At 40.2% G+C, this 57,500-nt stretch overlaps 3 protein-coding genes across 4 annotated transcripts; 1 reads left to right on the forward strand and 2 right to left on the reverse strand.

Annotated features, from left to right (window-relative positions):
* Window positions 1-2,131: 2,131 nt before the first annotated feature.
* Window positions 2,132-26,649, forward strand: sfxn5a (sideroflexin 5a). 2 transcript variants are annotated; one of them, XM_071515959.1, is made up of 14 exons: window positions 2,132-2,250; window positions 4,205-4,273; window positions 6,943-7,020; window positions 7,601-7,627; window positions 9,025-9,079; window positions 10,273-10,298; window positions 10,778-10,831; window positions 11,848-11,904; window positions 12,024-12,089; window positions 14,121-14,211; window positions 18,142-18,257; window positions 18,518-18,603; window positions 23,213-23,333; window positions 25,065-26,649. In XM_071515959.1, the coding sequence occupies exons 1-14, from the start codon at window positions 2,203-2,205 to the stop codon at window positions 25,140-25,142; spliced, it is 972 nt and encodes a 323-aa protein (XP_071372060.1). In that variant the 5' UTR covers window positions 2,132-2,202; the 3' UTR covers window positions 25,143-26,649. The 2 variants fall into 2 exon arrangements, with proteins under 2 accessions (XP_071372060.1, XP_071372059.1); XM_071515958.1 differs by having other exon boundaries at window positions 23,216-23,333.
* Window positions 26,650-29,317: 2,668 nt separating this feature from the next.
* emx1 (empty spiracles homeobox 1) lies at window positions 29,318-36,893 on the reverse strand. The gene is made up of 3 exons (XM_071515961.1): window positions 36,545-36,893; window positions 33,527-33,711; window positions 29,318-30,196 (listed from the first exon to the last, which is right to left on the reverse strand). The coding sequence occupies exons 1-3, from the start codon at window positions 36,891-36,893 to the stop codon at window positions 30,029-30,031; spliced, it is 702 nt and encodes a 233-aa protein (XP_071372062.1). The 3' UTR covers window positions 29,318-30,028.
* Window positions 36,894-48,193: 11,300 nt separating this feature from the next.
* On the reverse strand, window positions 48,194-49,372 carry noto (notochord homeobox). The gene is made up of 3 exons (XM_071515956.1): window positions 48,982-49,372; window positions 48,694-48,875; window positions 48,194-48,403 (listed from the first exon to the last, which is right to left on the reverse strand). Exons 1-3 carry the CDS (start codon window positions 49,370-49,372, stop codon window positions 48,194-48,196), a joined length of 783 nt encoding a protein of 260 aa, XP_071372057.1.
* Between the last annotated feature and the right edge of the window lie 8,128 nt (window positions 49,373-57,500).

Raw genomic sequence — 57,500 nt, forward strand, 5'->3', positions numbered from 1 at the left:
CTCACCGTATGTTTGGCTATAAATCCTTCTTTGGGGTGTGTATGTGTGTGTGTGTGTGTGTGTGTGTGGGGGGGGGGAGGGGGGGGGTCTGTGTGTGTGTGTGTGTGTGTCCCATTGGGGTTGCACTGATAATACTTTGTTCTTGCAGGGTTTTTTGATATTTGCACAGGCTTCAATATTTCACCTGCATTTGTACCAGGTTGAGAAAAAAATGATAAGTTACATAAATGTGGTATGGCTGATTTTCTTTTAGATAATATCACGTAAGAAACTGATATATTAATTTAAAAAAAAGCCACTTATGTTGTAACATCAGAATTGATTTGCTCACTGTAAACATGCAGTACAACTTCTCCTTAACCTGCAACTGCTTTTTTTTTTTTATTCCTCAATGATTTCTCTCACTCAGTCTCTCCCTCTTTCTCACTCTACATCCTTCTAAACTTGACCTTTCTCTCTCTCTCTTTCTCACTCACACTCACTCACTCACTCACACACACAGACACACACACAGCAAAATCTTTGATTAACAGCACAGCTAATATTCTTCTCTATAATAATAATAATAATAATAATTTATAATAATCTCATGCATTGGTTCTAAACAAATTTCCTTTGTCCTGTTCTGTCCCATGTTATTCTCTTATCACGACATTGTTTTCAAATATATCATGGCTTAAGATAAGAATAATGTTCTTCTCATGATGTTCTACAAATAAATATAGTTTAGTTAAAATATAATAAATTTGAGCACTAAATCTTCACAGGCAAAACTGAATGCTGGTTCCTGACTCTACCAGCTGCTCTAATCAAATGAGGAGGGGGGGGGGGGGTTGTCAGGCAGATCAAATGCTATAAACTGGCCTGATTGGAAGGATTTTAGCAATTATTTAGTGAAGTGAGTCAATCAAAACCACGTCCAGTTGCATTGACTGGAGTTACTGTGAAACTGCCTGTAAACAAGGATGGATTATTGAAAATGCAATAACTTTAAATGTAACCACTCAAACAAAACCAGATTTCTTTAAACATCTTCAATCATGAATGTATATAAATAGAGCAAATATTGCAATCTTATAATAGGGCCCCTTTAACTCTAACCACTATTACCTTCTAATCAGTGGTGGAATGTAACTAAGTGCATTTACTCAAGTACTGTACTTAAGTACAATTTAGAGGTACTTGTACTTGAGTATTTACTTTATACCTTCACTCCACTACACTTCAGAGGGAAATATTGTACTTTTTACTCCACTACATTTATTTGACAGCTTTAGTTACTAGTTACTTTGCAGATTTAGATTATTAATACAAATTATAAATCAACTAATAAATTATGATATATTTTTATAGGTTAAGCTACCCAGCAGTATATAAAGTAATTAAAATTAGCTCCACCTTTACCAGCTGCAACATTAAAGTGATGAACACATTAATGCATCAATAATTATAGTCCAATAACATGATATATATGATTCTGAAATGGGCCATTCTGCATAATGACTACTTTTACTTTTGCTACTTTAAGTATATTTTGATGCTAATACTTTTGTACTTTGACTTAAGTAAGATTTTGAATGCAGGACTTTTACTTGTAACAAAGTATTTTTTACACTGTGCTATTGCTACTTTTACTTAAGTCAAAGATCTGAATACTTCTTCCACCACTGCTTCTAATAATCCTACTGATCACTATTAACCTACTTAAATTACCATCGATCAGCATTACCTACCTACACTCCCATTGACTCATACCGCAGGCGGCCACTAGGGGGCTATGTTCTCCTCTGTAAACTCCACACAGCACTTCCACTGTTTTGTTTATCCCGACACATTGCAACATTGTAACTCAAAATGTTTCATTCAGAGGCAAAAGGAGGACTTTGATCTCTTTCGCGCCAAACTGAAGCACTTTACAACGCGTTCCTCATTAATTTCGTTCACTAAAACGAAAACATTAGACGCTCTTCTGGGAAATGTAGTCAGCTTTTACACCGTTCAAGCGGCATCCTGTTCGGTCAGAGCAGCCTGGGAAAACGACATTACCTATAATGCCACTGCGACACGGAACCGCTATAAGGCAGCTGTTGACAGCGAAAGCCCTGCAGCTGCACAAGTTGTTTGATTAAAACTCATTTAACAGTATTTTCTTTAAGCTGGTGTGTGGTGAAGACTGTGCATTTGCAGTTGCCCGCTGCAAAAATGTCTGAATATCCGACCTTCCAGTACGGAAAGCCTCGTTTCGACCAGGTACTTTTATTTTTAACTCATGTTTACAACAGGAACTTCATTCATGTGACTGCAATGGGGGGGAAACTTTCACTTTAAACGCCAGGTATAAAGACATATGAACCATTAAAACTGACATTTAGTGAATTACGTGAATAACGTGATTTGTTTTGATGATTAAAAGTGATATAGTCTGCTATGTTTGCTCATATACAAGCCTTTCCTCATTTCAACCTAAAGCACAGCAATTGAGTTAATAAAATGCCATTATTTTGCTATGTATATGTTATTTCTCAATCTAAACGTGTGGTATACACTACCAGTCAAAAGTTTGAACACACCTGATTGAATGTACCATGTTTTTCATTATCTTAAAGCCATTTTGATCTAAAGGCTTCTACTTAAATGCTTGAAATTTGTTTCTTGGACAAATATAAATAGTGAAGTTGATCCTATGTATGGATTTCTTTCCAAGGCCTTTGCCTTCCCATCAAGGCAAAGGGCGGCTACTTTAAAGAATCTAAAATATAAGATGGTTATGATTTGTTTTACGCTTTTTTGGTCACTGCAGAATTCCATTTGTGTTATTTCATAGTTCTGATGTCTTTACTATTATTGTAAAATGTGAAAAATAGTAAAAACTAAAGACAAATGTGTGTGTCCAGGCTTTTGACTGGTAGTGTATGTTGTATATATCATGCACTCTTCATGTCAGAGTGTCAGCATGTCTACATTAGCGGTAATGAAGTGTTTCTGGAGTTTCTACATGCAGCTGCAGTACAGGTAGGTTCCCCTCTTCCACCAGTCTCACCAGTGTCAAACTGGGCTGCTACGGGGAAATAGCGGATATTTACTGAACAGATAAAAAAGAAAAAAACAATCTCACTATCACCCACACCAAGTTTATCAACCATCCATATGTTCAGAAAGTTGCAAGGCGCAGCAGTGTGTCAGCTACCAGATTTTTCATCCAAATTAGCAGTTAGTGTAATTAAATCTTAAATGAGGGAGGAACGGGCGGCGTTCATGGCTGCATGTTGTGTTGCTGCATCTCCCAAAATCATTCCTTATGCTCAGTTATGAATAAATGATTGAGAGGTATTTCTGGCACAGTCATTTGAAATTAATTGCCACTGGTGCGAGTGGATTCGCTCCTGCACTGTAAAACAGGCAGAGAGGAAACAGTTTGTAAGAGGTATTAATGAGGAGGCTCCACCTGCTGCGACAAAACAACTGGCACACTGTCATGTCACTATAAGAGCGACAGCTGTGGAAACGTCTCTGACTTACTTAGTTGTTTGGTCTATAAAATGTCAGAAAATGGTGAAAAATGTCGATCAGTGTTTCCCAAAGCCCAAGATGACGTCCTCAAATGTCTTGTTTTGTCCACAACCCAAAGATATTCAGTTTACTGTCATAGAGGAGTAAAGAAACCAGAAAATATTCACATTTAAGAAGCTGGAATCAGAGAATTTTGACTTATTTTTCTTGTTGGCGATTAATTTAATAGTTGACAACTAATCGATTAATTGATTAATCGCTGCAGCTCTACTCCGCTCAAACATACAATCCACTATTTGATTTGGCTGCCTGCATTTTCTGCATGATTTGTTCAGGAAGAGTCTGACGTGTCGATGGGAGATTGTTTGAACTTGGTCTGTTTTACTCCAGTCAGTACAAATATTACAAATGTAAACATTTTAAACGCCTCAAAATACAGGTAAAACTCGTTTAGGTGTCACATGCTGTCAGTCCTTGTGTCAAACGCTCAGATAATGAAGTTTGAAGTGGAAAAAAAAACAAAAAACACAAAATCAATAATGGGGTGACAGTGTTTCAGTGGAAGCCGCCAAATTGGGCCTTTAATTCAAAGATGGGACATTTTTTTTAACTTTCTCATTTTATTTTCAATACCTCTGTCATTCAGAATAATATTATTATGTCTTCTTCTTCTTCTCCTCCTTCTCCTTTTTAGAACACGTTTTTTGGCAGGTTCCGACACTTCCTGGATGTGATTGACCCCAGCACCCTGTTTGTGACAGAGGTACACAACATTTATAAATACATGGATCCGTCCTCATAAAAAGCACCGCTCTGTTTCATCCTTTTTTACACATTCACATCTGAGTACCTGCTACATACAAGCACAACACTTCTACTTTTTGGTCACTTTTTGGCCATTCCTATGGAGCTGTTAGGGGTTATGTGCCTTGCTCAGTGGCACTTCAGCAGGTAGTTGTTGTTTTTTTAAGGAGGAGAGAGCGTTAACCGTTCACTGACTCCACATTTTCCCAGCCAGTCTGAGGATTTGAACCGACGACTTTCTGGTCACATGCCTGCATTTCTGATTGAAGTTAGGGGGATTGTAGGGAGATTAAAGACATTGTACTTCACTTTAACAAATAATATCTATAAAATACAAAAGTCAATGGCTATTATGTATGGGAGAGTTCATACTTTATAAGGGGTTCCCAACTCTTTTTCAGCTAATGGCCCCATTTTGAGGGCAGAAAAATCCTGGGATCCCAACATTTAAAACCCGCATAAGTTGTGTGTTCACACTGTGACAATTACACATTGTACCAAGTTTTTTTTTTTTTTTTTTCTAGTTTAAATGGCTGTAATCAACTTCTGCACTTGCCAGGCAGAACTATTGTTGATTAACGGATAAATAGAGTCCGCACACTAGATAATGCTCCCATGAACATTTATTGGTATACCACCATGTGACATTTCGGGCACAAGTCCTTCTTCGGGCATGAAACAAATGCAGAGACACACCTTACAAATACCTCCAGGGGTCACCTGACAGGTCATGTGATTAGAAAATGGTGAATCAAAAAAGAAAAAGAAATACATAAAATAGTGAGCCCTGTAAGTACAAAGAATATGTACAATCAGCGGTGGAAGAAGTACTCAAATCTTGTACTTAAGTAAAAGTAACAATACCACAGTGTAGAAATACTCTATTACAAGTAAAAGTCCTGCATTCAGATTTTTACTTAAGTAAAAGTACAAAAGTATTAGCATCAAAATATACTTAAAGTACCAAAAGTAAAAGTACTCATTATGCAGCATGGCCCATTTCAGAATAATGTATATTATATTATTGGATTATAATTATTGATGCATTAATGTGTTCATCACTTTAATGTTGCAGCTGGTAAAGGTGAAGCTGATTTTAATGACTATATTTACTGCTGGGTAGTTTGTAAATTTCCCCCTGGGGATCAATAAAGTTTTATCTTAATCTATAATAATACATCATAATTTATTTGTTGATTATATTTTGTATTATTAATCTGAATATGCAAAGTAACTAGTAACTTAACTTATCAAATAAATGTAGTGGAGTAAAAAGTACAATATTTGCCTCTGAATTGTAGTGGAGTAGAAGTATAAAGTAGCAGAAAATTGAAATACTCAGGTAAAGAAGAAGTACCCCAAAATTGTACTTAAGTACAGTACTTGAGTAAATATACTTAGTTACTTTCCACCTCTGTGTACAATGAACCCTGTAAGTATAATAAACATGTACAATATATTCTAAACCACCTAAATATGCCATAACAGAATCATCAGGTAAATAAACCGTCATACTTTATAGCATATAGAGAGGAGAAAAATATGCTCAGCACGTAGTAAAACATATAACGCATAGTAAAAGTACATGTAAAATCACATGTAGGCTACTTCTGTCCAGCACCTAGTATTCATCGTGTTTGGATGTGTTTGCTTTTGTAACCTTTTTGCAGAACTATTGTTGATGAAATGAAATCACATTGTTAGGGAAACAAGGAAGCGGGGAAATCTGATTAGCTGCTGATACTAGACGACCGCGGAAAGTTCAGCTGGGGCCAACGTGTCTTAGCTGACTGTCTGACTGTAGGAAATCAAGGAGGATCAAACCTGTGACCTTTGGGGTTACGGGACAGTCTCTCTACCCGCTGTCGTAATATTTCCCCCGTTCTCGGCTGTGTTGTGGTAATTTTGTGGAGGAGTGACTGGAGTCATCGGTGTTCTGGGTAATGAAGCTGTTAGCAGGCTCTTTGGTGACAGTAATAGCAGCAGTGGCTCCTGGGATGTGAAGAGGTGTGGACATGTGGGGCAGCTGTGAGGGGCGGAGAGTGTGTGTGTGTGTGTGTGTGTGTGTGTGTGTGTCAGCTCCCCCCCTCCCACCTCACCCCACTCCCTCTACACACACACACACACACACACACCCTGCACCCTGCTGGGCCGGGCATAGCCTCAACTTGCCCCTTAATGATGAAAGTGGAACAGGGCCGGCTATGATTTTGCATACACACACACACACATTAACTCACACGCATGAAGATGATATCATGTGCACAGTCACATAAACACACAAAACACAGAGACGGGAACGAACACACACACACACACACACGCTCACCCACACACACAGATGGCAGGCTAATTAGAGCAAATTGGGCCATATGACCTGGTATTGTGCTCAGCATTAGCCAATGATCACACCGTAGAACGATGCTCATTACCTTTTAGGAAACTCATTTGTCAACTGAAAATCAGCATGGAAGTTTTAGCGAAATGCAATTATCGCACATTGAGCTGTGTGTCTTTGAGTGCAGAGGGGAAAAAAAAAAAAACCCATCTCTAAGGTGACTAGTGTTCAAGGTTCTCCAGGGAGAATTGCTCTTATTGACTTTGATTTTATTCATTTTGTCAAATCAGAAACGTCTTCAAGAGTGTGTGGGGCTCCTCGATCATTTCAAACGAGGAACTCTCCCTCCAGAGGTGACAGATGCTCAGGTAAGGATGCAGATATTCAACGTATTCGACTTGACATGAGTCGGCGGCACACTCAATTAGGAGTAAGTGAGTGAGTCATTCTGGTGTAAATGAAAATGATTTCACTTCGAAGAGCCTTTGATGAACGTCGTAAGCGTTTTTTTTTTTTCCTTCCCTTCTTGCTTCTTTGTATAGCTGTGTTATTTTTGAAAAAGGACACTGCGGTGTGTTCAGGGTGTGTTGATTGGTCAGAGAAAAAGCGGGAGAGGGGGATGTGGAGGGAAACCAGGTGTGTGTGAAGGGGTCAAAGGTCAGAAAGTGAGGGTTGCTATGGGCAACTACCTAAAAACACTGCCAAAATGTCTACAAACTGCATTATACTTTTGTCATATTTCTTAGGCATTTTGCTGACACTTAACATCCAGAGCAATTTATAATGAGTGTGAATGCAGGATCAGCTAAATTCCCACGTTATCAGTATTACACACAGACATCAGCTGACATGTTTTAGAAATATTTCACTGAATGTCCAATGCTAAGAAATGAAAGGTGGGCAGAAACTTTGTCTTCATTAAAGCTGTTTTTTTATTCATCTCTACAGCTTTGGCAAGCTCAGAAAATAAAGCAGGTAAAGACGTGCTGCTCTATCATTCTCTATCATGCTTCACTTTCTCTCTCCCGCTCTCACACACATACACAACACACACACACAAACAACTCTGTGATCATTATCTTTATTATCTGTGGTGGTTGTGGTAAGCTGTCACTGTATTGGCCAACACACTGACACGATTCTTTGCACTTCAACTTTGTCTGTTTATGCCACAAACATACAGGAGTGGAAATGAAAATGATGGAAACACCACATTAAAAACTTTAAATCTGAAGTAGTTAAATCACAGTTACAAAGGCAGCAACACAAGAGAGTCATATTAAGTCGAATGCCAATTAGCAGTATGTGTCGGCTTGGAAAGAGGTCTGAGGCGACTAGCGGAGTTCAAAAGAGGCCAGATAGTCAGTGTCTGAATTTCAGGTGCACTGGTCACAAAAAATTCGTCTCAAAGCAGTTTCAAAAATCATGACAGCATATGCCAAATACATGCGGACGACATCGGCAACGAGTAACAGAGGTCGCAGGTCAAAGCTCACCGACAGGGTCAGACAGACACTTAACAGGATAAATCCTAAACACCTCTATAACACAGTCAAAACTGGTGTTTATTGCAGGTCTAAGTAAAACTTTTTAACTATATCCTCAGGGTTCCTACGCAGGTCTGGAAAGTCTGGAAAAGTATTAAAAATGAATTTGATCATTTGCAGGTCTTGAATAGTTTGGGAATTTGAAAAAATGTCTGGAAAAGTATGGAAAATGTTGTGGTTCAGGTCCGATACACACATGATTATAGCTTTTATGTTGTTGTAGACCCACTTTGAGTCCACAGTTTTTGTTGATGTGAAGAATAATGTTCAGATAGAGACGCTCTTATTACCCAGCCGCTGTCAGCATGCACTATATCAAATACAGAACAAAATCAAATCCGGTCAAGAACATAGGGTCTGGGGAAAATATGGAATTTTAAAATGGAAACCGTGTAGGAACCCTGCCAATCATCTCACATATTCTGATATTTGTCGCTGTGAAGAACAATCTTCATCTATACAGTGATATAGTTAGCAGGGGCAAGATGTCTATCTGCGTAAATCATATTGAACACCAGACAAAATCTTCGAAACAAATCAAGGTCTGGAAAAAGTATGGAATTTTTTAATTGAAAATGTATAGGAACCCTGTATCCTGTTTTGAGGGGTTTTCAGTTGCTGTCACAAAAAATCATTGATAAAGCAAATATTCCACATTGCATTGTATCACAGTATTTTCGTTGCTATTAGCTGGTTTTTAGCTAGTCCAATAACAGCAAAAAGTGTCTTTCAATTTTCAACCTCGGAGCAAAGCTCACCTCCTGGTTTGACAAACCTCTCTCTACTCATTATAGTCTGATTCTAATCACTGCACTCTTATTGCAGGCCATCATCCACCCTGACACGGGGGAGAAGATCCTCATGCCCTTTCGCATGTCAGGTACAGTGGCTTGGTGTGGACGGGTTGTGGAGAGCGGGATTGTTACGTGGTCCAACATGGAGGCGGCGTTCGCCCCTGGGGACTGTCACGGCTCCACGGGGCTCTTCAGGTTGTCTCAGGCCTGGAAAAGGTCACGCTCAGCTGGGCGCTGATTAAAACCTCTCTCCCACGGTGACTGAGAGGTAGGCCTACTGTTGGGCCTCGGAAGAAACGGGAGTATTTTGGTCCGGTCTCAAAACACCTTTTTGCAAGGCCCGCTTTGAGCTGTCAGAGAGAGGGTGGGGGAGAGAGAGAGAGAGAGAGAGAGAGAGAGAGAGAGACAAGTAGAGGGAGAGAGAGCAGGAATTAACATGTTAAGACCTACAGATGTGTCAGACACATGGGAGTGAAGCCACCGCAGAGTCCTACTGATCTGTCACACCTGTAAATCAGTATCTGTACAGCCATGTTTCTATGAACGTTGTGATAGGTCACTTAGACCTTGGTATCATGTTCAAATATGGATTTAATTTATTTAAATCTGCTAGTTCCCCTTGCTGCATGAAATAATTTTGCAGGTTTTGTGTCCGATACACCTGTAATTCAGGTAGTGATTTGGCCTGTTTGGAATTCTGTTAGTTGCCTCATGTCGCTTTGAAAAGTGACATATAAAAATAGAGACTGACAGATGTCTTTTACAGCTGACACATACTGCTAATTGGCATTTAACTTGATGATGACTCACGCGCTGTGTAGCTCAATTTGTAATTGCGATTTAGTTATTTCAAAATTAAAGTCTTTATGTCTTCACATGTGGTGTTTCCATTATTTTTTCCACCCTATGAAGCACACTCTGCAGATTTAAAAGTGCCTGTACGATGGCTAAACATTTCCAATCTTTCACACAGTGACACATTAGTTTAGTCAAGCAGCCTCCATCTCTCCTTAATTGATAAGTCTTCATATGGGTCTGCATAATTAAGAGGAAGAGCAGTGAAAAGTATTGCAGATAGAGAAAAACAAAAAAATTAACGATAAAATATTAGAGAACTACAATCGAGAAAGAACATTTTGGGCCAACTGAGGATGCTCAACAATGTATGATAATATCAGATCTTTATGATCAGATCTCAAAAACTGCATTACAGTTACAAATGTAACTGGCTTCTTGGAGATCAAGACCATGATACATGATTGCTTCTGTCTCTTGACAGGTTTTATCCCATTTGGCACACCGGTGGTAAGACTACTTTGAAAATATAAATACATATAAACAACACAAAGCTATCTAGAATTATGCATAATATTAACTTCAAAATGCAGGTCAAGGCAAATCTTCTTGAATAAAAGACTTTAAAAAGAGTTCATAATGGAACAATAAATCTACTAAAGTGTTTTGGCTTAGCAGCATCATCTTGGCAGAGAACCTGTTTTCAGGATGAAAACATGTTGGTGGATTTTGTTAAAACTTTGACCCAGCCTAAAAAAATGCTTTTTAACAAGAAGAGTTGCCTTTGTCCAGATATTTTGACATGCAATATGTACAGTATTTCCTCCCCACAGAGCACCTTCTTCCCCTGTATAGTTATCCTACTGCATCATTTTAATCATTACTGTTTTGATATCTTACTGTACTGTTATATTACCATAAGTTACTTTTTTGATTCTCTGATTTGTACTTTCACATTACTTTTGTAAAGAGAGTTTATCTTTGTGTAGGTTGTTGGTCTCCTTCTCCCGAATCAAACCTTGGTGTCAACTATCTTCTGGCAGGTACAAAACCTTCTATTTCTATACAGACATTTCACAACTATATTATACGATATTCAACTCATTCACAAATGTAATCATTTTACCTGGAACTTTTTTTTTCCTTGTTTGGTGATGTGTGTATAATTAAAAGCCTTTCCTTTCCTTTCCTTTTATGATATATTGCTGTGTAGTGCTGAATAATAATCTTAAAAGTGCTAGCATTTTGTAGCATTGTGTAGCATTTTAACATCAATAAATCATTACCACATTAAAGTTGAGACAACCTAGACTATCGCTGAGGAGATTGGCAGCCTCTATCGGCCTCTACACTGCTTACATCGCCTACGCCGGGTTGGATTTCGTGGGAAATCTGCTGGATTGCTTTACGGCACAAAACAGGCAGATGGTGCAAAGAGTGAAAGCCTGCTGCAAAAATCACTTCCAACATGTTGATCCTCTTCAGTAAAGACAGAGACACCAGAAAGGGGGAGGGAGACAGTAGCAGCATCCTTTTTGGGACAGAAAGCACCATATTTATGGGGAAATGTGGTCTTCATTGTGAGAAACACTAGCACTAACAGTACCACTGGTGTGAGACAGAGGCTACCAGTCATCTCAACCATGGTCTCAATTGTTTACGGTAATTACACCAAGGTACCACAATTAATTTGACAATGATATATTGATGTTTAAAAATATTACATGTAGCACCTTTAAGCCACAGAGTGATACAATATGTCCTTCTTGACATGTATATTGCATAGCTGTTATCATCATATACTGTGCAAAAGGCATATGTCAAAGAAATCCATAAAGCGAAGATGCTTTCAAAACTAATGAAATTAAAAGTTTCTGAATATCAGAAATTTACAATAAACAGCAGTCTACTGACACACTAATGCAGAAAACAAATAAACATCAAGAAGACTTCTAAGACAAGACTAAGACATTTATATAAAAAATCTAGGGTGCCTAAGACTTTTGCACAGTACTGTACATTAACATGGTTATTTTTCCACCTGCCCTCCTGTTATCAGTGGTTAAACCAGAGTCACAACGCCTGTGTTAACTACTGCAACCGCAACGCCTCCAAGGTACTGTACCTGCAGTCCCATTTAGTCAGTTATAAACTGTATAAGTAATTGTTTCTGGCTGAAATGCATGAACTCATGTTTCCATAGTGTAATCTCTGTTGCCTTTGTTGCCCCTTTAGCCGGCTGCAGCTTCCAAATTTGTCCAGGGATACCTAGGAGCAGTGACCAGTGCAGTCTCCATAGCTGTGAGTTCCCATAATGCCTCTGCTCTGACTCATTCGGGTGATTGAATAGTTCCTGTGACTCGAGTGATGTCATCAAATAGGAAACTCAGAACCACCTATTGATCCATTTTATCAGCTGTTTTTTAAACTAGTTTTAGGCCAATATATTGGCCTGATATTGGACTTTTTACTACATACTGGATATTGTAAAAACAGTCGGAAAACCTGCAATGAAATTTTGTTTTCTTTACACATTTAGTCATTTGTTTAATAGTTTCTTTTTTGTATATTAATTCTTCATTTAAAGGCAGTATCCCAGAGTTTCCCATTGTATCCCAAAAAAATGGGGGGAAAAACACTGAATCCTTTTACATTTTTTGGCAAGAAAATGGTCAAAATGTTGAATATTGGCATAGAATATCGGCTACTGGCAGCTTCAGTCCAAAACAATATCCGTAACAGCATCGATTGAACCCTATTGTCAACCTCTTTGGCATCAAAGACTCAAAGCCAGTCGTAATGTCAAAAGAGTATAACACACACTCTCTCTCACACACCTGCCTGACACACCTCTCGGACACGGGGCTCAAACCGAGCCAATTACTGTTCCCGCTGGGCGCCCATCCGGCTGCTGCCCTCAGGCTTGACAACGGCAACAGGCACAGAAGATCGTGGGGTGTCTGGGGGGCGGAACGACAGGGAGGGGAGGGTGAGGGGGGCTGAGGGGGGGTGAGGGGGGGGGGGGTGGGAGGTCTCCAATTAAACCTCTGCTTTGGTGACGACCCCCTGCCTGGTTGGGGAGAGCCAGAGGCTGGACTGGTGTGGTGTGGTGTGTTATCCCAACCCTGCTGTGTTAATACAGGGGAAGGACTCACATTATTGAATTGTTTATGCATAGAGCTGCGTATTGTCGTCACTTTCCCTATGCCAAATTTTTTTTTTTCATGCTTTTCTGTGTTGAAAGCATGATTCATTAGGCGATATAGTGCCTGCATTCATGTTTATAGGATGAAAGTTACGCAGGGCACACTGAAAGGCTTCACACCCATTACATATTTACATATATTTAATGTGTCTGTGCCGCAGCACCAGAAAACATTGGAGCCCATGTTATGTTTGTATATGCAACTGGCTTTTCAATTAGTCAATTAATTTTCTCTATAAATTGAGGAGAAATTGGTAAAATATTTGAGATCCCGTTGTACAACTTGTACATTTTGTACAAGTGTTTTGATTCCCTTCAATGCCATGAAATTGATATTGATACTGATAGAACAAATCACCTTGGTGTCGATAGGTGTTGTTTTTCAACATTTGTGCCTATTACGACTGCTGTTGAAAATGTCATTAGATCATTTCTTCATGCATTTTGCCGTGTAGCACAAGAATGATAACTGAATCCTAAGCAAATGGGCAGTTATAGAGAATGAGTATCAACCTGTAAGTAATAGTATCCTATCTGCGTACCTGCTTGCAAGTGTTAATCTCAATATTACATTTTCTAAATGATTGGTCCTGTTGCTCAGTGACTGATCCTGTGTTTGCATATCTTAATGAAACGTGGCTCACATGGACTTACATGGATTTATCTTGTTTTTGGAGATATACGATTTCAGTGAGTTATTCTTCCTAATGTTTTTATACATATCAGTATCACAAATTATTGATCATACTAACGTTTCAGTCCCTCTGGACCTACGTCAAGAGTATTTTAAACAATTCTTACAGCAATGATCTTAAATAGATAATGCTCCGCCCATTCTGTGTGCACAGGTGTGGGACAATTATTCTCCTGTGGGTAAGAATTGGATGTGCAAATATATCCATGGAAAAAAATACATATAAGACACAAAACGAATGTAATCGGTCTGAAGCCTTTCAGTGTGTTATAATATTGTGTATGTATATATTTATTCCTGCTCAAACAGACATCTGAGAAGACCACTGCTAAACACAGAGCAGCTGCAAACATAATAATAAACAAAATACAAATTATTTTTGTGTGTTTCTGTGTCTGTGTGAATGTCTGTGTGTGTCTGGTTATTTCTCCAGGTTGGACTGAACGTGCTAATCCAGAAAGCCAGCCGGTTCAGCCCAACCACCAGGCTTCTGGTGCAGAGGTTCATCCCCTTCCCAGCAGTGGGTACGTCCAAAACATTCAGCTGACTCAAATGGCATTTGCAAATAATTATTTGTGTTTGTTTCAACTCACTTGGATGACCAGACGGGTGGACTTTACCACATCGGGACTGTTCAGATACTATCAGATGATCACAGAAAAGTAAATTAAATGATCTTTCAAATAGACTGAATTCTCTGGCAGTCATTGCGCTGGCCTGTTATGCTAAACTCCACCCATCGCGGGACTGATGTCATCCCAGAGATACTTAAAGGTGCAATAAGTACAAGTTTTCCTGCCCCATAGCACAACATTACCATAATATATCTGCAGGGGGTTGATAGGGTTGTTGATCAATACCAATGACTCAGCAATTACTTCACCAGGTGCTGAGATTTCTGGCTTTCAAAACTCATTTTCTGGCTTGTTTTAGAACAAAAACTCCCCACCCATTGGATTTTAGAGACACTCCCACTCCCCCCACCTCCCACCTCCCCACCACCACCTACTGGCATCTCCAACTGCTCAATGATGGAGGATGATGCTATGAGGAAGCACATTTCACATCACATTTCAGCTACGAAGGCTAAAAATCCTCATTCTCCAGCCAAAAAAAAGCAAATCACAAAGCAGTATTATTCTTCCAGTATTCTGCATGGTGACATATCACCTCATCACTAGACTCTTCGCTTACTCCTCTCTTCTGAAAATGTGACTTTATTATTTGTGTCGATACAGAGAGCTGTGGATGACGTTGCAGTTCCTTGGCTGCCAATAGAGGTTGATAAAAGATGACTTAATGCTCCATTAAGTTCTTCACAGGGAAATAAAGTGTCTTCATGTTTCAGTGATGATAGTCTGTATTAACATTTAATTCCTTGGGTCAAAGCTGCTCAAATGTGATTCAGTTAAGTTACATTTTAAAGTGCATTTCACACACCGGTGTCACAGTAACACTTCAACACAGCAAAACATTAAATGAGTACAAATGTGTAAACAATTGTAGACTGTGTGTACGTTAACAAATGCAGTGTGATCATTACAAGTCGCTGTACGAGAGCCAAATGCGGCCGGGCGATTTGTTTCTTTCTGCTCCTCATCTGCGCCGTTCCTTTGTGCTCTCTGGAGGCTGAGGGATGTGTTGCGGGCTTGTTATGTCAGACGTGTGTGTGTGTGTGTGCGTGTGTGCGTGTGTGTGTGTGTGCGTGCGTGTGTGCGTGTGTGTGTACAGCCACAAAGCCCGATTTTCATGTCACTCCCTCCCAAACACACAGTCACACCCAGGGGTATAGACCCATGTCCCAGAATGCCCCGGGCTGCTGGCTCGTAATTAAATTGTTTGCCCCCCCCCCCCCCTTCTTACCATGGCGGTTCTTCTAATTAAATCAACAGGTTTCTACAGCCCTGCCTTTGCCTGGTAATTGGCTCCTCGTTAGAACTCTGCTGCTGCAAACAAATTGGATAATTACCCTTAAAGTGGCGTCTATGTCAAGGCCTCATTTACCTGATTTCTGTTTGTTCATTGTTGTTGTTGTTGTTGTTTTGGTAGGCCCATATAAAAGGTAATTAAAATGGCTAATTGAAGCAAGAGAAAGCAAAGTGCCATTTGAATTTTCACCCGCTTGATTTTGTTTGGTTACTTAAGGGTAGATTTATTTGTAATAACCTAATCAAGCAGCGGCCTGTCATTCAATTAGATTATGAAGACCTTAACTGGAGGGAAAGTCGTGCCGGCAGAAATATGCGGGGATAATTAATTTGTTGTCTTCGCAAACATTTCTCATTTACTTGTGGTATTTATTGTGTAATTACGTGAAAAGATCTTTTAAGTGCTTGGATGCATTTCCATTAGTGTACCACTAGTTATTAGATGACAATTAGAATGTACATAAATGTAATTATTTCAAATAATTACAAATTGTAGCCACATATTTTAGCATTTAGCTTTACAGACTTTGCAATAATCAAGTCAATTTTATAATTACTTAGAATTTACTTTTTTTTTTTTCCAGTATTTGATCTGTTTGCTTTAGCTTTTGTTATTCCTTGCCAAAATCCCCCTATCTGTTCCTCTATTAATTGGTCTGGATAAAAAATCCCTTGTAGGTAAAAGAGCTATTTGCTCAGTCAATTGAATTCCTCTCGCAGAGCGACCTCCCAGCCCTGCAGCCCTAAGTAAAGATAACTCAGAATGCTGTTGTCTTAAATTAAAAAGGCTTGCGGCGCTACCACTAAACTCTCTAAAATGAGTTTTTCTTATTCCTATTAGAGTCAAGGAGAAAGGTCCATCTATATTAACATACATTTGTGTTCATTTTGTCCTCCGTGAATAAATCACCGGGTAAAAACGCTGCTGATGTTTCTCCGGTGAGCCTCGACCGGTCGTTCACCTTGGTTAGTTTGCCCGTTGCAGGAGATTCAACTCTCGGTTTAGTCAAAGTCGCATGTAAAGGAGCGGCTTCAGCTGCTGCATGGGCTTACAAACTGTACACAACACCACAGAGAGGGTGGCAGTGTGCTGTTTCATTTACATTTTAGGCATTTATCTGACAATCGGTAAGCATGTAGGGGTTCAGTGTCTTTCTGAAGGATGTTTAAACAGGACATTGGACACATTGGCTGTTGTGGGAATCAAACCTGTGACCTTTTTTATGACAGGATCGTCTCTCCAAACATTTGGGTTACATGACCAGTCATATAGCGGTGCATGAAAAGGTGGGCAGACTATGAATTCCAGCCAGGAATCACCATGAAGTGAACAACCACCTATATAAACACACAAAACCAAGTATTTTCAGAATAGTATTATTAATTGTATTATTAAAGATCCAGTGCAGTGATTTCAGCTCAGTCAGGAAAGGTTTGATGTTGATTTCTAACACAATGGGCATCATTTTGTTCAGTTTTTGATGGTTAGATGGTACAAAGCTTTAAGGACTGAGTGAGAGACGAACCTTCTACTGCAGACAATATTTCTATCTTTGGGGATCAAATATGCAGTGATGGAACTTCAGCACCCAGCAGCAATGAAGGCACAGAGATTCTGGCTAGTTTGGCAAGTAGCTGGCTGACTATTGTCTGACAGACTATGGGGCACCTCATTAACTATGCATACTGTTGACCAATCAGAGCATTCATTAAACCCTGGGTGTAGGTGACATAATTTATACAAGGATGTAGATTCTAAATCTGTTTGATTCTGTTGAGTTTTTCAAAGGCCAAATTTCTGCAATGCTGACAGTCATAATAATTTGGGTAACTTTACATTCACAGGTCCTTTGTTAAATTATACCATGAAGTTGAGAAATGTAATTCTCATTGCACTGAGTTTCTTGAAAATACGTGAGCTTAGAATTATAAGGTTCTATCTGGTTCTATCTTCAGGATAGTTCTGAGATATTGAGCTTCAAAGTTTTCAGCATCCTTTGAGTTAAATGGAGATGGGTCCTTTTGTTTTAGAAATTACAGACTCAAAAATCATTATTTTCCCTAACCCTAACCCTAACCCTACACCACACATACGTCAACAGGCACTCATAGAATAGGTTCATGCAACTAACTCAGTTTTGACAAAAAGGTCAGATAGAACCTTATAATACCAAGGTCACGAATACCTAATTTCCAGTTAACTTACAGCACCCTTATGATACTACAGTGTCTGCAAGGAATTTATATCATACATATTTGCGTTAACTTACAGGGATTGGTAAATGTTGTTTGGTTCAGTGGTCCTGGGTTTGATCCCCCATAGGCTGCCTTACCTGCCAAAGTGCCCATGAGCAAGGAACTTAACCCCCATGTGCTGCACCAGCTGGCCAACCCTGCACCCCTGATTTGCTCCTTATAAAATATATCAAATACCAAAGATTGATAAACTTCACTTTAGGCGGGTTCACCCTCTGCTTACATCCCTGCATGTCTTCTTCTACTGCTTTAATTCTCACCCCTCCACAGCAACTGCCAACGTGTGTAACGTGGTGCTCATGAGACACTCCGAGCTGTCGGAGGGCATCAGCGTGCTTGACGACAACGGAAACGTGGTGGGAACCTCCAAAGTGGCTGCCAGGCATGTGAGTAGAGATCACTTAGCTCTGAAAACAGTATATCTGACGCTGACTCACCCTGTACAGTTTTGTAATAATTGGTTTAATGGTATGCTTTCTGTAGCGAACACAACATAGTTTCAGCTGTGAATGCTAGAAATGAAATTCACCCCTCACAAATGAATATTTAATGTTATTTGATCAATAAAAGCAAAAAAAAAAAAAGTTTTCTTGGAATAGCAGGCACAAAGAGTGTCTTCTTCTTCATGTGTTGATTTTTACGACAGGCACTTTTAGAGACGGCCCTGACCAGAGTGGTCCTACCCATGCCCATCCTGGTGCTCCCTCCCATCATCATGGCTGTACTGGAAAAGTAAGACACATTGCACTACTTGATTTTAATCAGGATCAAAGTACTATTTGAAATGGATTTAAATAGTTTGATTCTCAAATTGATTGAGCTTGTCTGGATAGTCTTGAGAGACGATATAGAGGGGTGTGGGTCTGGGATGACAAAATTTGATGGTGACACTCTTGGATGCTGGAGGTCTAATTCAGTTAAACAAAACATCTGTGATGGGAGGTAAACACATTATAACACCAGTGAAATACCTGCACTCACCCACCCTCCTTTCCTCTAACATTCAAGCCGGGTTTCAGTGTCTGTGTCTGGGGGAGAAATTGGAAAATCCCCCAAATTGTATTATTGAAAATTTCTGGTTTAACAGAACTTTGATTGCTTCAAAAAAATGCAAACGCTGCCTATGCTACATCGCAGACAGACTCAAGCAAAGGACTCAAATAACTGACCTCATTATAAAGTCAAATTTCACAAGATCACAAGATGGAAAGAATTGTCTCTGTGATCTTTCCATTTTTTTTAACCTTTACGTACTCAGAGAAGATTTGCTGAGTATATATTATTCAGCAAAGTCCTGCATCACATTCATTCAGTCATAGAGCTGCCCATTACATCACAGTCTCCTACTGTTGCCCACTGGGAGCTCAACAGCACTTCTTCACCTCCCCCCCCGACTCTGATTTTCTTCAACCTCTTGATCACACTCCCACTTCTCTAATGCTCAGGCTCCTGTTTTAGCTCCTACAGCAGGACCGGAAGATTCCTCCATCCTCGACACCGCCATTGTTTGATAAACCCCCACAAGTAGCTGAACCCTTTTGACCGTCGAGATTCTCCGTTGTCTGATATGACTGTAATGAAGACTTAATGACGCGATGTGTTTACACGGACGTCCCGTGATCGATGGCCTGACTGTGCCTGCGGTGTACCGAGGAATGCCGCCACCTTTGTAAATCCTTGACAACGCTTGTCTGAACTGCTGCCCAGGTGTGTTTGGGATTCCTGGTAGCTGAATGAGTGAGCAGCAGGGGGGTAGGGGAGGGGGAGTGAAAAGAGAGAGGCTGGGACAGGGGTTTAGGGGGCTGTCGGGGTGACTGCGGTTGCAGGTGAGTAGTGCTCAGCTATCCTCCATGTCAGCTCGCCTTCACTGGCTCTCAATGGAGCGAGAACAAGGGGACAGAGAGGCGGACCTGGGCGGCCCCTCGGTGATGGATTACGCTGCTGAGAGCAGAGTCGGGGCGGTGACAGCAGGACTTCTGTAGCTGCAAGGGCTTCCAGACTCTGCGTCGGGTTGTAGACTAGAGCAGTGGTTCTCAACGTGGGGTCCGGGGACCACCAGGGGTCCTTGAGGACATCCCAGGGGGTCCCCAGCAAATTGATGAATCGTTAAACTTCATTATTTCATTTACAAGAACAATTACAGAATGTAGAAGAATGACTATTTTGATCATAGTTTCACTGTTATGTCTCTACCTACAATAAAGATAGTCATGGAGTTCTGGACAAAATCATATCTAACAATACAAATATTCTCAGATTTGGGTCCGAGAGACAAAATCTAATGTGGACTACATTAGGGGTCCTTGATATGAAAAAGGTTGAGAACCACTGGACTAGAGAACACTGATGCACTTTAATGTTTTAGTCTCTGGCTACGTTTACATTCACTGAGAATTCTCTTTTTAACCCAGTTACTCAAACAACCTGGTTTTCGGGCAATGCATGTAAACTAGGGCTGAACAATTAATCGAAATTTTATCGAAATCGCAATATGGCCTACTGCAATTTTCAAATCGCAGGAGGCGCAATATGTATTAAATGTGTGTCAAAATATCATTTCAAATTAAATATTGTGGTGCTGCAGAGATGTCCTGGCCTACACATCATATTCTACAGACTTAAGAAAACATCTTTGTTTGGTACAGATCCCCGCAAAAATCACACCATAATCATTTTAATACGTTTGTCAATGAAAATGAGAATAATGATGTAAAAATTATCATTCCCTCTAATATCGCGAATCATATCGCAATTGCAATATCAGTCAAAATAATCGCAATTAGATATTTTTTCAAAATCGTTCAGCCCTAATGTAAACTTAACTTGGTAAGAATAATTCAGTTAAGCTCAAACTCCGACTATGAGAAACCCGAATAAGATGCCTGGCTTACTCATTATCGTCAGAGTGCTGTTGGCTGCAAAATTGTCATTTTTGCCAAGGTGAACCACATGAATCGTCCTGAATCGATTCACTAGCTTCAGACAGTCCTAAAGTTGAGTTAGGTAAAAGAATCGGTCTTCAAGAAAGCATTTTGTGTGATGACAGCTTTACTATTATCACTTTGGCCGTCTGTGCAAACTCAGATTCACGCAGCATTGTGGATACGTTTTGATGTCATATGATAGAGAGGTAATGCACATCAAACATTTTTGAGAGGTGCTGATCACTAAAAGTAAACAGGAGAAAACAAGAAAAAGTGTGTCGTACACTCTAGCTCCATAGAAAATACTCTTTATTAGATGATGTCAACATCGCCGCAACACTGCAACATCATCTAATAAAGAGTATTTTCTATGGAGCTGGACTGTGCGACACAGTTTTTTTTGTTCTCTACATTTTGATGTCAACAAGAAACATCTCCTACTTGGCATCACGGAATGTGGAAGTGTGTCAAACAAGTGTCAAACACTGCAGCTAATTCACTGATGTCGGTAGTTTAGTTTATTAAGATCCCCATTAGCTACAGCATTGCAGCAGCTATTCTTCCTGGGGTCCACAAAACAGACTTTACATAGTGACTATGCAACCATTACACTTACATCATAACACATAACATTACAAAATAAACAGGACAAAGACTAGAACACACACACAGACAACAGAAGTTCCTGACAATTCAATAATCAGAATATATGAAATAGTCCGTTTCACTCCAGTGTCCCATCACATTTCAAATTATAATACGGTCCATTTCACACTAGTATTCAATACAATAATCAAAATACATGAAATTAGTCCGTTTCACTCCAGTTTCCCGGTCCACAAACTCAGACCCTCCACGCCTACAAGACACATCAACACAATCAAAAATATTTGTATTTTATTCAAAACTTAGCCAAACTAGTTTCTACATCTTTTCAACGTCTCTAGTCAAAAGATGCTGTTTTACTAAAATTTTAAATCGAATTTTACTGTTTTTTGTGTGATATGTCTAGCGAGTAAATTCCATTCATGCATAGCTCGGTACATGACCGTTCGTTTGATTGTGTTTGTCCTTGCTTTCGGTAATGTAAAATCTCCTCCTATAGCATGTCTGGTAGAGTAGTCATATCTATCTAAACTGGGAGATAAATTCCACGATAATAAAAAGTCCAAATTATCAGTTATATTCACACTAATACAATCATTCTCATTAAGAAAAGCGAGCAATATCTGCTGCAGTTAACTAGTTTTGAATAAGGAGTCCCATTGAGTTAAACACATCATGAACGCTTCTGAGTTGTAGCAATGAGATGCCATCCAGTTATTTTACTTCTTCCAGTATTGGGATGAACGCAGCGTTATTATTTCTTTCCCCTGTATGTAAAGAAACCTGCTCAGTCAAAGAGAGGGAGCTGGCGACCGCATCTTATTCAAACTTTTTTTTTTTTCTGGCGGACCGTTCTATCTGTGGGCGAAACACCTCAGGTGGACAGGAACGTTCTGCTAATTGGTTTATTCGTGGCGACAGGGATGTGCAGCTGCAGGGTATCAAAGCCGCATGTAAACAGTTTAATCTGAATAAGACTTTAACTGGAATAGTCGAGGTACTCTTGCACAGAATAGTGGCATCAAGTTTGGAAAATATCAAGTATTTTCACGTCTTTGTAAGGTTTTCAAACCCCTGACTCCTCCTCCCCACCTCTCGCCTCTCACATACCTCACAACTTTTTCCCATTGACTTTTCTCCACGTATTCCAATTCCCTCTTAAATGTGTGTGTGTGTGTCTGTATGTTTGTGTGTTTCTGCATGTGTGTGTGTGTGTAGCCTAATTAAACCATGGCAGCCATATGTGTTAATGAGCTCCCTCATTAGGCAGTAGCTCTCCTCGTTAGGGGGAGAGGCGTCGCTAGCGGAGGAGAGAGGGAGCGGCTCTTTCTGGGGCTCCTGCTGAGTTCGCTGTCCCACACACCGAACAGGGGATTAGCCTACGGAGGGCAGGAAGGAGGGAGGGGAGGGGAGGGAGGGGAGAACGGGCTGGCTAGGCGAGAATATATTTCAGTTGTTGGATGAAAACCACGCGTCTCCAGGAAGTCTGTCTCTTCAAATTGAGAAAACAATGCTGCTTTTCTCATTGAAGGCAATGTGTTTTTTTGTTTTATTTTACAAAGGGTTTGTGAAAGGTTTCCGCACACCAAAAGGTCATTTAACGTATGCAACAAACAAATGACAATGTAAAAAACTCTAAATAAGTGAGAAAAACACCAAAACTAGGGTTATAAGCTTTCTATCTGACAGTAGCAACATGAACTGCAAATATTGAACCTTAAAAAGGGACACGTTCAGGTGTTATTAAACTGCTGGACCACATGGTTTTGAGAGTTATCCACCGGTGGATGATATGTCTCTGATTCCCCCTGCAGGCTCCCTCTCCTGCAGAGGCGGCGGAGGCTCGTCCTGCCCGTCCACAGCCTGGTGTGTCTCGCTGCCTTCGGTCTGGCTCTGCCTCTCGCCATCAGCCTCTTCCCACAGCTGTCCCAGGTCCTCCATTTTGAAAAAACCTCCCCCTCTACTGACAAATATTTATCTTCCTTAAACCAATGCATCATAGTTTCCCCTGATGGTTTCGGTGGTAATGGTGATGATGATAATGATGATAGAAAAATCACATTCATGTAATGATAACTGCCTGTTTTCAAAGTGTAGAATTAATGATAGTTGTATTACAATGTGTATTTATTGGTGTACAGCAAAAATCTTGTATTGCCAATGTTTTACAGTGATTGACAGATGATTTTACAGAAAGTTTCAGTGTTTCCGCCAAGCCATTATAGAATGCAGTTTAATATTACGAATGAAAAATGCACAGGTGTCAATAATTTTCTTAAACTAATACATGGAAAAAAATATTTAAGATTGGTTTCAAATATACAAATATATCACCTTTCATCACAAGCCTGTCTCAAAGGACTTCACAGAGAACGAGCCTCACTAGATCTGACTAATTAACAATCAATCACAGAACAGAATGATGCAATACAGCATGCAACAACATAAAACATGCAAAACAAAGCACAGGACACAAAATAGCATGTTGGAAAGACAGAACAGTGTTGCCTCTCCCACTGACCTTTGACCTTCAGTGAAGACGAGGAAAACTCCCTAAGAAAAACCTTAACTTGACCTAAAAGCTTTAACTTGGCAGACACTGGAATAGATCTCATAAATGGAAATATTACTTAAAGCAAGATAAGATACATTGAGAGCTCCCTGTGTTTGTTTTTTTTGTTTTTTTTGTTTTTTAATTCTTCAGATACTCCCTATATATTTCAGTATTTGCTTTGCCCAGGTCTGCCATGACTTGGTTTCAGTGTCTGTTGTTGCTGACTGAAGTGTCCTGACCCCTTTAACATTAACTAGTTGAGATCCTCTCCTAATGAGGCGTAGCCCTCTGAGACTTAACCTGCTCTGCGATGATCTGTCCAGCCCGGAGCCCCTATCGCCAGTCAGTCATTCACGCAATCCAGGCTAGCAGGCTGGAATCTAACTTTAGCCTCTTGCCTCAGTATGTGTCATTCTACTCATTAAGCGGCCATGGCATGATTTCATTTTTCACTCCCGTCTCTTCCTCTCTCTTTGTCTGTTCTCTGCCAAATGACTTGCTGACACAAGCCAGCCAGCTCTGGCTTTAAAATGTTTAGGATTTAATTACCACTGGAAATAGCTCAGACAGCCATATGGCAAAAAACTTCAGACATATGTGCCGCCAACAGTCCTGTGAAAGGCAGCCTCCCGTTCCACGGCGCTGCCTGTTTTTCTCTCACAAGTCCTTTTTGCACTTTTGTGAGGATACCAGACGAAAAAAACCTCCCCAAAAAGCAACATGAATGCCCCGCTCTCCCGGACCCCCCACCTACTCAATTTGTCCCACTTCCCCATTTCACACCTAGCAAGATGTCTGATTAGGATTCTGCCTCCGAGTCACAGCCATCTGTCTCAGGTTCAAATATTACGAGTTGCAAACCTCAAAATTGGACTTTAATCAGCCAAATTGGCTCTTTTTGCACATTAGCAGTAAATGCGGAACATTTAAGGCCTTTAAGAAATGTTTAGATACAAATGAAACTGTTTCAAATCTTTAAGTGGCGATGCATGAAGATGACGCACGTGCCTTCGCATGAACATATGTAAACATGATATAGCTGACGGCACGTGCCAAATATTGTCATTTGCGCTATTGACATTTTTGTTGTTTTGCTTTGATTCCCGCAGATCGATGTGAGCCGACTAGAGCCAGAGATTGCCATGGCAACAGATTGTAAGATCGTGACATACAATAAAGGCCTGTGAGGGATCTATATCACCCAAGACATGAATTTATGTGTCACCGCTCATCATGAAAACCCTCTGAAGCTGGTAGAGACCTTGGTAAATAAACAGACTGACAGGTAATCAAGTAATGACTGCATTTTTTCCCCTTTAAGGTGATAAATAATTGTTGCCTTATATGCAGTTACACATAATGTGCAGCTGTGTTTAGACTGACATTGATCGTATAACTACATATAAAACTGTGTTTACTCTCTGTGATAATGTGATGAAGCTGAAGCTACATGTGTAACTGTGAGAATTTAGTAGCACTGTGGACTGTAAGTGTAAATACTGTGAGAGAAACTGGGATAAATGACTGTGAAGTGCTGTCATGCATTTTTATGAACTGTGCAGACCAAAAGAAAAACTCAGAGGTTTTTGATCAGTTTTTAATTTAATTGATAAAATTCTACTAAGTGGTTAGTTTGCTTGTAATATTTTCTGATTTTGGTAACACTTTATTTTGATAATCCAGTGTTGATGCTCAACTATCAGGTGACAAAAAGTCTATTTGCTTCATCTTTACAGACTATGTAACCATAACCCTGACCCCATTTTAACCCAAACCCAGATATATCTATATAAGATAATATAATATCTATCTATAGTATAATTTTCACACTATTGTGAGTATCATCTGAAACTCAGTGGACTTTTTAGTGACAAATTAGAGTCACTTGATAGCAAGTTGTATATCAGCAGCAATGGACTATCCAAATAAAATGTGACCCAATTTTTTATTATTATTATGTTTTTTTTTTTTTTGTTCCCTCAAGTCATGCAATGACTTGGTATATCTATATCATTCAACTACTTCAAAAACCCAATATTTGCTTTGGCCCTGTCCCACTTTAATCATAATAGAGTGGATTTCATGTACTGTCATGTACAAGAACTGTAGTTTGCATTAAGTTCTTAGACTTAGAAACCTCCAACTCTGTAGAAACTGACACTTATATACACAGTAATCAAATAATAACAAAATTACCCAAAACATAAGTCTTGGTAAGTTGATTTTTATTCTGTAAATGGGTTATTACAGCCAAAGCACTTACGTTACCATTTAAAAATGCTGCTCTGTCTTATGTAATCGCACCTGATTCATATAAACTTTCTGTTATCTTTTGTCGTAATCTGTGTGATTAGTTTGTTTGCATGGTTGCCAGGGCAACGCTGCACACTAGGTTGCGGTGCAGGGGAAACCTGACAAGAAGCCACATGCTGGATCAGTGGAGGATGCTAGGTGTGAGTGGAGGCTCACAGCCCCAGTGAGGCAAATACAAACAAAACCCATTGAGAAAACACTTGACATCTGATTTCATCTTTTTACTGTGAACTTTTTACTGCTGAATCTTGTGTAATCAGTTTTGAACATAAGGGATTTCATTCCAACATGCTAAATATGTTTGTTGCTCAATATTTCAACAATACAACATATTGTATCATCTAATATGTCATTGTTTTGTAAGTAGATGCCTTAAATTAAACAAGAGCTTCAATAATAATCCATAGTAAATTTGATTTTCATGCCAGCAATAATTTTGTCAGTTGTTTTTGCAATTTTAAAATGATGGATATCTCATTTGTATCTTGTGTTTATCATTTTGAAAACCATGTTAAGCTATAACTGAAGGATTTCATTCCAAAATGATATATATTGTTATTCATTTTGGGAAAAAAGTGTTACCTAATGTCTATTGCTAAATATTTCAACAATACAACCTTATATCCTCTAAAATGTCAGTGTTTTGTAAGCAAATGCCTCAAATTAGCTAATAATTTGAATAATAATCCATAGTGAGGTTGATTTTAATGCCAGCAATCATTTTGTCAGTCTCTACACATTTTTAAAATGATTTATAATCAAAGTAATTAGGCTGTAATTAGCAATTCAGTTTCCTCGCTGCTGCGTGATGGAAACAAATGGAATGTGAGAAAGCAGACTACACTGAATTATTTATCACTCAACATCCAGTTTTATAATTACACCAGAATCTGTGGTGTTAAGATGGAAAATAGAATGTTTCAGGTATAGAATACAAATAGTCATCTAGTCATCCCTTTTGTTCAAACTAGTCCCGGTGGTTCAGTTCAGTTCTCAGCAGCAGATCAACACCTTCAGAGCAGCACCGGTCGGTCGGCCGGTCGGTCGGCTCCTCCCCCTCCCCCTCCTCTCTCCTCTCTCCTCTCTGCTCCTCTGGAGAGACGCTTGTTTTTCACGGTGACTTCCTGCTCTCGTCCTGAACTCTCCTCTCTGCTGACTCAGGCGACGGGAGACGCTGCGTTCGGGGACGCGGGGCGTGATTTTCCCCCTAACTGTTTTCTTAACAGACAACTCCGAGAGGTGTGGCTCTCGTTAATCACGCTTCCGAGCCTCTTACCTCTTACCTCACCGAGGTGCGACTGGCCTAAACCGCACCTGCTTGTCGCGAGGAAGGGTGCACCTACCTAAAGTGTCAGTGTGAGCTCCTGTACCGGTTAAAATAAGCCTTTGATGGTGTTTGTTTGAATAATAAGGAATGCCGACTCCTTTTTACCGTGTATTTGCACCTGCAGCGAGTATTGGATATCCTGGAAACCCAAAACAAGGCATGTGGCCCCTTTGCAACTGCAGATGTGTTAAGCATTGTGCGCTTTGTAAAGCGGTGAGAATACCGGCGTGTGTTTCTCCTCGCCTCTCTCTTCCCTTTCCTCGCCGTCCCCTCTGCCTCTTGGCTTACAAAACAAGACGGACATCAGGGGTCGTCCCAGAAGCCTTGGGGTCGTCGGGCGGAGATTCCTCCAGTTTCTTTTGACAGGTGATTACTGAGGCGTTCGGTGAAAGGGCCGCCGAACAATAGGAACTACTTTCCCTCTTTTTTGCAGAGGTCGCACCCTCTGGACGAGAATTATCTCCCTGTGCCCCCCCCCCCCCCCCCCCCCCCCCTTCTGTTGGAACTCGGAGGAAATACCGGCCGATAGGTAACACACCTGACACCTGTCCTGTCCAACCCCCCCCCCCCTCCCCTCCCGTCCCGTCCCTGACACCTTCCCCTAGATCAGTGGTGCTCAACCATGTGCCATTGAGGCCCAAGAGCCTGCAGGTTTTCACTCCAACCAAACACTGCAGCAGCTGATTTCACTGACTTGTTTCCTCCTCTCTCTGGTTGAAGGTGTGAGAATCAGTGAAATCTGCTGCTGTAGTGTTTGGTTGGACTGAAAATCTGCAGATAGGACTGACTCTGATTCCAAGAGTCGATTCCAGACAAAACCTTTCTTGATTCTTGATTCCAAAAACTAAAGCACAGGGGATGCAAGCAGATTTTCTAAAATAAACAGTGCAATATTAATTGGCAACATTGTTTTGTTGTAATCCAATCTGTTGTCACAGACCAGTGTCTAATACCTGGTCTAATCTCTGCCTCTCTCTCTCCCGCTCTCCCAATCTGTTGCCGGGCAAACTTGAGCTACTATCGCCAGAGAGGAATTCGGCTCTGGGATTCACTTGTAAAAGCGCGTGTGGGGAATCTACATTTTCTGTTCTGTGTGGAATCGACTCAACAGCTTTGGAGTCGGGTCTCAATTCCCAAATGCCTGGAATAGAAGAATCGACTCTCTCACTCAATGGCACCTGGTTGGGAACCACTGCTCTATCCATAGTATTCTGTTACATCACCGCACGGCCATCTTGGTAGGAAAATAACAGGTGATTGTAATAAATTAAGAGCTGATTATAATCAAATGACGGCGACAGCCACAGCCAATGAGCTGTGTATATGGAAAAGCACCATATTGGTAGGAAATGCATGTGACATCATGGGACCACTATGAATGGGTTAACATGACATATCCTGCACACATGAGATAGGTGAATACATTACATTTCCCATCAGAGTAACAGTTTTTGTCTTTTATTTCTAAAACATCTCTTTGTTATTACACGTTTTGCTTGAAAATTATGTTTTATATACGCTTTATACTACATGGTGCTCGATGAAATCTGCAAACATTCAACAAATGGAGAAGAGCATCATTGGCCAGAGACAAATCCATCGCCCCGCACAGGCAGAATCACATATTGTTCTTTTCGGCCCTGGTTTATACACAAGCTTGCATTTATCATGTGGCATAACTTGCCCCCAACACCAGGGGGCGCTGCAGCGTCTCATCTGTCCCAGAGAACTGCTCATGAATAACCTTTCAGTGGAGAATCTTCATTTAGGAAGCATTAGAAAGCATTTGAATGTCTGTTAAGTCCCAAAAAATAAGGAGAAAGTGACTAATTGTATCTTTTTTTGACCCATGATTAATTTCATAAGACTGGCCAGTAAGCAGCCTTCTGCCAGAGTGACTGGGTGGATTTAAAAGTGTGTGATGACTTTGTTTTGTCATTGAGGAAAAATTTGGATTAACATGGAAAACAGATTGCGGTTTGGGGGGATGAGCAATGAGGTGTTTACTGGCCTAAGCAGGTTGTAAAAACAGATAATGAAATGAAAAGCCTCTTTCAAAACCAGCGTTTGTAAATGGCCTATGTACAATAAAAAACAAACACTATGGTAGAGGTCGACAATGATAAATGTTTCCCTTCATCTTTGGCTGTCACGCACCAAAGATCTCTGAATGATGAGAGGATTTCTCTTAGGGCAAAACCCAGAAATAAGCAGGATGGATGCAAGTGCCATTAAATAACGTGTTTTGTCTTTTTCTTTTGTTCCGGCGTCACTGACTGAGTGCAGCGCCTCGATGAAGAGACAGGTGGCGATCACATAGTTTAGTCCTTGTGTCTTCCTCTAAATGTGACTAATTATACTTAATAATATTACATAATAAATAGGGTTGGTCCTCTGGTTTGGGGCAGTACTTTAGGAGGCGGGGTCGGGGCTTTAGTCCTCTGAGGTCACGTCAATGTCCTCGGAGCTGGCCTGCTTGGTGGCGAGGCGCCATCTGTTGATGTGGTGGTTTCCCTTCTTCTTCTGCTGGTTCTCGGGACCTTCTTCCTCCAGCTTCTGTCTCTTGTACTTGGTCCTCCTGTTCTGGAACCACACCTTCACCTGGTCAGGAACACAGACACACACACACACACACACACACATGGTTAAGCAGACTGGAGTTTTAGTTACACAGTTACAGTTCTCAGAGGCAGAGGCTAACTGGAAGAGTTGGCTAACCTGAATAACAGAAAGTTAAAGTCACAATGAAATAAAAAAAAAAAAATCTTCTCTTTTCCACCTTGTTAGCTAATTTTCACCTGTTTAACAATAAATTACAAAAAATTGACAAAACTTTTATTTTCTTGTATTTTTATATCAAAATCCCTTTACATTTAGTTCCTTGAAAACCTGTGACCTCATGCTGTACCAGTAGGCAAACATAACAATTTCAACCAATCAAAACCATCACAGAGTTTTGAACAATCCCGCCCCTCTGCCCCTCCCATCATATAAAACTGACTTTCTCTCCATAACTGATCTCCCATTGGTTTACACTTTTGAATGATCCCTCCTCGCATTACGCCCTAATATCCTGTTTCAACAGGAAATACATCAAATTGAGGAAGCAAGATGCTCTCAAAATGTCGATGCATTTCAAACTTAAAAACTTGAATGGCAAAGAAAGGATTCCGGTCAAAGTATAAATGGCAATGACTCTTTTTTTCATTAATTCATGACCATGGCATTCATGATGCAGGAGGGTCAGCAGCTAGCTAACTAGCTTACCTAGATAGCTATAGGCTAGTATGGCTAGTTTGAACTTGGAGGGTCAGCTAGGTAACTAGGAAGATACTAGGGACTTGGAAGGTAAGCTAACCCTATCCCTAACTAGCTAACCTAGATCAGTGGTTCTCAACGTGGGGTCCAGGGACCACCAGGGGTCCTTGAGGGCGTTCCAGGGGGTCCCCAGCAAATTGATGAATTATTAAACTTCACCATTATTTAATTTACAAGAAGTTAACACAATTAGAAAATGTAGAAGAATGACTGTTTTGATCATAGTTTCACTGTTTTCTCTCTACCTACAATACAGACAGTCATGGAATTCTGGACAAAATCATATCTAGCAATAAAAATATTCTCAGATTTGGGTCTGAGAGACAAAATCTCATCAAATGGGGGTCCGTGGCTCTAATGTGTGCAAAATTAGGGTCCTTGATATGAAAAGGGTTGAAAATCACTGACCTAGATAACTTAACATAGATATTAGCATTTTTTCTTACAGTTAGTAGCAGAGCGCTAGGCTTCATAATATTAGCTTCCTCCTCTCTTAACTTCTTGCCTTTTTCACTGGGCTTCAGTCATTACTTAATTAGAAAAACTTTGGCTCCGCCCTTTGAGGTTAAACTCAACCAATGAGATTATTTCTGCCCACAGTGTTTGTATAACTAAAGCTCCAATCTGTCATAGTTGATATAACCTGTGGCAGTGGTGTCCGAGGGTCTGCAGGTTTTCCTCCAGACCAAACACTACACCAGGTGATTTCACTGAATAGTTGCTCCTCTCTGCTTGAATGTGTGCTAATCAGAAATCACCTGGTGTAGTGTGTGGTTTTTAAGGAAAACCTGCAGAGTCTCGGCCCTCCATGACACATGACTGGACACCACTGGACTATGGTGACCAGGGAAGGACAGTAGCATTTTTATCTGTTGGTTACCAGCCAATAGACTTTTAGAATAGAATAGGACATCTAAAGGAAAGATGACCAGTATTTGACTGCTGGTTGGTGAGTTCCCACTGTGCTGACGGCTATTTGAAGCAAAGTAGACAAGCAATTTGGCCAGTGATTACCATCCACAGCATTTTTCATATCTGTAATCCATATTATTTTCTCCTAGTTTGATAATTCCTGCCCATGCTGAGGGTGATATTGTAATATTATGATGGTGCCCACTTGATAACCCCACAGTGACTTACTGTATCAGTCAGTGGGGAGTTTCTACAGGTTTCTACAGGTTTTTACAAAGCTGCTCACTCTATTTAAATAACACAAGAGATGGTTACATCTGATTTGTGAGATCTAACAAACATCAACTCTGTTATTGGTCTATTCAGTTGAAATATATTGCTGTAGTTTTCTGTCCTCTTGGTGCATTGCTTTTGTTTTCTTTTTATTACAGTAGGTATACACACTTTAACTAAAGGCCAAATAACCTCTGTGTACATTAATTAAAATTAAGTTCATTGTCATTATATTTGCATAATGCAATTGGTGTTACATTGCAGGCTTTCCATTGACTGACACAAAACTTGTAAGCATCATTTGGCCATGTTGCTGACTCAGGAAACCTGTCTATTGCCTATTAGGCCTAATTGACACCTGGATAGTGTGGACTCATTAAACTTCAGCATCAATAATATGTACACACTTTGTCAGGAAGATCTCTGTAGCCTTTATCCAATACATGAATTAAACACTTTTATGAGACGCTTCAATACACTGAGCTGCATCCATCACAGAGGGGCTTCAAATTGAATAGGCTCCTAAAATTTCATATCTTAAATAGCTTTAATAGCTTAAAATCTAAAAGTCTGCAGTCGCAGATACCAGTGGAATTTTTTAAACACCTTTGCATTGCAAACTGGACAATGCACAATTCTGATTATGTTTTGATTTAGTTTTTTTGTTAGTAACAACCGTTGTAATAAACACATTTTCATAGTTTGAAAATTCCATGATCAATTATCATGATCAATTATTTGTAAATTATAATTAGCCAAATCATAGTATAGACCCACCCAATATCCACTATAGTTGCCACTAACAGGCCCCACTATAACAGCAACGGTGATAGGCATAATAATAGCATTATAATAATAATCATAATCATAATCATAATCACAATCATAATCATAATCATAATAATAAAGAGAAAAGGTCTATATTATTATTATATTATTACTATTAACTTAAAGCTGATTGTCACTTTTATGCGGCTGGTTTGAATTGCATTGGGGAAAACTATAATGAAGAGAGCCAAACACTGATCGGAGATGTGTAACCTATACTGGCTAGTAAATAAATGGAAATATAATAATAATAATAATAATAATAATAATAATAATAATAATAATAACCGCCTAATAATTACTATAATATCCAAATAGTAGGCTAATAATTAGGGTAATTATTATTGTGATTACAGTCGCGGGGAATAGGCTACTTAGTCAAAGAGTCTGGTCAGTCTGGTTATGACCGCACAGTTTTGGGATGCAACAGAAAAAGCCGAGTAACCTCAGAGTAACGAATCACGGCCCCGGATAGAGTAGGCCTAACTATTTTAGGTTAGGCTATTGAAATGAGTAAGGAGGGAGAATTACTTTTTCAGAGGAACTAACCACAAACTGACCATGTGCCACCAGCCAGCAGCAGCAGCAGCAGCTTCTCACCTGTGTCTCGGACAGACTGAGGCTGTTGGCCAGCTGCTTCCTCTCGGCTCCCACCACATAGTGGTTCTTCTCGAAGGCTCTCTCCAGGCGGAGCAGCTGGGACGGGGAGAAGGCGGTCCGGATGCGTTTGGGTTTCCTGGCGAAAGGGCCGTGGAGGATCAGGCTGTCCTGGGACACGTCATTCCCTGACACAGAAACACGCAACACAAGCTATGACACCTCCGTTTGGACAGTTTCCTTATTTTGGAGCAGTGTGTGCGCGTGTTGCTCTTGTTTTCTCATGCTGTCACATTGTGAAACGTCCTCAAAACTGAAGAGTGCAAACTAGCCTACTGTTTTGCAAAGTGTGACACCTGCCATACTTTAGCCTTTAGACTTTAGAGTCCAAATTTGATCTTCATCTTGCGGTTGTTTTATCATTATAATGGAGAGCAAGGATCAGGCAAAAGTGCCAGAAATCTATTTGAACGTCATATCTTAAAACAAAAAAACAAAACAAAACAAAAAAACACATCAGGGAGCATTCAGGACCAATCCTCCCAAACTGATAGTTTGATGACCCAAGTCTAATAATTTAGCATCACGTCGACCAAATAATAGGCTAATAATAATTTCAGTTATCAGTCATTGCTTCACTTTGTCCCCAGAAATTTAGTGGAAATACATTTTGCTGGCAAATGTCATTAGAAGGCAACCATACCTAAAAATAAAAAATAAAAAAATCCAAATCAAATAAAGGACCCACTTTTAGGCTATATTGCTGAACATTTCTTTTTATATATGTATGTATTTATATATTTTTTATTAACTTATATTCTTTCATTCTTTCTTTTTCATGCATTCATTCGAACATGTTGCTACGGAGAACTTTTACCAAAACGGTTCTGTATAGCACAAGCCGAAAAAGAACCGTTTCCTGGCACTGTAGAGAACCGTTCTTGTTAAGAGTTTATTCTGTGTAAAAACAGTCAGAGCCTTTGATCAGCTCAGCGTTAGAGCAAACAAAGGGGGAGTTTAGACGGGTGGAAAAGCAAAGCAGCGTGGTGTCACGGTGCATAGGCCGATTACATGTGTAGCCCATAGTCTATAATTCAACTCCTTAAACTCCTTGAATGGCCTGTATTCTAGGCTAATAAATAGATCAAATTTAAATGATCTTAGCGGAGAAACAGGGTCATCGCAGCAGAGAATATTAGGAAATAAGCAACATAAAAAGACAATTTGAGAGTCGTGAAGATAATGCAATAAGTCATTTTGACAATCTAGAAGAACACAGAAAATAAAGTAATAAAGATAAAACATGTTTTTTTTTGACAAGGTCTATTATCTCACCGTCCTTATTTGCCTCCAAACAGATATTAGGGGCTCATCCCATTGGTGCCCGGTTTATGAACACATTTTGGGAAATAACATTTTAATCATAATCACTGGGAAACAACAATAAATCCACAGGAATGTGTCTTGCTGACGTTGATGCAGAAATAATTGACGGCTATATTTTGGAGAACAACAGGCACTTTTTCCTCTGATCTACCATCCACAATGTTTTTGTCAGAAAGATTTATAAGATGTTGAAATAATTTTGTGGAGTTGAGAGATTTATTGTTTATTTTGTGGTCAGAAGGTTGTCATTTCTGCGCATTTAGGACTTTACACAACCTACTAACGAACTAACTTAACTGGACGCAAGTAATTAAACCCCTTTTTATTATGTTAATTTTCCATCTCTTTAATATCCTTATTTTATCCTGACAAAATACAAAGATCCAGCTGAGCTCATCGTGGGATATTCCTTAATTAGTTTGTTATAAGACTAGGTATATGAAATAATTGAAAAATATTGTGTTTTTTTTATTTGTTTTTTATAATTATGGGGACATTTCATGGATTTGCATAATTTGCCTACTGTAAAAATATATGTAGCGTGCAGACTTCAATAGAGAAGTCAGAAGTCAATAGAAAGTAACCTAATAGAAAGAACAAATGAAGGATTTGTCTCATATAAAGGTACATAGCCTAACATAATAGGCCTATTATTACTCCCTTGTTAGATGTTGTAGATCTATAGTTCAGGCACAATGGCGCTTTTGTCTGATAAAGGTTTTTTGTTCGCCCTTTGTTTTTTAAAGCCACTGATTTGTCTTGTATAAATAATCTAATAATGTTCAGCTGATAATAATGACATGTGTTTTCATCTGATTTGCTGCTCATTCCCTCACTGACTGGATTTATTATCATGAATTTTATCTATTTTGCCTCCATAGCCTGGCTGTTGTCATGCAAGATTTTTTTTTTTTTTTTTTTGCAACGAAAAGGTAACCTAGGGCGAGTTTTCCTGTATGAATAAAAAAAAAAAAAAAATGAACAGCGGTGCTTATCTTCTTCAGGCTGCGGCTTTCTGAAAGTGTAGCTGCAGGGCGAATGGGAAGTGGAAATATTCCGCACAGACAATCTGAGAGCAGCGCGGCTGTTGTTGGCCTGCTGTATGTGACTGTTGTTTATTATTCAGCTATAAAATCTTTAACGTTATCAGTAATATCGTGTGATTTGATATGTCATTATTATTATTATACTAACAGGCTTTATTTAACCTTTCATCTCCTTAACATGCAGTAGCCTTCCTCTTCTTAAAGTAAAAAAAACAAAAACAAGACTTGTATTTGTTTCAATATGGATAAGTGTTAGTTTCATCCAACTGTTTTGTGCTTTCTATTTATTTTGAATCCTGCACACACACACACACACACACACACACACACACACACACACACACACACACCTCACATATTTTACTATGGGTGTAGTGGAGAGTAGTTTGCAGTTTACCCTCCTTTTAGGCTGATATAATACAAAATTAATATATAATAGTAGCATCAAACTGGTGAAGTTGGCTTATATGAACAATTCATCTTTTAAAAAACTAAAACATCATATTAATGTTTTTAAAGTATATGCCTAATTGATTTCGGTGCCTTTATGATGATCACCTGTTGGTTTTCATCCAACAGCCCATCTCACCTTGAAACCTGTGTCCGAAAAACCTGTTCCTTAAGACCCACGGGTAGAAATTGAGCGGGTCCCGGTGTTGCGTCCCAAAGAAGTGCGGATGCTGCAGGTGGGATCCTCCCAGCTGGTGCGGGGTCACGGTCAGGGAGGGATGGTTCACCGTCTCCGGGAACACCAGGTCCGGGCTCTGGTACAGCGACCTGCCCGGCGGGGCCTGGTAGCTGTTCATGAAGGCGTCTGTTGCCGTCGGGTTGGAGTAACTTAACGCCGTGGGCCGGATGGGGTCCTCGGCGGAGAGCGGGTTCTCCTTGGCGACCAGGGACTCTATCGTGAAGCACCGCTTGCCCGCAGACGAAAACATGATCTCTAAACACAAATAGAAATCCAAGTCCAAGAGAAGAAAATGAAGAATCTCTCTATAGTTCCTCTTGCAGAAATAAAGGTGAAGCCCCCTCTCAGAGAAGCATGATGACCGTGGATGGGGTGAAGGGGGGTGCACGAGCTCGTCCGGTGAGTGGAGATGCTGCTATAAAAGTCAACAGAGCTGCAAATTGCCCTGATCCATGGAGTCGGTCTGTGCGCGCTCGAAAGGGTTTCTGTGCGCCGAGTGAAGCGCCTCCAAACTCCCCCACGTGCTCACATTGGCTCGACGCGAGACAGGGAACGAGCTGATTGGACCACAGCACCTGCCAATAGGTTTCCTCAAGTACCTGCTTCATAGATCACACACGAGGGCGGGCGGCTCGGTTATAGATCTAATAAATGTCCACCTTAACGAGTCATTGTGCCTCATATCCAGCCTTCATGTCTTATTTTTCTTAAGGGAAAAATGCCAGTGGGGCTGAGATCGTTTCACTTGTTTCCAATGCAGTTTCACTTGTTTCAGGAAGTGTCAATAGTGAAGAATCTAGTATGAAAATTAAACTTGATAAAAGGAAATTAGTGAAACATGTTTATTTGCATTGGAAACAAGTGGAATTATCTCACGACATTGGCTGATTTTATCACTCAAATCATTTTCATTTTAAGACTCTAAATGAATAACTAGATGAATTCTTAAGATGGAGTTTGTTTTTTTGTTTTTTTTGCAGTGTAATAATACGGCAATGTTATAACGATACAACTATTAGCACCGTAAAGCAAATCTGTTCTGAAGGGGAACGTGGACTTTAGTTGCCTGAAATATTAATTGAAATATGAATATACTAATACATAAAGGTTAACTTGCATCAAAGGTCAATTAATTTTCCTGTCCGCTCGGTCCCATACATTATAACAACCGACATTTCACAGCCCTAAACTTACATATTTTGCTTTTTGTTGATAATCAAAAACATAATGTAAGCCTGTTTTAGCTGTTCATTTTCTCCACAGCAGCTGCAACATCATTTTTGTCATTTTTCCACCGAAATAATTTCTCCTCTTATAAAACGGAATTAGCAGATTTTTATTGCAGATGATGATTATTTCCGTATTGCATATGTGATGGACTTGTCACTTTGATTAGTTGCAATAATATGTTCGACTTAACCAGGTCTCCAGTATATAAAAAAAAAAAAATATTTAATAGGCTTTTCAATTGTCACTATAGCCTGTAAATCAACATATTCATAAGGAGTATGCTTTTAGCAAATTAGGATTGTTGGCTGTCTAATGCCTACTAATGATGATAATAATAATAATTATTATTATTATTATCATTAATAATAATGTCTAATACACGTTATTTTTCCTTTATTTTCCTATTCAGAATATACCAGGTTATTACATTAATCTAAATGACGTAGTCTTATAAAAGGGGGCCGAGACGTTTGCAAAAAAGAGTAATGAAGACAAACTGGAGGCCAAAGGGCACAAAACTGTCTTGAAGTCGTTGAAATGCGTCTGCGAGGAGATTCATCAGATAACTACCAAAAATATCCATCAGTAAATCATGTAGGCTAATCCAGTAGCCTATTTAGTCTTAAAATCTGATTTTCCTCCTAACAAGTGAAAGAAGTAGAGATCACTCCACTAGTATTAAGATAATGACGTTTGACAAGTTGATTTCCATTGGAAACAAGTGAAATTATCTCACCCACTGACAGCTATTTTCATTTGTTTTAAGAAAAAATAAGTTTTAAGACTCAATGCCAGAATAAACTACTTGTTAAGATGAATATTTTTTTTTACAGTGTATTTGTCTTTCGGGGATATTCATTCATGCATGCATTCATTCATTCATTCATTCATTCATTCATTTCCATCGTGTTTGGGAAATCCCATATAAATCTGTGCACCTTTTCTTCGTCTTCACCCTTCTGAAGCCAGATCCCTATTGACTCGCATTCAAAAAGCACAAAGTTATTCTAAGTTAGTTGAAGTTATCCTTTAAGAAAACAATTTACCGACATTTAGTCCTGCAGGAGGAACTAGCTGCTTAATTCTCATTTGAGGTCGACGGCCTCCTCCTTCCTTGGCGTTTAGCTTTCATGGTGCGCCACCCAAGTTAATAATTATCCTCTTAATACGCTCGTTTGCGTAGAGGTTGCATTAGAAAATCATTACCGATGGAAATTATGAGGTAGAACAAGTTGTTGATTAGGCGTTTAGAGCTAAAGGCTCCTAAACTGCAGCGTGTGGTTCTGGGAATGGGTCGCTGTCAAAAACTCTCTACTCTTTTTCCTCCTGGCTCCTGTTTCTTTAGCACTTCTCTGTCTTAAGTGATCACTCTAAGGATTGTAAGAATAGGCTATTTGTGGCAGGTGTGGCTCTGACCCTTGAACTCCACAGGTTCCTTATGTAATGTTTTGTGACAAATTTAGGTTTTTTCTTCTGCTTCTGGATCTCTTATCCAGAAAGTGCAACAGAAGAAAAGCTAAATCAGTTAAATGCCTACACGTAAACCACATAAATGAAAAATAAAGAAAAGGCTTGTTTATTTGACGATAATAGCTTAATTCTAGAGGAAGATAGAATAAAAATGTTGTCTGTAATAAACTGTTGAATATAGCGCTGTTGTTTATTTACGCGCCTCGGGAGAAAAGGCTTTTGATTGAAGAGAATGAGATCTTTTTTTTATATTCTCGTCATATAATGTATATCCTATTCCCAGCAGCCGAGAATGTGATTATGCAGATAAAAACAATGCAAATACAGAGTATACTGAGAATAACACAACAAATAGATACAACAACCTAAAATATTCAAAGTAATACAGCAAATAAATCAAAACATACAACGTCTTTATGAGCAGATTTATAGAATATAATGAACCATTATTTCAGAGGGAAACCGAGGTCGTAAGTTTTGCAGGTTTTTATATTTCAACCTTCTTCTCCGCACAGTGCAGCAGGAATTTGAAGGCTGACCGAGCCGGTTGGAAATGCAAAGCAAAGTTTAATGATGAAGCCCCGAGGGCCTGCAGCCGCTGACCCTGATCGCTGCTGGTTAATAGATGGCCAAACCCGCTCCGCATTAACAGAAACAAGCCGAAGCGGTCTACTGTTCTTCCGTATGTGCGCTGTTTATTTTCCCCGGGGGGCCGCGCGAGGGATTTATGGAGAGTCCAACCGGTGTGATACAGTGGAAAGCGGTTTCCTTTGCAGTGAAGTGTGCGTCCATTACGCACGAACCACCCTAACGAAAACAATCACTACAATATTCCTATTGTATTCCAAAAGGGACTTAAGGTGTATCAATAGAGTCTGTAGTCAGCTTGTCCCACGTGATAGTTTATCTCCATATGGCATCACTATAATATTCCTATTTTGAGTGCGTGTGTGATACTCAATAGTTTATGATGACTTTATTGTACTTTATGTTTTTAATAATCTCATATGGTATCACTAAATATCCCTATAACATTCCTATGGGATATTATACAGCCTATATTTTATGGTAATTACCTTCTGATGGTATTTTTGGTATCACTGTAATAGTCACATTGGATATTATAGGTGTAATAGTGGTATAAGGCCTTATGTTTTTCTAACATTTATAATGGGATTATTACAGTATTCCACACGGGGATAACGAGCCAGTTTCCTCACAGATCTTTAAAGTTTGCTCTAATCTAACCTAACTCTTCCACCGCAGCTATATGACCACAAAGATGCTTTTAAACAGAAGAGAAAACATGGAGGCATTTATAGACATTTTCCTAGTTAATCTTCAGTATAAAATATCCTCCATGCTAAAACAACAAGTCAATCACGATTTTTTTTGTTTCTGAGGAGCTGTAAAGTAATTCTTTAGGAAGAGAGAGGCCACTGGGGAAGTCAGTTGGCACGATTTAATGTCGAGGTGCTGCCCTCTGGTGGACTCTCTGTGAACCCAGTGTCCTTATTGGGGCGTTTTGATTGATTGATTGATTGATTGATTGATTGATTGATTGATCAAGAGAGTAATGATCATTTTTGCAGAAGAAAATCACTATAGTATTCCTGTAATATTCCTATAAGGACGTATAGTGTTTCTGTGGTGCTCAGTTGTGTATAGTAAACTCATCGTTCTTTATTGTATTTTTTTTTGTCTTATCACTATAATATTCCTATTGGGACTTATAGTTTTGCTGTGATATTTGTATAATATCCCTGTACAATTCATCACGATTACTATAGTGCTTTTTCATAATGATGTTTAGAAATGTGTCATATCTCTCGGGGTAGAGTGAATTAGGATAACTTCATAATACTTTCCCCAATAACTGTTCACCATGAAAAGTGGCAGTGGGAAAACTCACTTTATTGCTTATATCTGTCACTGAAATATTACACATTGTTTATGTACTGAAGAACAGTTCTTCTGTTAGCAGAGTTTTGGAAAAAAAAAACCTCAATTGAAAGAAGAGTTATGCAGGAAGATGATTCTGTTTCACTAGAAGGAAGAAAACATTACATAAAGAACATAAAGAACATAAACTTATAAGAACTCCTTCATCCCAACCATCCGCATTTTAAACAAACAATGAAAGACATTCGCACACTCATATTTGCACATATTTGCGTTGCCACATGCACTTTTACTCTTTTACCTCTAATCTTATGTATGTTTTTAACCCTTTAACCCTTTTCTGTCATGCTTCGACAATAAAGGTTTATGAATCGGAATCTTAATGATTAGCCTATTGGTTTATCAGTCTATAGTCTGTCAGTATACCTTAGCTTTATAGCACTTACTCTCGTTGTTCTCTCCTAACTAGAACCTTGCTTGTGTTGTATAAAAAATCTCATGTGTAAGTCGCTTTGGATAAAAGCGTCTGCCAAATGTGAAATTGTAAATTGTAAATTGTAGTATTGATAAATGACTCACCAGTGGAGAAACCCGTCACTCAGCTCTATGGCTGGTGGTGTTTCTTAGGCCAATGCTGCCATCTGGTGGTTGAACTGAGGCAGAGCGAGTTTATGGGAATTTAAAAATGCTAAATCATACCAAGCTACAAAAATCTTTTCAGATGTGATTCTCTGGGACAAAGTCTTATCCAATGGGATCTTGTGGTCTAATGTGGATCTATTAGGGTTCCCCTCACATGGAAAAGTTTGGGAACCGTTGATCCACCAGTCTAAATGCTAAAAACAGCTGCAACAAATTAAGCTCATCAAAAGCGTCTCTCCCCCCCCCCCCCCCCCCCCTCTCTCTCTCTCTCTCTCTCTCTCTCTCTCTCTCTCTCTCTCTCTCTCTCTCTCTGTCCCCCCCCCCTCTCTCTCTCTCTCTCTGTCAGGTCATGTTTGAACCTCTCCTACCATATTCCACCAAAAAGTCTCATCAATCAGCAAAAGAAGGCCTAAATAAGCCTGATGCTCAGAAAGACATAACCTTTCTACATATTCCATATTGCCTCGTGCCTATGTGACCGTGAAGTCACTTTGGACTAAAGTCTTGGAAATAGGCGTTTTGTTTTGTCAGACAAAGACGTCTAGATGGGATTTCTTTGATATAGCTTCAAAATTGCTTAAATATTCATTTACCTATACATTAATAAAACCTCGTTATTAAGGCACATAATCAATAAACCAGTGAGTTAAAAACATCGCCCTTTGCCAGATACATAGAAGGTTAAATTGATTAATCTTCTCAGCCCCATGACAACATAAATTAATTTAATACAATCTGGCGCCAAGTCACTATGACAACAGTATTAGGCCTTGTATCTGGTTAAAGCCCGAAAAATCACTCCCATCATTCCTATGATATTCTGCTCAATGGTGAGTTCATAGTGACCTTACCGCATTTAATGGTATTTTTTCCTACAATATTCCTATAGAAACGTTTAGTTTTGTTGTGATAGTTGTATCCTTCTATTAGACGGTCAATAAACTATTTTGCACAAACACACATTTGTGACCTTGGTATTATAAGGTTCTATCTGACCTTTTTGTCAAAACTGAGTTAGTCGCATGAACCTATTCTATGAGTGCCTGTTGACATATGTGTGGTGTTATTTTTTTGAAAATAATGATTTTTGAGTCTGTAATTTCTAAAACAAAAGGACTCAATGGATGCTGAAAACTTTGAAGCTCAATATCTCAGAACTATCCTGAAGGCAGATAGAACCTTAAAATTCTAAGCTCCTGTGTTTTTCGCTCTTTCTTTTCTTACAAATACATTTCTGGAGATTTTTTGCTTGATCTCTGCTCTCCTTCATATTGATAAAAGCCACCAGACTGCCATCTGCCGCTGCAGGGCCAGGGTCTCCCTCTCACCTCCGTTCATTAATAAACTAATTGGCCATTTTGTTTCGCATTAGCGTTGTGTGTTCAGCTAATCTATTCTACTTAAATACTTGGAAAATTTCACCCCATTATAACGAGATGGGAAAAGTAGCACATTGCTGCGTTAGTGCCACCTGCATGAGAAATGGGGTCGTTTAACCACCTGTACGGGTGATACCCCCCCCCCCCCCCACACACACACACACACACACACACACCCTCCTCTCTCTGTATTTCTCCTCCTCAGCATAAACAAACATAACACTCTAAAAGGTACAGAAGAAATACAATATAAAACCTTGGTTGTGTATGGGAGCGTTTATCTCAATTTTTATCAGCAATTTGTCATATAGGCTAATCTAAATTAAAGTAAGGTTTTGCCCATTTAACGCCCTGCCACTGTTCCCTCATGAAAAAGTACTGTAGTACTCCTATAATAAATTCAAAGACTAAGAATACCACAACAAACTATAGGCTATATATCATATCCAATGTTATATGAATATTATAGTGATACCATAGGAGATAAAAGTACTATGAAGTAGGATATGGTCGCTTTAACCTCACTGTTGAGAACCACGGACACACTAAAAGGCCGGATAGGAATATTATAGGAATATTGTAGTGATTTTTCATCGGGGCTGGTTGTGCGTAAAAGACGCACGTTGGAGGAATACGCGCTCTTTGGCTGAAGGGAAACAGCAGACCTGGTTATTACACTTCCAGTCAGACACCCAGCCCTCCCAAGCTGCTTCACTTTAGTCCCTGTCCTTGCTCCATGGTGTTCTCTCTCGCTGAATACCTTGCGAACAGGAACTGCTATTTCCTGGGAGAAAGGGGGACATTTATAGAGACTCTCCAAACATCGGGACGGCCGTCTCGGTCGAGCTGTGCCTAGTACCAGTCCCCGTGTCAGAAGTCATTGTGCGTCTCAAATGCGGCTCTTTCACGACGAGACAAAGGACAGCGTCTACTTCAAACGGCTGTAATGAAAGCTAATGACTATTAGATAGAGTAGAGGGGCCCTCGCCTCTGCAAATAAAATGCAAAGGAGGATTTATTTTTTTTACAATTGCCTGCCCTAAAACGTGGCGTTGGTCAAATGAAGTGCACTCTGCTATTGGAGCAGTGGAGGTTATTGCTCTCCATGAGAACTTTCACACCTTCCCAGGATGCGTTACAATCTGAGGTGCAGAGCGACAATGGTGTCTGACTCATCTCTGCTGCTCTCCAGGACCCAAGGCCTTCAGTTTAGGAAATGGTTTGGACATTAAACATTGGAGATTTGGAGCTGCGGGACTATATTTTCAGGAGGAAGGTTACTGTGTATAGGCGTGCTGCTGTCAGTTAGAAATGAGACACAAAAGAAAAATGCATTAAGATTATCTTTTGAACGCGATCCCCTGATTTTTTTTTCATTGAAGTTTGGACTTTTTAGACTTGGAGGTGTAGGAAAATGATTGATTGGTTGATTGGTTTTGTTTTTTGCAGTCTAGGTTCTCAGCCCACATGGACTTTGAAGACACATACTGGTCAAAATGTTGCAATTTGTCTATAAAAAAAAACATTTCCCTAAACAAACTCAGGTATCATCATCTGAGAAAAGTGTCTTTCATTATCATCTAACTGAAAGAAAATGAGCAGGAATGGAAGTCATTTTTCTATAAAGCACACTTTTTTTATACCATATTTTTTTTAACAATGGAGGTATATTCATCTCCTGTATCCTGCTGCTCTAGGCAAGAGCTTGTGATCCTGAGTAAATGGATGTTGAATGCATACATTTAGATTACTGTTTATAGTCTATACCCTCTATTATATGTCTTGCATTGTGCATTTGCACTGTGTGTGAGGTCCTGTTGCTCCTGCTCCATGTGTGTCAGTATGTACAGTGATTCTGTTGTAGTGTAAATAAATAGTATAGTTGTGGTTGGTAAGTCTGTCAGTTCAACTAGTCATTTATTTTCAGTGAGTCCTTGCTAAAAAAAAATTTAATTGGCTGGTTAAATTTTACATCCACTTGCCACTGTTGGTGTATGACCAAAAGCTGAAAGTGTTAACTTGCCTCTATGACTGATTTAACACATTGTTGTTTGCCCTATTGTCTCTGCCACTAAGACAAATTGTTGTCTTGGAATATAAAGTGACTCTGATTGTGCTAAAGAAACAGGAGCTGATTACAGCAACGTATCAAGACACAAATGAAGATGTGACACTTTCTGTTCATAAGGAGCTTCTGCAGTAACACAGATAGAGCCTGGAGGGAGACTTAGGCCCCGGCTATGCAGTGCCGGCATGTTTCTGGGGGTTAAGGTGCCCTGTGCTAATTGGGACGATGAGCCCAGTGACCCCTCCCCTCCTCTCCCCCCCCCCCCTCTTGTCTCTCCAGGTTTTCCCAGGCCTCTGACTGCTTCTTTCTGTCCCTCAATGGGATTACGTTGGGCTGAGGAGAGGGAGGAGAAGGGGGAGCTCTGGTTCCCGGCTGATCACATCAGAGACGGCTCTCTGGGGTTTTTACGCAAACTGCGCTCCCTCAGCAGCGCCTCGGCCCTAATCAGCCCAACCAGGGACGCCAGGAGAGAGCAGGCAGGGGGTGGCGGACAGGAGACAGAGAGAGAGATCAGCTCTGTTACTGTTTATTAAACTTCTCCCTTTGATAGTGTTACCAGCCGTCTCTTCTCCCTCTTACCGCACCTCTGCTGCTCATTACTTTGGGCTTTTTTACAGTTTGGACTTACAGTGGATTTGATGAGTTAATTCTGACAGCAATGGGAGAAGGGAGGGAATTGACTTAACATTTATATTTACAATGAGTGCAGCAGTGGAACAAGCCTGAATTCCCACCAACATCACCAACATTAGAAGCAGCTATAGTAAGTTCAAGGGTCAAAGTCACAGAGCCCAGAAGAGTTGATATGATTTGACTGAAAGAAATAAGATCTCCTGTTGATGTTGCAGTCTTGCATCTGACCTCTACCCTGTATCTGTGCATGTGACAGCTCATTTCTTTGCTCAGTTTCTTCTCTCATTTCATTCAACTTATTAGAGTTGAATGATATCAATCAACACCTGCCAAATGCTGATAAATTTGGTAAGTCTGTCAGTTCTACATGTCATTTGGGTGGCAGCTTGTTGCTTGTCTTCAATGGGTCCTTGCTAAAAAAAAAAAAAAAATTTGGCTGGTGAAATTATAAATCCACTTGGTACTGTTGGTGTTTGGCCACAATTTGACAGTGTTAGACATCATTTTTAATGATCTTTATGACTATTTTCATCTGATTTGCCTGACTGTCAGGTGAAGTTCTGCCTTTGATGCTCTCATTGTCTTCTCCCTCATGCCGGCACTGGCCTGTGTTGCCTAAGTTGCCACAGAAACTGCTTATCAAAGGCAAGTGTTACATCTTCATTTGCCTCTTGATTCACTGCTGTAATCATCTCTTCTATCTGTTTTATCTAGGTAGTTTGAGGGAGGCTGAAAGGGGCCGCAAACTCCCTAGATAACTCAAAATATGTAATTATTACAAAGAGATTTTAGGATTAAAGAGAGGGAAACCAGCTGTGTTCCCACCACCCCCCTCTGTTAAATACGACCACATTGCCTACAGGACAAGGGTTTCAGGTTGACCACCCCAATTAGCTGCTCTGATGGACTCAATCGCTACATCCCAATCCTTTATACACGCTGTCTTCCCTCCTGTCTTATCCTGTATGTCTGCCAGGCGGGCAGCGCTGGACAGCAGGAGTCCCTTTCCGCCTGGAAGGGAGACGTTGTGTTTCAATAGATTCCCCCCTTCAGCGCTCACCAAACGGAGACAGGACACCTGCCGGCGGTGGGTGGGCATGTGGGAGCCCGGTCCATTGAGGAGCAGTGAGAACAGGCGTACTGACCATTTAAACAGATTAAACAGTGAGACCCAGCTCCCTAGCCCCGAGACAGACTGACCCCTACCACCCCCGGCTATAGATATCCCAGCTAATCCCCGAGGTAGTTATTTATTTGCTTAGCTTAATCAGAGGGGGACCCCAGTCTGTCCCAGGCTTCAAGCATAAACTGCTTTGCGTTAGATCAAACCCTGGAGGAAATGTCTTGCCATGTCTCTCTAATCAAGCCGCTGCAGTGTGACCAAACTGGGCACAGTGTGAGAGGACAGAGGAATATACAGAGGACAGAGGATACTGCTGTATAGACTGGGATATGTTACAGCAGAGCCAGTTTTCTCTTTTGAGCTGGATCGGTCAGTTTCTGGGATTAATGTGCAGATTTACAAAGGCTCATTTCTATCAATGGGCAATCAATCAGTTATTAGACAGTCTAGATGAGGAGTGGAGTTTGAAAAGTCTCATTTGTGGCTGCTCAGTGACTCGATTTACATCTTATTTTAACAAATATTCATCATAAGTTTTGTTTGTTTGAGAATCAAACAACTCAAAGGAGATGTTCTGTTGTATAAGCCAATTCTGCACAAAGTAGTTTGTACTTGAAATGAAGTAGGTAGCTTAATGTGAGTTCAACACCATAAACTGGGAATTCATCCAAAATGAAGTGACTTGGATGTTTATTGTTACAATCTTTAGCATTTTCCCTCAAAATCAGAGAATTAACATTCATTAGTGAAATGTTTTATCAAGACTTTTGTGTTAAATGTGTAAATTATTAAGATAAATAGATTTCTACACTTCTTGTGATACAACATCTCAGCTTCATCTTCTAAAATCCTGCTAAACTCTCAGTGGCTGAAGATAGAGGAATGAACACAGGACAAGTCGCAGATAATGTTAGAAAATATATTTCTAAATATTCCATTCAAATATACAAAAAACTGGATACAAAGTGAACTCTTGAAAGAGCATTGAAGGTAAAAAATTAAATATATAGCTATACATCTATTAAATATTCATAATTGGAGGTGCAGGCCTCCTTTGTCAGCAGTATGTACAAATGTCTTTTCAAAAAGTCCAGTGTGTTTGGTCAACAGTGGTCAATGGAGCCATCAGACACGTCAATATCCACGTCTGAAGAGTCAGAGAACTCCTCATCCTCATCACCTTCATCCCCGTGGCCTTGGGAACCGGGGCTTTTCGGCGGGGCAGCCAGGCCGAGTTTGGCCAGCTTGGCCTGCTGCTGCTCCAGACTCTGTTTGCGCCACTTGATGCGTCGATTCTGGAACCAGACTTTGACCTGGAGAAGAAAAACAAGAAGCACATTAGAATCTTTGTGGATTTAAGAAATGAATAGTGGCATATTACTCTATTAAACGACGGTACAGACTGATGTGATTCCAAATTAACTACAGTGATCACCAAATGATATACATGTTTAGCATTAGACCTGCAACTACAACTGTTTTCCAGCGAATCATGCTGAATTCAGTTGTGAATCTCAGTGGCTCCCCAGTTTTACAATCATGACCCTGCAGAACAGGCTACGCTGCATTATCCAAACGTCTGACTCAGTCTGTTTTTATTTACCTGAGCTTCTGTCAGCTGCAGAGCCGAGGCCAGCAGGAACCTCTCTGATCCGACCATGTACTGCTGGCGTGCGAACTCCTTCTCCAGCCGGGACAGCTGCTCGTTGGTGAAGCTGGTGCGCATCCGTTTCGACTTTCCGCCCTTGGTTTTGAACGAATGGACGTTGACTTTAGACATTGAATCTGTAAGAGAAGTTGACAAGTGTAAGTATATTGCCATATGAGTGAGGTTGCCTTTGACATTGATTTTACACGGATAGTTCCAGTCAAAAAGAGGCGAACGGTTTACCTTGTGCGTAAAATGCCCCGCGACACGATGATTGATAGGTGAAAGGCGGGCAGCAGTAGACGGAATATCCAGGTTGAGTGTGGACTGCTGAGTGCAACATGTTTGGCGAGTAGAGGTAAGGTGGGGGTGGTATCGGTAAGCCCAACTGCCCGGTGAGCGGCAGCAGCGGGGCTGCCGGTTGATATTTTACTCCGCATTGAGCAGGACTCGTCCGGCCGCTGCTTGTGTCCTCTGGCTTGGCAAGCAAAGCATCGATAGTGAAAGATTTTCCGCTGGGAGGCTTCGTTGACGATGCGCACTGGCTTCCCGGGTACTGTGGGTACAGAGATGCTGGTGCGTAATTACGCATGGGGTATCCGTACGCTCCGGTTGGTCTGTTCGGTATCTGCATTGTGCCAGACGTAAATTCAAAAGTTAAAAAAGAAGAAGACGCAGGTTTTCAAACAGCAAGATGTTCCTCCAAGTGCAGCGAAGAGGTGAATGCTGTTCCTCTGCGGAGAGTCCCTATTTATACCCGGCCGGACACGGAGGTGTCAACAGCCCCCCATCGGTCCTTTGTCTTTCTAAGTAGCAGATGAGAGAAACGAACATCCCGACAAGGTATCCAATTAATTGATGGAGTAGTACAAGCTGGGATTGTCAAACATCCTAACCCTTTGAATGACAAGGCTTTTGAAGAGTCGTGGGGGTAGGGAGCTCGGAGATTTACTGGCCTACAAATTCTTGCATGGATCTTAACTCCAAATGTAATCATTACCGCTGGGAAAGCCTTGATGTTACCAAATCATCTTATTTGGGCCCTTTTAAGTCAAGGCTGGCCGACAGATGCTTTAAGCAGCGTAACAAATAGCTTCGCCATTGGAGGCCGGCTTTCCCTACAATTTAGGCAGACAGAGATTTTACAGTTAATTTCTTTTTTACTTCTCTAATACCAGAGGACAATTAGTTGCACAGCTTTAGTTTACAATATTTAATCACATTTTTGTTTAATCCTCCAATTGAGGAATACTGGAGCCTATAAGAACCATCTATAGCTCGTGTTTATCTCACCCAGTTGTAAATCAAGAATCACTCCTGTATGTAAACAGACTATAATCTTTGTCCTGTATAAAATGAATGCGCTCTTTTTCCCAAGTGTGCCTTTTAACAGGAGTGGTGTCGCTCTTAAAATTGAATAACTGCTGTGCGTAATTGAGGCGTCAAAATCAGCGGGTTGGGTGTGGTGACAGAGTGGTGCTGCTGGTTTTACCAACTGCAACCCCCAGTAATCCCAGTCACTGCGTTAATCCAGAGGTTGATCCCATCCTTTGAATGTATTACTCTGACTGCGAAAGGCCTCTAAAAACTCAAGGCCTAAATTACCCTAAAACCTAAAATCTGATTTGTTTTTTTGTGTAGAACTTTAAAATGTATTGTGTTAAAGTCCATCAACACTGTTACCAACTGTGCCAATGTTGCTACACTGGGAAAAACAAAACAAAACTTGTGCTCTAAATGAAAACCTGTGTGATTTGGTCAAGTGTCATACAGGAGTTTGAAGTCTTGTTACATTTCATTCCTCCTCTGGTGTGTTGTTGTGTACCTGTCTTATGGTCAGTTGGTCAGATTCTTTGTGCGCATGTTACACTTGGAAAAGCTTGTTTTATGATTCTGAAATTGAATTGTTTCTGCACGGGAAATCAGACAATACTTTTCCATTATCGGTTCCTCATTAGAAGCTTAAAGGCAACAGATGAAACGCTCCGCGGCTTCTTTAAAGGAAGTGATTTGCTTTCTTACACTACTCGAGGACAAAAGCATTCTCTCTTTCAACTTGGATTATTGCCAGCTCTGCAAACTTTCCGAGCTCATTTCCATCATTTGGAAGTGGCAGAGAGCGTCTCCTGAGCTTTAAGTAACTGTTAAAACACATTTAAACACCGAGGCGAACCGCTTATTCCCTTTGACCTCGGAGCGTTTTATTTATTCTCTGTAGCTGACACTAGAATGTCTAATGAAGAGGGCAAACACAGACTTTCTCGACTTGGCCTGAACAATAAGGATGCTTCTGATGCCGCACCGACCGGACCACCCACCCAAGACCCGTATTTGTTGTCGTGCACTGCAAAAAATATCCGTTTTAGCCGTGCATTCAGTTAAATGACTATTCAGTTTTAAAATCGTATTTTTCTTTAAAAAAACATGAGGAAAAACAGCCAGTGGAGCGGCATAACTTCACTTGTTTCTAATGCAAATCAACTTGTTTTAAGAATTTCATTGAATCAGGTGTCATTTTCTTAATAGAGATTTGACTTGTTTCAAGATGCTGACATTTGTTACATTTGTTGGAAAGAAATCCTTCAATAAGTGAAACTATTGGAAACCGTTGCAATTATCAACCCCCTAGGCAGAATTTTAAGGAAAAATGAGATTAATTATGAGACTAAATGAGTTGTTATGTTGGTCACTTTTTGCAGTGTGGATTTCACAGCTAGTGGAAAGGCTGGAGAGGTGAATCCTCCTCAATCTCCTCCCCCATCCTGCCTGCACATCTGGATCCCAAGGACATGACTCACAAAATATCTTTTCTTTTTCATGATATGAAGAGTGAAACCACCACTACCTCCACTGCTGTGCTCCCTAATGATGGAGCTGCAGTGTTGCTGGCAAAGAACTCAACATGTCCTCTCTTGTCGTTGTGTATTGGAGCCAGACAAGGAATACACTGACCATTGTCCCACAGCTTTCTTTTCATAGTCATGGCCTGAGAGGAGAAAGAGGTTGCTCTGTAACGGCTCTATGGGCCGTCCTGTCCAAATGAAGCTCCCATCAAAAGCCTGAAACTGCTTCCCTATCTACAACTATTCAGTCACTGTTGGTATCTGGGGTTCCATGGTTAGAAGGAAATGGTGGTTCATTTTTACATCACCACTTGGTATTTGCTTCAACTTCTTGGAAAGTTGCATGAGTCTAGAAAGCTAATAGACTGTAACTGTTTTTTTGTGACTTTCCCCAGACCAACTTTGAGCACAAACCAAACTTCATGCAAGTAAATAATAGAATTATATTTACTGGCTTCAACTGACAGCTTGTTGGCATTCTCTTACACCAATAAAATCCATTGGCAGTTCTACAGAGTTGTCTATAAACAATAATTAGATATTTTTTTTGGTATGTGATTGATAGTAATACATGTAGAAATATTTTATATCTCAAATTAAGATAAAAGATCGAACAACTTCCCAAGTCTCATATATGCTGTGTTATATGTTCAACATAATACATTAAAAGTTCAAGCAGTTCTGACAGATGAACTGATGAAGACTTATTCATATTGCATTAAGAAGTGTGCAGACTTTGGTCTCATGTGCTGACAGTCAGCAAACTATTTTTGGTGACTGTTCCTTGTCAAAGTTTTTACAAATATAAAACAAGCAAGGAAGCAAATCCCTTTTTTAAAGTTTTATTGGACTTTTGACTGACCATGCAAACTCATTTACATTCACATTTCACATTAATTTCAGAAAATCGTTGATTTATGCCTTTCCTCCTTAATAGACCATATCTTCTTGCAGCTTACGTCAGTTTGACACTACTTGCTATAACATATATTGTGTTTTTCCAGTCAGAGAGATTTCTGTCAGCCTGAAACTGAAAAGCTGAAAACCTGAAAGCTGGCGAAACTGGGTTGAGGTAGCTTTCTCCTCCTCTACATCTCTACAGTTCACATGTTAAAAATACTTATTCTTATCTAGAGAAAAATAGTGAATGCATCAGTTGAAGAAGCTTTAATTCTTAGATCACCAACAAAACAAGCAACCAGCTGTAAGGAGCATAAGGATCAAAGTCACAGCATCCAGACAGATGGATGCTACAAATATTCCTGCATCCCAAGAATGACAGTATATATGACAGAAAGGTGATAGGTGAAGAAATAAGAGATTGTTGAGCTCTGTCCTCCAGTTCACACATGATTGAATGAAACAAAAGCATGGAGAAACACCGTCATCATTATTATTATTGAGGTGAAAGGGGATAGTTTTGTCACCTGCTCGACACATTTAACACGCACTGTAATCTCTGCCTTTCCTGTCCACGCACATCTATCACTAATGAGTTTATGAAGCCATTTACAGAATGATCCAGAACGGCCTGCCTCCGTCACCTTGCTGCTGGGACCGGGGCTCATTATGTGGGGACAATAAGGGACCTGCGGGGCCTTGGCCCTCACCTTGACTGTGAATGGGAGTCCAGTGAAAGGCCAGGTACGCTCCGTCTGGCTCCAATACACATCCGGACTCAGCTGTGGCTCTTATACAAGCCTGGGCAAGCTGTGCTTTATTGAACCTGTGTTTGGCTTATAAAGGCTGTACAGCTGAAATGTGTTCTATTAACTGCTGAATAAAAACACAGCAACTGATTTTTTTAATAGCGGTTCTTCCAGTTTTTGAAAGCCTCTGAGCATTTGAAAATCATCTCAGGTATTTGAACCTCTTGAGCTGTCTGACAAGTTGCCAGACAGTTTTAAAAGTGCAGGATCCATTACTTAAAATAAATACTCCTTGACTGTGCATTTGTGTGTGTATGTCTCTGTGCACACACACATACAAGTGTATGTTTTTCAAATATTTGAAACATCTACTTTTTTCTGGCTCAAGTTTCTCCAGGGCTTGACGTTCAGGAGCACTGAGGTCAAGTTTCCTTGGAAGCCTCTTGGAATAAAGCTTGTGACAGTTTATGGATTCCTCCCCTTTCATTGCAATTCATTTTCATTCCAGTTTAAAGAACTACACAGAATTCACGTTAAAGGATAAGTATTTAGATATTTTGTAGATATTTTGGCATACACTGTTTGGACTCATTGTTAGCAGCGAGAGCCAATGGAGCTCGCTGTTTCAACCGACAGCTGACTCGATAGCTAATATTCTCTGCTGGTCCAAGTACTACAGGTATATAAGACACAAATTATATACAGGTCCAAAAACACCAAACTTAGTCTTTAATTGAAAAGAGAGAGAGATAAATAGAGAGAAAGAGACAAAGACAGCACGAGAGAGATTATCTCATGTAATATACTGTATGTATTCCTGAATTCGGACAGGATAGTGTTTACAGAGTGTCTCTTCACCAAAAAGGTCACAGTTTTTATCCCAGCACCAGTCATGTATCCTGCTGAAGCGCCCTCGGCCACGACACTCCAACCCCGCTCTCTCACTGTGACTCATTCCTGATAGCAGCATCAGCTAAATAGCTAAAATGTAAAACAGCAGCAGCTAATTGCAGCACTGAAAATCGCCCCTTATGCGTGCTACTATGCAGATTCTGTGTGTGTTTTCCATTTACATGTGTGGCAGCTATAGCAGAGGCCGAGTCACAGCAGCTAAGCATCCATTAGCATCGACACCAGTGCTATGAATTGCTACTGTACGAGCCGCTCTCCTCTGGGCTAATTGTGGGCATTTAGTTCCAGAAAGGTCCTGCAGGACGCTCCATTCGCTCATAGTCCCGTCCAGGTCATTACCAACTTAATGAGGGATTAACTTTCTCTCTCTGAACAGTATCTGTTGACTGGCGTTGACTGCCTCGTCCTGGGAGCAGGGCATGTGTGTATTGGACCTGTCTGACGCTCTGTATAGGCCACCATGCCTTTGGGCTATGTGGAGTATGGAAGATTTCGCGATATCTGCAGTATAGGACTGATTTACACAGACAAGACCCATCTCAAACAGCTAATTTCTGACATTAGACTCAGAGTGGCTTTTATTTGACGAGTACAGCTCATACACAAGGAATTTAACTTGGGCATTTGGTGCAAAAGACTTAAAATAGATATGTACAGTTCAACAGGGTAACCGTTCTGTAGAGGTGTCAAGAAGTTTTCAAAAACTCGATACTGCTGTTTCAGGCTCTTGTGTATATGATACAGTTCTGCAGATGTTCCTCTCGCTTCAGACTGATACAGTATTGTGTCTCAGAGAATGGAGGGGATTATGGGAAGTCCCGTTTCCCATGCGTTTTCCTTACAGACCGGCAGAATCCCTGAAACGACAATCCTGCCCGACTGACTCAAGTTGCATCCCCCTCTCCTCCACCGAGAAAAGGAGGACAACTACCTGGACATGATCTTGTTCCTGTCTTGAAACAAAAATAACTTCAGGTTTTCTGCCTGGCTCTTATTTCTTTACCGTTCAGTGTCAGGCATAAACATTTTAGGGACACAAGAATAATTCATTCTAAAGCGTATAAATCCATTTTGAATAATCATTTCTACCTGAAATATGGTCAGTTTCATCCTCAAAGGTGTTACTATGATCTTAGGTTAGCTAATAACTTCAGTGGTATTTCATAATGAATTGTACTCGACTGCCACTGATCATTTCATAAGAGGTTTCAGAGATTTCAAAGGTTGGAATCATACACAGTCACTGTGTCTTTCTTTGTTTTTTTATTATTATTATTATTATTATTATTAGTTTTCTATGACTCTTGTTCTGTCTTTTTTTGTCTGTCTTTGTTAAATAATAGTCTAATCATACTCCCTTGTCTATCGTTGAATTACCTGTTTGTGCTGTCTGTTATTGTCTGTTCAAATAAAATAATATATTTGACAAGGAAAAAACAGTTTTCAAAGGTTGGATATCTCATTTTGAAATTAAACTCTAAATTGTTTACATCTCTCGTCCAGGTGGTTTTGACTCTTGCATTCCTTACTATTGGCTTCTTGATAACTGCATATAATGTAAATGTAATGTAGACGTTTCACAGCTTGGCTGATGTGTAAAGCTCCTATATGAAACCCATCATAGCATGTGAGAGGCAGCGTGCCTTACAGGGCTCGATCCTTCCCAGGTGCTCCGAGGGTCTGTGGAGAGACACCCTTTAACGGAGGTGAGAATTGGCGGGTTGGACTTTAACACTTGACCTCTGTTTACACTTCCTGTGGGTGTCAGGACTTGTCCATAAACCGCTTCCAGGACTCGGCTCCATTGAAAGGACAGAGAGCGACGGAGAACCCCGGCCAGGGAGCTGAATGCTCTGCCTGCTCCTGGGCTGTGATTACCGGGGCAGGCCGTTTCCTCTCTTCACATTCTCTGTTTGCTTATATTATTGCCACACTTCCTTAACCCCCCCCACCCACCTTCCCCCCCACCTATCCCTCCCTCCCCAGACCTTTATAGGAAAATGATGACCACCCTGCATATTCAACGTGACTCTTGTTCTTAACCTCTCTCTCCAGTTGGTAATGGAGATTAACGAAAGCAGGTTTTCAGTCACAAATGGAGGATAGTCTCACTTTGGACGACATTTACCATCATTTTCAACAAATGAGCATTGTCTGACCATAGAAACTGGTAATCCATTCCCTTTCCCTCTCCATCTTCCCCAAAGGAGCACAATGGAAATAAGCTCTATCTAGTTTAATTGTGTTATCCTGACCCTTATCTTTCATTTCATGTATATCTCCTGTCTGAAGAACTGTACATGTGTTAGTAGTAGAAATTTGGCAAATAAAAATTCAATCTGTCGCTCTCTATTTCTCTCAGAAACACACAGCTACTATAAAGTTAAGGCTTATACTTTGTCCAGTATGTGCAGACCTGTTGTACACTTGTACACCTACTGTTATTTGTATGGAAAATATGGTTGGACCCCCACCCACTTTCACTCTCTCTCTCCCCCCTCTCTTTCTCTTCCACCCCCCAACACACACACACACGCGCACACACACACACACACACGCACACACACACACACACACACACAGTTCTCAATAGGCTACAATTCAGAGTTTGAATAAGCATGATTAGACTTGTCTGAACATGCAGTAGCAGTAACAGTAGCCAAAACTGAATGCTGTAAATGTCAATTGATCAAAAAAAATGAAGTTCAACACAAACTAGATTATTCAGTTTGTCACTTACTTTGTCACCTGTTGTGCATTTACTGTAATGTGTGTGACATGTGTTTCAGACCTCCATTTCTTTCTCTGCCTTTTTCTCTCAGTTCAGTTCTTTACTGGCATATGACATTGTTGGAGCGGACGTACAGCAACAATAATATATACAAATACAAAACAGTAACAGTATGCAACATGTAGTGCTTTATATAGAATCAGTTGATCTTTAATATACCGCCCTCTGGTCTCACAGCGTCACATCACTCTGAAAGACACCTGCAGGACACTCAGCTGTAGGTGGTGGGACAACATTTTGGCATAAACAGTGAAACCAAACTGAAATCTCAGATCTCAGATCAACTACTTGTAAAAAAAAAAAAAGTAAATATATCTGTCACAACCTTGCACCATGAATCAAAAAGCACCAAAGAAATGAAAAGAGACACTTGGAGAACAGTTGACAAAGCTTTAATATACACCTAGATACACAGATCACCTATTTGTAGTCCAGTCTGCAGTAATAACTATGATTTATCCTTTTAAGGGTGATATGCAGGTGATATGCAGGTTAACTTAGCTTTTGGTCAATTGTAATGGGAAATAATCCTCAACATAAACTTAAACAACTTAAATCACACTGGAA

The sequence above is a fragment of the Centroberyx affinis genome, unplaced genomic scaffold (assembly GCF_046629955.1).
Source record: "Centroberyx affinis isolate AG114_WGS23_722 - 3 ecotype Tasmania unplaced genomic scaffold, CSIRO-AGI_Caff_v1 ptg000384l_1, whole genome shotgun sequence".
NCBI classification, from domain to species: domain Eukaryota; kingdom Metazoa; phylum Chordata; class Actinopteri; order Beryciformes; family Berycidae; genus Centroberyx; species Centroberyx affinis.

Excerpts from the sequence above, each read along its gene's own strand:
- sfxn5a (XM_071515959.1), top strand. The coding sequence starts at position 2,203 with ATGTCTGAATATCCGACCTTCCAGTACGGAAAGCCTCGTTTCGACCAG. Across the intron at positions 7,628-9,024 it reads AAGCTCAGAAAATAAAGCAG|GCCATCATCCACCCTGACAC; the intron begins GTAAAGACGTGC and ends CTCTTATTGCAG. Across the intron at positions 18,604-23,212 it reads ATCATGGCTGTACTGGAAAA|CAGGCTCCCTCTCCTGCAGA; the intron begins GTAAGACACATT and ends TGATTCCCCCTG.
- emx1 (XM_071515961.1), bottom strand. The coding sequence starts at position 36,893 with ATGTTTTCGTCTGCGGGCAAGCGGTGCTTCACGATAGAGTCCCTGGTC. Across the intron at positions 33,712-36,544 it reads TTTCGGACACAGGTTTCAAG|GGAATGACGTGTCCCAGGAC; the intron begins GTGAGATGGGCT and ends TTTCTGTGTCAG. Across the intron at positions 30,197-33,526 it reads TCAGTCTGTCCGAGACACAG|GTGAAGGTGTGGTTCCAGAA; the intron begins GTGAGAAGCTGC and ends GTTCCTGACCAG.
- noto (XM_071515956.1), bottom strand. The coding sequence starts at position 49,372 with ATGCAGATACCGAACAGACCAACCGGAGCGTACGGATACCCCATGCGT. Across the intron at positions 48,876-48,981 it reads CGGGGCATTTTACGCACAAG|ATTCAATGTCTAAAGTCAAC; the intron begins GTAAACCGTTCG and ends CTTCTCTTACAG. Across the intron at positions 48,404-48,693 it reads TGCAGCTGACAGAAGCTCAG|GTCAAAGTCTGGTTCCAGAA; the intron begins GTAAATAAAAAC and ends TTTCTTCTCCAG.